The sequence below is a fragment of the Osmerus mordax genome, chromosome 12 (genome assembly GCF_038355195.1).
Source record: "Osmerus mordax isolate fOsmMor3 chromosome 12, fOsmMor3.pri, whole genome shotgun sequence".
Classification (NCBI taxonomy): domain Eukaryota; kingdom Metazoa; phylum Chordata; class Actinopteri; order Osmeriformes; family Osmeridae; genus Osmerus; species Osmerus mordax.
Window position 1 is genome coordinate 11,903,273 of NC_090061.1, and position 70,716 is coordinate 11,973,988.

General features: G+C 46.7%; 4 protein-coding genes across 10 annotated transcripts; 3 read left to right on the plus strand and 1 right to left on the minus strand.

Moving 5' to 3' along the window:
* Nucleotides 1–2,876: 2,876 nt before the first annotated feature.
* On the plus strand, nt 2,877–13,218 carry anxa6 (annexin A6). Of its 2 annotated transcripts, none has more exons than XM_067247364.1 (25): nt 2,877–2,996; nt 4,175–4,222; nt 5,472–5,556; nt 5,758–5,852; nt 5,973–6,086; nt 6,286–6,376; nt 6,477–6,553; nt 6,713–6,769; nt 6,911–7,004; nt 7,221–7,316; nt 7,440–7,498; nt 7,949–8,071; nt 8,196–8,254; nt 8,729–8,807; nt 9,574–9,655; nt 9,759–9,853; nt 10,131–10,244; nt 10,542–10,632; nt 10,795–10,874; nt 11,144–11,197; nt 11,281–11,374; nt 11,559–11,654; nt 11,797–11,855; nt 12,089–12,226; nt 12,783–13,218. In XM_067247364.1, the coding sequence occupies exons 2-25, from the start codon at nt 4,214–4,216 to the stop codon at nt 12,840–12,842; spliced, it is 2,001 nt and encodes a 666-aa protein (XP_067103465.1). In that variant the 5' UTR covers nt 2,877–2,996; nt 4,175–4,213; the 3' UTR covers nt 12,843–13,218. The 2 variants fall into 2 exon arrangements, with proteins under 2 accessions (XP_067103465.1, XP_067103466.1); XM_067247365.1 differs by having other exon boundaries at nt 12,089–12,211.
* A 1,974-nt stretch (nt 13,219–15,192) lies between these two features.
* On the plus strand, nt 15,193–29,472 carry tnip1 (TNFAIP3 interacting protein 1). 4 transcript variants are annotated; one of them, XM_067248074.1, is made up of 18 exons: nt 15,193–15,211; nt 17,887–18,070; nt 18,924–19,073; nt 19,392–19,474; nt 19,813–19,872; nt 20,887–21,087; nt 21,478–21,572; nt 21,999–22,146; nt 22,505–22,597; nt 22,718–22,783; nt 25,076–25,207; nt 25,662–25,790; nt 25,893–26,027; nt 26,138–26,263; nt 26,378–26,461; nt 26,877–27,005; nt 27,323–27,407; nt 27,620–29,472. In XM_067248074.1, the coding sequence occupies exons 2-18, from the start codon at nt 17,923–17,925 to the stop codon at nt 27,682–27,684; spliced, it is 1,929 nt and encodes a 642-aa protein (XP_067104175.1). In that variant the 5' UTR covers nt 15,193–15,211; nt 17,887–17,922; the 3' UTR covers nt 27,685–29,472. The 4 variants fall into 4 exon arrangements, with proteins under 4 accessions (XP_067104175.1, XP_067104174.1, XP_067104173.1 ...); XM_067248073.1 differs by lacking the exon at nt 15,193–15,211 and adding an exon at nt 16,549–16,616; XM_067248072.1 differs by lacking the exon at nt 15,193–15,211 and adding an exon at nt 17,177–17,292.
* A 187-nt stretch (nt 29,473–29,659) lies between these two features.
* Nucleotides 29,660–32,342, minus strand: gpx3 (glutathione peroxidase 3). Of its 2 annotated transcripts, XM_067247591.1 has the most exons (6): nt 32,203–32,331; nt 31,612–31,703; nt 31,330–31,480; nt 31,049–31,166; nt 30,532–30,631; nt 29,660–30,314 (listed from the first exon to the last, which is right to left on the minus strand). In XM_067247591.1, exons 1-6 carry the CDS (start codon nt 32,264–32,266, stop codon nt 30,093–30,095), a joined length of 747 nt encoding a protein of 248 aa, XP_067103692.1. In that variant the 5' UTR covers nt 32,267–32,331; the 3' UTR covers nt 29,660–30,092. The 2 variants fall into 2 exon arrangements, with proteins under 2 accessions (XP_067103692.1, XP_067103693.1); XM_067247592.1 differs by lacking the exon at nt 31,612–31,703 and having other exon boundaries at nt 32,203–32,342.
* Nucleotides 32,343–33,567: 1,225 nt separating this feature from the next.
* Nucleotides 33,568–39,178, plus strand: dctn4 (dynactin 4). Of its 2 annotated transcripts, XM_067247471.1 has the most exons (14): nt 33,568–33,703; nt 34,359–34,429; nt 34,559–34,737; nt 34,871–34,914; nt 35,087–35,194; nt 35,828–35,848; nt 36,514–36,587; nt 36,839–36,951; nt 37,088–37,197; nt 37,298–37,371; nt 37,502–37,556; nt 37,664–37,771; nt 37,886–37,983; nt 38,212–39,178. In XM_067247471.1, the coding sequence occupies exons 1-14, from the start codon at nt 33,569–33,571 to the stop codon at nt 38,429–38,431; spliced, it is 1,410 nt and encodes a 469-aa protein (XP_067103572.1). In that variant the 5' UTR covers nt 33,568; the 3' UTR covers nt 38,432–39,178. The 2 variants fall into 2 exon arrangements, with proteins under 2 accessions (XP_067103572.1, XP_067103573.1); XM_067247472.1 differs by lacking the exon at nt 35,828–35,848.
* The last annotated feature ends 31,538 nt before the right edge of the window (nt 39,179–70,716 follow it).

Sequence of the window (70,716 nt, forward strand, 5' to 3'; positions counted from 1 at the left end):
TGTGGGAACAACCCACACTTCCTCTCTGTCCTGCATTGAAGCCCAGTCTCATTCCCGCTCTCTGTCTGCCTGGTCCTACAGTATGTGGTCCTGTGCGATCCTAATGAATCTGTGAGGCACAAAGCAGCTTTCATGGCTTGGAGAGAGCAGGGCTGCACACTTACTCATTGTGAGGTACTGTAGCCTCTCTCTCTATGGTCTCCCATCAAGGGATTTCACTCTCTAATCCCCTGTGGCATTCACCTCAGCAAGTCTGGCTGCCTGCTGTACCTGCCGTCCGCCCTGGCTGACTGCCTCCAAACTTTCCAGCCTGTTTCCTTGGCTGCCTGCTTCTGTGTCGGTCTTCCAACCTGCTTTCCTTCCAAATCTCCTGCCTCCCAGCCTGCCAGCCTGCCAGCCATGCCTACCAAATCAACCACCGGCTAAACCTACCAATCTCCCTCCTGCACTCCTACTCGCCATGTAAAGCACCTGTGACCAGCGTTATGACTCAGAGAGATGAGGCCCCCTATCTAGACTTCTCTGGAAGAGATAAGGCCCGAGGAACAGCGGTGCCAGTGATGCCGAAGCCAAGACGTGTTGCCAGGGACGTGTGCTCCCTCCAGGAGACCAGGCTCACGTGAGGACGTGGTTTATGTGCTGCCAGATAACCAGGAGCTGCATCATATAGAAACTCATAAAAGCCCACGTGTGTGCCGTCCCGCCTTCCTCGTATGCCCACGGAGACTTCCCAGATGTGGCAGAAGAAAAGCCGCTGATATACACTATTCACCTGGAAATGTAAAGCATTATTAAGAGAAGTAAAAGGTTATTTGTTCGAACTTGTATCTGTAGCTTTTCTCTAGTTCTCTTCAAAACACTCCCATGCATGGTGCAGTATGTCTGACATGAACTCGGTTACCTTGTCTGAAGACCCCCAGAGTCAGAATGGTGAGTGTGTGGATGTTGTCAAAATATCTGTTCTGTTTACCCAGATGAAGGAGAAGGAGTTTTACGGCAATATATACAAGGCTGGCCTGTGTGACCCTCCCACTCAGTGGAATTAGTGACAAAGTAGCCTTTCTCACTCCAGACTCAGTTATGACCAAAATGCGCTCATTATTGCACACGGGGCACAGGGTGAGAGCTGTAAACAGCAAATCTCAAGCTGAATGTCCCAAATGTTTTGTCCTCTCCTTTTTTTCACTTTTAAAAGGTTTGAAATGTTTTTCACTTTTAAAAAGTTACTTTTAGTCTCCGTTAGTCATGAGAAAAGTCTGCTATATCCATTTATTGCCATTGCTAAATTGTTATCAGTTGCAAACATCTTGTTTTATTTTTTCATCCTGATATTTGTCTCTAGAAATGAACAGACACTAAAATATCCTTCTATTTAGCTTATAAATTATGAAGTGTAATATATTCTTCCAGCAGTAGGTGGCACTACATGTAACCTCAGTAGTGTAATGGCAAGTTTCCTCACCTCACTCTGGTGTGAGAATATCATTAGATCAATAGCCATTTGACTTGATACTTCTTGTTTTGAAATCTGATTAATAAAATGGTACTCTAAGTTGTCAGGGAACATCTGAGAAAAAAAGCTGCGTTGATTCTGTCTTAACCTTGTTTGGCCCAGTCCGGAACACCACGCTGAATGAGCCAAAGAACACAGGATGGACCCTGAGCAGTGATGCAGTAGGAGATGTGTGTGTTTTCAGGGAGAAGGGGGGGGGGGGGGGGCGGGGGGTAACAGGTAGTGGGTGAAGCGCTTCTGCTGGGAAGGCAGGATTACATGTTTGACAGATGGACAGCTACAGTCCATCTTCAGTCATGAGGGGGTAAACTACAGTTATGTTTCGCCCACTTCCCTTTGGCATCCTCCTCCTAAACTCTCTCCCCCTCTCTCCCCTCCCTCTCTGGCTCTGCATACCTCAACCTCATACTGGAAGGACAGAAATAGAGCAGTCACAATCTCTCATGCCGATGCCAGCACGATCCTCACTGGTATAGAGTCATTTGACTTTAACACTTTGTCTGCACAAGACACCTTGCCATGTTGCCCTGGTTATATTTGTATGTTATAGCTATTTTATATTCTATTTTATTCTAAAATGTAATATTTTAGTCCCTTAGTATTAGTTAGACTTTGTACCTTTAGTATTAGTTAGACTTGTACACAACTTATTTAAGATTCTTATATGTTTAATTTCATGGCGAATAAAACCCATTCTGATTCTGATTCTGATTTCTCATGAAGTAAAAACTCTCACCTTCTAGTCATTCCTGTAAAAGCAGGAGTATTTTACATTCCAGGACATATCTAAATTGATTGGGTTTAGTAGTTTAGTTTGCTGTTTTATAAAATAAAACTGTGAATAAAAATGGAAAGAGGTGTGTTATCTTTGCGAGGAATGGGACATAATATACAGTGTCTGCCACGGTACATTTTTTTTAATAATATAATAATATAATATAATATAATATTTTTATAATATAGTCATAACATGATTTATTTTCTATCAGTTTGTGCCTAAGCTTAATGTCTGTGGAAAAACACGTTTGGTAAATTATTTTATTGTATTGAGAGAACTCATAACTAAGGTAGGCCTACTGATGAAAAAGAATGATGCTCTTGCGCATGCTTTTGCAGCATATCCTGGAATTTATCCAAATAGGCAAAAAGACTGCTGCAAAGAAATACTCAAACAGAATAAAACTGTCGTGCCTCTTAATCCATGTAAGTGAAAACAAATGCCATTCGAGTTTTTTTTTTATAAACTCAAGAAAGGAGACTTATTTCGGTAACTACGTTAATTTACCGTAACACTTCGTCGTGTCTTCCCGGTTGAGCACAAGCTTTTGACACGCCGCCGGAGATAGCCGCAGTTACAGTATTACGTCAGACCCGAGGACAGGGAACGGGACAGCTGGAGTTTCAGCCGGGCGAGACGCACCCGAGATAGCTGAGGACAGCAGGACTGCGGCTGGACACTTGCACAGACATTCATTCTTAAAAGGTAAGATAACTCTCTTGCTGTGTGTTGACTAAATTAGTTAAAGCTGGAAGCAGGTTTACGTAGCTACTTCGATATTTAAAGTTACGGTTTTAAAAGGCTTTATCAGAATTACATGGGATTAAAATAATAAGACAGCAGTCTCCAAGTACATGTAAGATTGTAGGTCTGAGTGAAAATAACTGATAAAGATGAGCAATATAACATTTAAAATACACCCCATCTTGAATGTGAGATGACAGTTTACACTTAAGTCCTAAGCTAAAGATGAAAGAATTTTGTGGACAGAAAGACATGGGTGTGGTCTTGCTTCAAGTCAGTAAAGTAAACTGCATGCAAAGCCTACCGAATAGCTATAGCACACTCTATCTTTCTGTACACGTCTACATCTCAAAACTGCAACTTGCATTTGTATTATAAATGCAAGTTGCAGTTTTGAGATGTATTATGTATTCAACTGTCCATTCTTTCCTAGTGTCAGATCAAATTTTATGTTTTAAACCCAAAATGTAATACAATGTAAGTCTCATTTCTTTTATGTGGGTCTTAAATAGTTATGGTATCATTATTTTCCCATCTGTATATTGGAACACACATACTGAGTACACAGTTGTGGAGTTTTACATCTTCACAGAATCCAGAGAAGGGCTACATTTGTACAACTTTATTATTTTATTAGGTTAACCTTTCTCAGTAGAAACATTGGTGCAGACAGAAGCTAGCTGCCAAAACATGCTCACAGAAAAGTGTTGCTTAAAGTAGGCTAACGCCAGCTCTCCCTGGGTGAACATTGGGTCAAGTGATTTCATTTAAAATGGCCTCCATGGGCCCCTTCTGTCTGTCCCTGTATAATCTTGTTACTCTCGATGCAAACAGCATTTAGATGACTATGCCATACATGGACAGCCCTTGCTCAGCATGTTCTGTCTACAAGCAAGAAAATCGAAGGCAGGACAGGTGGCTTCCAGTGACTAAATGTATTGCACTGTCCATCCAAAGATGTTTGGATTTTTTGCTGAATGTGTGCGCTATTGTGTGCAATGGATCTACGCTGACTACAGCATGCTCTTTTGCCTACTCATCAACAGCTAGTTTAGGAATGGATGCCCTCTGAGTTAGCTGTCAAAACGTGTTTTGTTGTATCATCTAGCATTCTCACCTCATCGTACTCCCCTGTTTAGGTTTCATTTCCTGTTTATCCTTGAGACAGAAGAGCAGCTATGGGAGGGGTAAGTGTGTCTCTTCCTATCCTCTGGTTGAATCCTGTCATGTGCTCATCAAGACTCCAGCTGAGGCACCACAGAGGAAGAACAGTATCATCATCGATCATGTCTCAGAGCCTGTAGCTTTTGGGATATTCAATATCAGTTTAGCGATAATGAGGCGTGCAGAGCTGGGAGCCAGGTATTGTTGGCAGTCTTTCCTCTAGGCAAAGGTTCATTGTGCATTGACACTAGTGTAGAATTTCAATGCTTTATGGTGTACCTGGATGGGTCACTGACAGACAAGGGCTTTTTGGAAGCAGCGTTTATGACAGTGGGGTTCGGGGTACTCAACAGTACTAAACCCTTGTGCACTAGCAGCCTTGATGCTTAGCTCATGCGGTGTTGAAGCATATTTGTATGGCCTTATTTGGCAACACAAAGACTGTTTGGACAAAAGGCTGTTGCCAGGGATACAGGTTTTTTTGGACCTTGGTTGCTAGGTGGGTAAGACCTCCCAGCTGTCCCGAGGAGTGATGGTCACCGTGGTAATGCTGTAGCAGCGGTGTGGATCTGAGCATGTGTCTTGGGCCCTTGTCTGGACAGATATTGGCTCTGTGCCTCAGTGCAGTAGAATTCTCCCAGCAGCTGCTCGTAGAGCTGGTGAATGTAAGCCTAAATGCAGGGAGAACATTTGTCTGGCATGTTTCCTTCTGATTAAACCCTTACCTTTGAGCTAGACAACAGAGAGTATTCTGCATCTAAATGACACCGATTAGGATAGAGATCCTGGATCACTCAAATACATGTGTTCAAAAATGTTATTATCTGTAATCAGCGCCATGCTGAATGTAGTCTTCAGAACACGTTTGATTTGAATGACATGCCTTAGAGGAGCCATTTTGGATTAGCCTTGTAGAGGTCAGTATGTTTTATTTCAGCCCCTGCAGACTTGAATGGGAGATTTCTCTCTCAGGTCTATCTGTGTAACCTGACCTCACGTGGAGCCTCTATGTGCCCATCTGGTGGGGGCTGGGAGTGGGGGAGGGTGGCAGGGGGATATGTGTCAGCTGTCTTGCAGTGAGACCTCTGCCACTCCAGGCCGAACCCCAGGAGGGAACTATACCCACCCTGGGCAGGTAGCACTGCCTGCTGACAGGTCCCCCCTCCCCCTATTCCCTATCCTGCACCCACTCCTCCCTTGCGTATTGTGAGAAATACTTTTAGTTAAGTCACCCAGTACAATCATTTAAAAGGAATATTTCTCGTCTTTCAGGGTTTCCGAGGTACGATTACTGACGCTCCAGACTTTGACCCCAGCGCAGATGCTGAGACTCTCTACAATGCTATGAAAGGCATAGGTGAGTGGCAGGACACTGACCGAACAGTTCCCCATGGCAGCCGGTTATGTTCCGTCTACCATTTTAGCTGTTCCAAGTATACCTCCGTGAATGTTCATCATCCTAAGGCAAAACAAGGAACCAATGTACAAAGATTTGGGCTTCTTGTTTTTTGATAGCGGTAGAAATGGTGTTTCTTGTGTTTGGTCCCATGCTTCACAGGCAGCGATAAGGAGGCCATCTTGGACTTAGTCACCTCCAGAAGCAATGCACAGAGGCAGGAGGTCATCGCAGCATACAAGTCTAACTTTGGACAGGTAGAACAATCACTGTCACCACCTCTGTTCATGACACCCTTCCGACAGGAATCAAACGTGTGTCAATGTTTTATTGTGTCACGCGCTAGGACAGCATTTCATGAAATGTCCCTCCTCCAGGACCTGATCGATGACCTGAAATATGAGCTGACGGGCAAGTTTGAGCGTCTCATCGTCAGTTTGATGAGGACTCCAGCTCAGCATGACGCCAAAGAGATCCACGATGCCATCAAAGTAAGAGTGTAAACACTTAACCCGTCCTCTGATCTTACGCAACCACAGAGGGATGGAGCAGAACGTTCTGTTTAGTTCATTTTGACAAATTTCTGTGACTCAGTCGCTTTATGATCTATCATGGTTGCAGAATCTTTATGTTAGAAGTTTGTGATTTAGCAGCTGAGACTGCGTTTTTAACACATCTGATGATTGACAGGGGGCGGGGACAGATGAAAAATGCTTGATTGAAATCCTGGCATCCAGAAACAATGATCAGATCCACGACATGGTGGAGGCCTACAGGGAAGGTACACTCCCTTATCCTTTGGGGCAAATCTTATTGTCCATACATAAATACATAAATATGAAAAAGAGAGTGTCGTACAGAATGTTCTTGTTTATCTGCAGCTTATGGCGACATCGAAGAGGACGTGATAGGGGACACTTCAGGACACTTTAAGAAGATGCTGGTTGTTTTACTACAGGTCAGTTCAATGTTGAAGCACTGGAAACCAGCAATGCTATCGAGGTAAACAAAGGCTTGTCTATTTGAACCACAGTGTTTTCAATGCTGTACATATTAGCTTATGTACACTGGGTGACTTGTCCAAGTTGTAAACCTGGGGTTGTGTCTGTCCATACAGGGGACCAGAGATGAGTCAGGTGTGGTGGACGCAGACCTGGTGGAGCAAGATGCACAGGTGAGGGTCCTCAACACCACTTACCCGGGTGACTCCTCCTCCACAACCTCACCATGAATGACCCCTCCATCAGCTACTGACATCCCCTCTCCCTCCCCTCTCCACCTCACACCTCATCCCCCTCTCATCGCCTTGATCCAGGACCTGTTTGCTGCGGGGGAGGAGCAATGGGGGACGGATGAGGCCCGATTCATCATGTTGCTGGGAAACCGCAGCGTGACCCACCTCCACATGGGTGAGAATTGGCCTGGGCCACTTAGCATGGGAGTGTACATGTACACTCTCACCATGACCCTGACCCTCCATGACCCTCATCATCCACTGGGTTAAGGTTAGGGTTCATCTGTATGTCTATGATGACGCATTATTGAATGTCAGTTTCCATGATAGCTCAAACAACCTGTTGCCACAGCTAGTTACAGACATGTGTCTGTCCACTCTTGTCTGGCAGTGTTTGATGAATACCAGAAGATTACAGAGACGTCCATAGAGGACAGCCTTAAGAGTGAGCTCTCCGGGGACTTTGAGACGCTCATGCTTGCTGTCGGTATGTGTAGCCTCGGTCTTTAAACCACAGTAGCCTTCTGAAGTCTGACCTCCATTTTGTTTGTCTGTTTATGATGAGTCACCCGTTCACCTCTCCATCTGTCGGTGTTTTGCTTCCCCACAGTGCAGTGCATCCGGAGTGTTCCTATGTTCTTTGCCAGGCGCCTCTACAAATCAATGAAGGTAATTCAGTTCAGACATGCTCAAGGTGAAACTAGCTCCTTAGCCAAGCCTGTAGCTGGTCAGTGACAGAGTTCAAGCAGTCTGGGGACAAAAGAAGACTTGGAGAAGGACTGGATGTTAATAGTCACAGTGCGGAATAGTCTGAACATGTATCTGGGGGAAGAAAGCTTACAGAAATAAGTTTGAGTCTGAAGGGTCATGGTCAGGTGGAGGATGGGGGCTCAGGGCTGGAGGAGAAAACTTGCAACAAATGTTGTGTCTGTTCTGGAATAAACAGTAATGACAACAAACCAGGTACACAATGTCGATTTGGAACATACAGTACATCCTGGACTAGCTCACTACCAAAGAAAATTGTCACAAATTCGACTTGGACCAGTAATGTGATACCTAATAGCTACATCCTTTCTAAATGACAAGGGTCTTAGCAGTGTTCTCCTTCATCTACAGGGCCTCGGCACGGCTGACAACAGTCTGATCCGGATAATGATTTCTCGCTCCGAAATAGACATGCTGGACATCAGGGAATGCTTCCGTCTACGATACGAGAAGTCGCTGTACAACATGATTCTGGTGGAGAAGCTTTGACTTACTGTTAAATCTTACTGGTTCAATGTTGTAATGTGCAATAATCATATTTGATTTGATTATTTGAACATTACATTTCAACATTTATTAAACATTTCCAATGCAACAGGATGACACTTCAGGAGAATACAAGCGGACTCTGCTCAATCTCTGTGGAGGAGATGATGAGTAAGTAGTGGGCTAAAATTGCGTCCTGCAGTACCCAACAATGGCCAGGTGGTGGCCACAGTACTCCATAGCCCTGTTAGATCCTAACGTCTTACATTGACAGAATCATTGAATTATTGTCAGAGGAAGCATCACAGCAAGGAATTTAAAGTTTCATTATGAAACTCTGTTTTTCCCTGTAAAAACATCCGGAAGTACCTAAATAAATTAAGTGAAGTTGAAAGTGTATTATTAGTGTATTAGTCCAGCCAGCCAGGAGCTTTCTAAAACTGAGGTAACACTCCCTGACATGGATTGTTTTTTTAAACAAGCAAGCTAAATGAATGGAAACATATCTTAGACAAAGCGTATTCACATGTAAATGTGTTTTCCTGGAAACTTTTCTTGTGTTGTCTCGTGATAAAATGTACTTAGCAAGGGAATTTGTGGGGTATATCTGAAGTTGACTTATGGTTACCAAATTGGTCCTTTCAGCTTAGCTGGAGAGTTCTTCCCTGAAGCTGCTCAGCTAGCCTACAAGATGTGGGAGATGAGTGCCACGACCAAAATCAAGGTTAGGCCCCTCCGAGTCCTCTTCCAGGGTAGCTGTATCACCGCATGTTTGACCTGGCAATGGCATGCATTTAATTATCCCTGCTAGCATCTATCTCTCTCTGTGGCCCCACCTCATACTGATAACACCATCATGCTCACACAGCACAGCCTTTGTCAGACCCCAGATACCATCAGAATGCTGTCCGTTTTACAAATTAGAGTGCTGAAATACTGCCAGTCTTCTATTACAATGCCCCATGTCCAGGCACAAGACGTTGGCTAATGCCACAAACATCCCAGGGTTTGAGCCAGCAGAAGGAAGTCTCTCTCTCTCTCTCTCTCTCTGTCTCTCTCTCTCTCTCTCTCTCTCTCTCTCTCTCTCTCTCTCTCTCTCTCTCTCGGATGACCTCATTTGGTTGTTTTTGAGTCTGTCCTCGGTCTGCTATCGCTCGTGTCATGACACAACCCTGAAGGAGTACTGACCCCTTCAAATGTCAACGGAATATTGTCACAATGGCTTTATCTGGGAAACAACTGGCAAAACTTGCTTATGAAATAGATTATTTCAATACGATAGCTGACATGTTATGTTCCAGACTTTTGCATGTTTATAAAAGTGACCCTCTGGACATAATATCCTACAAGGCAATGGTTGGTAAAACCACTTTGCTTTGCCTTTGAACAGCGTGTGTGTAGGTGTGTATGTGCGTGTGTGTATGTGCGTGTGTGTGTATTAGGTGCTGGAAATTCAGATTCAGTCTTACTTGCTCTCATCCTCTGTTCAGCTAAGAGCAACAGTTTATCCTGACTCCGATTTTGATCCTGCCAGTGATGCTCAAGCGCTGAGAAAGGCCATGAAGGGATTTGGTATGTGGATTTGGTACTTTCTCTTTGAAATTTACAAAACACTAATGTCAACTTCTATAAGATAACAGTTTGGATCATTTTTGTTCGGCTATAACTCCTACAGGCACTGATGAAGATGTCATTATTGAAATTGTCGCTAAGAGAAGCAATGAGCAGAGACAAGAGATCAGACAGGCCTTCAAGTCACTTCTTGGCAGGGTAAGATAAAGAGGAGAAGGCTTACTCCACCATTACACATTTTAAAATGCCCTGAATACATTGTAAATGTGACGCCCCTATTGTCGGTTGTTTAATATCTGACCTAGGCCTCAGAAATGCGTGGGCTTTGAAAAATAAGATAACACTGTTTTAGTGAGTGGGTGGTGACCTGAAATTTGTTTTGTCCCAGACCACTGACAATATTTCTGTAATTCCCACAAACACCACAGATAAGAGCCTCTGTCCCTGAACATGCATTTTGAACCTCCCCCCACAGGATCTAATGAAGGACCTGAAGTCAGAACTGTCCAAGAACTTAGAAAGGCTGATCATCAGCCTCATGTTGACCCCGGCAGAGTTTGATGCCAAGATGATGAGGAAAGCCATGGAGGTACTGTAGTTACGAGGACAAGATGAGACAATGTTCTGGGTGATACATTACGTACATTAGTGTGTTCCCAGATAAAGCACAGAAGGAGGGATTGATAGATCTGATCCAGTCAGAATCAAACCTCATAGGAGAATTTTGTGGCCACAAAACATGCCACACCGTGTAATTACGCACAATTTATTATCAGATTGAATTTCACAAAGTGTTTGGAATAAATTAGATGAATAGTTCTGATCACCAAGTGGGATTATGGGAGAAAGTGACCAGGTGTGATTGACAGCCAGTCTGCTCTGACAGGGTGCTGGCACAGATGAACACGCTCTGATCGAGATTCTGGTCACCAGGAGCAACGAGGAGATCCACGCCATGAACGATGCCTATGAGCTTGGTAAGCTACTAGCTTGCCTTAGCCCTCAGCTTCCTGTGACGTATCTATGACCGCCTTCAGGGGAAGGCCCTTTGTGTACTGACTGTTGGGCCCATCAATATGCAACTGGGCCAATCACCAGGTGTCTGATTTATTAATGTCAAGAAATGGGATGTTTTACAGCGTACAAGAAGAGCTTGGAGCATGCCATCCAGTCAGACACCTCAGGGCGCTTCTGTCAGATCCTGGTGTCACTGCTGCAGGTAATCTGCTTCAAAACATACACTGTGATAATAATCAATATTGTAATAAATAGAATCAATCATACAAAGAATGTGTTTTTATTATGAGATTGAGGTCAAATTTAGTAGAAGAGAAATGATGTGCACACAAAATCAACATATATTAATCGGAAATGCATCGTTCATGGTGTTGCCCCGTTTTTATTAATTTTGGTGACTAGTTACCTGTAAGTTTAATTGGGTAGAGACCAATCACCTTACACCAAGTCGTATTGCTTTGGTCCACACAGGGAGCTAGAGAGGAGGGGCCTGCAGACTTTGAGAGAGCTGACGCAGACGCCCAGGTGAGTGTTCAGGTCTGTGACACACATTTTAAAAGTTTAACACTTGCAAAAAGCTTTGCTACTATTGTTGTTGTTGTCTTCAGGAACTCGCAGATGCTTGCAATGCAGACTCAGATGATATGGAGATCAAGTTCATGAGTATTCTGTGCACCAGAAGCTTCCCCCATCTTAGGAGAGGTAGGCCACACGAGGAGAGAGAGAGTGGAGGACCCACAGGAATTCAGGCCCTGTCATGTACAGCATTGTGTCACAAATACTGCATTACTGATTCAAGCCTAAACCAAATACCTACAATGGTGTTTAAATGTCAGATCACATCTTGAGCCTGACCTTTGATGTTTGACGTCTCATTCTTTCTCAGTGTTCCAAGAATTTGTCAGATGCTCTAACAAGGACATTGAACAGATCATCAAGAAGGAGATGTCTGGAGATGTTAAAAACGCCATGTTTGGCATAGGTAAGGACCAGCCCACTCTCCAGGGGTGGAGGGGTTGGGGAGGAAGTGGGTATACTCTCAATGTAAAATGACATTTGAGCTGGTGAAGTTGTTCTACTGTGTGTAACTCTCAAATATACCTGTGTATTCTGCTTCTCTGCAGTTCGCAGTGTTAAGAACCAGCCCTCTTACTTTGCCGACCGCTTGTACAAAGCCATGAAGGTATTGTTGTTTTCAACTCGACCCCTCAGCCTTACACCTTACAGCACCTGACTTCTGTAGCTACAGCAGTTGTGGATGCTACGGCACTGTAAATAAGAATCTTGCAATATAGACATTGTTTCTGTGGATGATGGCTTTGTTACTTGTCTGTGACTTTGTCGAAGTTGTAGTGAGTGCTACAGTAACAGTGGTAACACTGCATGTGAAGAAAGCCTTTCTCTTGCGCTGTAAAGGGCCTTGGCACAGACGACAGAGCTCTGATACGCATCATGGTGTCCCGCTGTGAAATCGACATGTTCAACATTCGCAAGGAGTTCAAAGACACGCACGAGGCCTCGCTCCATGAATTCATCCAGGTAGAAACCATGGTTGTAAGTCAAAAACCTTTATATGTCTATTAACTCACTTGTTTGTTGTGTACAGTACTGTCTCCCTGTCGCTTTCTGTCTGTTCTACTTACATATGTTTGTGCATAGAGGATGTCTGTTTGTCGTTGTGTGTTGCACATCCTCCTTTTGGCGGGGTGGTGGGGAAGGCAGCTCTAGTTCTTCCGGAGGATCAGGGCTACGGCTGCTGCACAGCTGTTTAGGAATTTCCCCCGCACGCTTGACTTCCTCTCTAAACTCTAAAGTGGCCTTTGTTGTACAGTTAGATACAACATAAAGATGTAGACTGTAAAATTGGACTGCTTATACTATTAGCTTAATACTAACTTGAATATTAGTACACTATCTTTTTTGTCTGGGTTTGTTTTTAGATGGTGCATGACACTAATTTTACTAATGTACTGCATCATCTCAACTAAATTCTCAAAGTCTGAAATAATTTCTTATGTGCAGGATGTCTTCCTGCCCTTAAGAAAGTATTTAGTGTGTGTTTAGGACTGAACCAAATTCTGTGTTAACTCATGATGTGGTCTCTCTGTAGGGTGATACGTCAGGAGACTATCGCAAAACTCTGCTGCTGCTGTGTGGAGGAGAAGACTGATGTTACCAAGTTCCTGGAGGGTTCAAGGATGTTCTAGAAACATCCGATCCGTCCGAACACGCAAACTCACCTGACAATCTACCAGTCAACTGTGCATTGAGTTTCATGAGATTGTGCCACTTCTCTGTGAAACCAAATTACCAACGACCTCCAACCTCCCAAATCTCTCAGCTGTCTTTTTTTTTACAGAGCAAAATTGTGGATTCATTTGAAATGTGCCGAGAGAAAGTACTTGGCTACATGTCTAATGCTTACCTATAAGTGACCTTTTAGTATTTTAAATGGTTCTTTCACATAGTTTGTCCAGCTAGTAAATACTGTATAAGATACAACAATGCTGTTTATTTGAATTAAAAGGAACGTGTCAAAAACTGTACTTCAGTATTCTTTTTATTATATTTCCAAAAGTTTTACTCATATTTGTAATGTTGTTAAATTTTATAACAAAAATGAGGTTGGATCTCCTTACTCACTTACTCACTTCCTCCTTCCAGACCAACATACAGTATAGTTTGGGTTCTAGATCTACATACAGTATGGGTTCCAGTATGGGTTCTAGACCTGCATACAGTACGGGTTCCAGTATGGGTTCTAGATCTGCATACAGTAAGGGTTCCAGTATGGGTTCTAGATCTGCATACAGTAAGGGTTCCAGTATGGGTTCTAGATCTACATACAGTATGGGTTCCAGTATGGGTTCTAGACCTGCATACAGTAAGGGTTCCAGTATGGGTTCTAGATCTACATACAGTATGGGTTCCACTATGGGTTCTAGACCTGCATACAGTACGGGTTCCAGTATGGGTTCTAGATCTGCATACAGTAAGGGTTCCAGTATGGGTTCTAGACCTGCATACAGTACGGGTTCCAGTATGGGTTCTAGATCTGCATACAGTAAGGGTTCCAGTATGGGTTCTAGATCTACATACAGTATGGGTTCCAGTATGGGTTCTAGACCTGCATACAGTATGGGTTCCAGCATGGGTTCTAGATCTGCATACTGCAATATGCTCTAGGAATGGTCCTGCGACTCATTACGCTGAGCAGTAGGGTGTAGTTGATGATTAACTCTACTGATGTTGGCAGTAGCAGTGGCATTAGGAAACTCCCTAATAAGCAAACTGATTCTACACCCGCATAAACTATAGACAAGGTTTTACTAGCCTTGAAAAGTCAGAACTGTTGTTCTCTTTCCACTGTTATAAAATACTGCTGCTCATAAAACAACTTGATTCCAGTTTACAGTAATTGACTACTCTAGCGATTCACAAATAAAACTTTAAAAAAGTATTTAAAATGTTTCTCTTTCAACTAACTTCAATTCTTAAGCAAACTAAATATACGATTATAACCAATGGTTATAATTTATTGTATATGTTAAATTGGTGATTTAGTTCCTCCAACATTCTGCTGTCCTTAAAAGTTATATCTGCACCACTGCAAATTATATTCTCAGTGTACTGTATTTGACATATGAAGGTACGATATGTGGATTGTTGCAAAGAAAGATGTGTGTTTAATTTGAAATTAGAGAGGCAGATCATTTTTATACAATACATCCACCTATAAGAACAGACAGTGACAACATATTCTTTTTGTACTATGTATTGGATCCAATAGACATCTGTAAATCGACCCTAAATGGTCTTTACCTGTCTGCCTCAGCCTGCTGTGTGTGTGTGTGTGTGTGTGTGTGAGAGTGTGTGTGTGTGTGTGTGTGTTAGTGTGTGTGTGTGTGAGTGTGTGTGTGTGCGTATGTGTGTTTGTGTGTGTGCGTATGTATGTGAGTGCAGCTGTTGTCAAGCCATCTTTGAGTTAAAAGAGGAAAGAAGAAAAAATGACTTGAGTGGAGGAAATCCCCTGCAGTAGGCCAGAATCCTAAGCAGCAGATACAGTCTGCAGCTCTCAAATGCATATTACAGAAGCGAGGACGCTGCATACACAGTCTTAAACATCTCAAAAGTTGTCCACGAGTGCATATTAAAGGATTACATTAAAATAACAGATGTTGGCCTTGCAATGCATGCCAAATGACCTTGTTTGCTGCCTTATTCCTTTTGACAGCTTTGTAAGAGGAACCTTAGTTCTGTTCCGCAGTGATCATGTAGTACTGTTTGAGCTATATATTGCAGTTCTGTTAAATGCCTAGAGTAAAGAAGAAAGAAGCGGATAATCAATATTTCCTATGCTGGTGCTGTTTACTATGGGCAGGCCATGTAGTTGGACAGAGACCAGGTTCCCCTAGCTCAGGCTGAGAATATCTGGGCCTTTCACTATGTGGGAAATTCCCATGTCTCTACATTAAAGTAGCTTCCCCCATTTACCAGTTTCCTTAAAAAGTGCCTCTCGGACACAAGCAGAATGTGTGGGTGAGTTTAACTTTAGATGTTTTGAGTTTAGTTACGTTTTAAAATGTTCCTTATACAGTACATTGTCTTGTCAAAAAGATGATATTCTGCTGTGTTCTTCTAAACATTTTTGCCTATTCATATGTGCTAAAGTGTTTTACATTTTTTGTTAAAATGCTTTGCCAGTTGAAAGATACTTTTAAATATTAATAAGTTGAATTGTTTAAATTATTAACGTAACATATTGGTGTACTTGTTTATTTTTCATTGTGTTTATTTCTCCTATTAATCTAATAATGAATTTACTATTCAGCACACACAACACACACATACACAAAAACTGTTTACTGCATAACAGTGCATTTCTGCTTTATAATTTAAGAATACTGTACTGTGTATTTTACATTAACCATTATTGTTGTTTAAACAATGTTGTTGAACCAACAAAGGGAAAAAAAAAGCATGGAAAGTCATAGAAATGTACGACCGCCAACAGTTCTATCTTTGGAGAGGGTCTTCTTTAATGTAACCAGTAATTAAGTGTTTGGAGTTTCTTGACTGTTCTACAACTGAATTATTCAATTTTCTAAGAAAAACTGGGTTCAATTGATTCGAGTGTAATCAGTACACCGTATATGAGTGCCTGAGAACTTGGTGTCGTTGACGTTATGCTCACTAGATGGATCCCTAAATGGATCTCTCCAGCAAATCCAATAAGATATATATGGCAAAAACTGTTTTATTTCATGTGTGTTCACATTATAGATTTCAGAAACAGCCGTCTACGGACGAGCAATAACATGGTCAGTGGCAGCTGACATGGGACCTTGTTGCAGGTCATAATTTGGGGCAGGTTAGTTTGGTATTGGTAACCTTTCTTGGGACAGAGCCCTTTCTCAAATGGCCCGATATTGTGGATGATTATTGATTGTTTCCACAAGATGTCAGTGTTAGGAGTATCTCAATGGGCTCTCCAACAAACAATGAAAAGAATGTCTGCCTATAATACCAGGACTCTTTCAGTGCATTGCATTTCGCTTGACAACCATGACTTAAAATTGGCATTAAATTGAACTGGTTTCACTGGCCTACTGCTGACTTGTTGATGTATTAGTCATGTCATATATGTTCATCATAATGGACATATTTCACTGCAAACTATTTATGTAAAAGGTCTGAACTTGAGATTATTTTTATTTGTGTTCTGTTATTTTTTTAAGCCATAAGAATAGATGCATACAAATGTGTTAGTTCTGCCTGTCTGTCCTTTAAACTGTGGAAAGCATCTCTATTGGTCTGCTCAGCTGTCAAACACGGATGTTTGCTTCAACGTTAGCGAGGTGGAATTTCCCAGGTTACAGCAGACCACTTCCGCACTAGCTAGATGTCTTGTTTGGGCAGACGAAGCGGCCACTGAAGCTGAAAGGTAGTGGAGCTAACACAAACTGAAGCTCCTTTGTTCTTATTTTGCCATGACATTACCTATCTGATGACTGTGACATTGTGTTGGACAGGGAAAGGTTTTGAAGCAGACTCTTGATTTGTTGTGATGTAAAGGATCTGCTTGCTGGTTATATGCTAGCTAAATAGCTAGCTACTCAGCTTGCTGCAGTGCTGGCCGGCTAACCAGTTGCGCTTGCTATATAGCTAGCTACGTTAGCATTCAGTCCTATCTCGAGTCTCTAGGCTATCTGATTTGCCACATACATGTTTTTATCAGTGACATTTAAACGAGAAACAGTAAGGGCGAGCTTTACTGATAGTGTGTTTATCTACTATACTAAGCAGGTATATCGCTTTCACTTTTATAGTGCCAGTATCCTTTGCCTATGACACCGACGATGAGCTCGCAGCTGACGCTACTACTAGGCTAGCTAGTAGCGGGCTTGGAGACAGAACGATGCTCTTTACGTGAATCAGATTGTGATAGCTTTTTAGCCAGAGCTTTGTTAGCCAGATAGCACTAGAGATAACTAGCTAGCTAATAATACGATGCTCGCTTGCCATGTCCATCTCTAATCAGGTAACGTTACCATAGCTGGACTGGATACTTCTAATCAATAATGAACGAGGAGAGAAAGAGAGGCCGAAAAGACAAAGTGGTAAATTCACTTCATGGTGCCTAAGCTATGCTTCCCATCCCGTCTGCAGTACCATCGGCTCTACATAGATGTGCAATTATCATGTTTACTGTATCATTGTGTAAAGGCTTTGTGTTGATTGACAGCTTGAACTGGCATGCCATGTACTTGATTCTCATCTCATGCTGGCTATATTATTTGGCTGCTGAACTCGACCGTGTTTTATTATGACAATGCTGACTTAAAAAAAAGGCTTCATCTTTGATCATCTTGATGGAATAATGGTGTTGCCTATTCTAATTGTGTCCTGAAATAGATTTGCAGAAGTCCCCTTTGATGGCTGGCATTCAAATATGTCCCTTTGCATTGTAAATGGTGTAAAGCGGGGAACAAAAACAAATATGTTGTGTTACTAATATCTCTTTAGGGCTTTTTTCTCTATGGATAGATGCCATGTGTTCATAGTAAAGGTAGCCTAAACATCCCTTATTTGTCCATTTTTTCCCTTTCATTCTTACAGTGCCAGGCTCAAAGTCGGGCTAATTATATACTTTGCAAGTCTAGGGCGTATCCACCATGACAACAACAAGTGACCTTTATGTTTTGTCTCCGCAGTTTAGAGCTCCGTGCCTGGTGAGTGAGGCGGTGGCGATGGAAGGAAAGGGCCCGTACCGCATCTATGACCCGGGTGGGGGTGAGGCCAAGGCCAGGGAGGAGGCTGGAGGGGGCAGCAGCTACCGGCTGCTCCTGGAGGAGAACAGCGTGTTGAGAGAGAGGATGAAGGGCCTGAAGAGCTTAGGTAAGACCCTTGGTCGAGAGCTGGGTTGTTAGCTCATTGGAAGTGGTGTGTGTGTGTGTGTGTGTGTGTGTGGGGGGGGGGATCTGAGGAGACAGGTGTGGGAAACGGGTAGATCAATGGAGCTGAGCATCATCTTATCTTGCTGATGGCTCTGCGTTCCCCAGTGCAGTACTCGTGCTGCCCACATAGCTGGGGACAGAGGCTAAGCTAAAGTAAATAAACATCCAGCGCGAGGGTTCGCTGCTATTTCAGATGTGAACTTTACTATTTATTTGAATAATTGTAGCTGCAAAGGTTACAGGAATGACTTTGTTTACCATGAATACGAGGCCCACATTTACTACTGACAGGAGACACAATTCTGTTCTGTTTATCATACAAATTTATATTTCAATGTGTCACTGAAGTGTAACTTTGACAGCAGCACACGCCCCTGACCAGACTGACGTTGTGAATCATGCGTCGGACACGGTTTTCTGAGTTGTGGTTGTCTTTAGGTTGGAATGTGGTGAAACCTGATTCAGGTCTTTGGCAATGCGCTATCATGTAATGCTTCCATCGAATGCCTTTCCTCTGAGTGTGTCTAAGGGGCACAGTCATGAGTCACCGAAAAGGCAACAGCTTCGGTCTGTTGATGTCCCACGGCAAATCTATGCTGCCTAACCAACATGATAGTTGCTCAGCTGACACGAACGCTGTTCAACTCTGCGTCCGTGTTAGAATGACTTGCCTGTCATTCTGTAGGATCTAATAGATTAACAAACATAAGACAACAAGAAATTCACACCTGTCCGCTTCTGACGAGACAAGAAAGAAGGGGATGAATGAATGAAGGGGAACTTGTGCCACTTAGGAGAGCTTCTGGAGGAGTCCCAGTCCGAGGCGAGCAGGCTCCGACAGCGGGTGGAGGAGCTGGTGAGAGACAACGAGGCCCTCAAGTCCTCCACCTCCAGCTACGCCACCAGCTTGTGTATGGGTGGACCCATCCAGACGGAAACACGAGGTACGTGTCGTCCACTCTGGTGGTCAGACCCGATGGTTTTTCCACCATCATTATATACTTGTCGATTTCCGACGTTATTGATGGCTTTTAATACAATTCTTTACCCTGTTTAGGAGTGCTAGCGATTAATCGAAAACAGATTTTTTTTAATGACTGAACATTTTTTTTAATGACTTCCCTACTGGTGTTTTTCCCTAATTATATGACCATTTATTATGGTTATTTATTGTTTTTATCTTGTTCCCCTGTCTCAGAGATCATGACTTAGCTGTTTCTCCCTGTCATATCACCATGACTCATGCCTGTCTAACCTTTCAGCTCAAGGTAAGCCCCTGGGTGCTGACCAGAGAGAGACCCAGTCAAGCCAGGCAGGAAAGGCTCTCCAGCCAGAGCAGCCCTGTGTGAGTACAGGCACGACACTCTACCAAGAAGCCTTTAATGGCAAGGAGATAATTGTGCTGAAAGTTTTGAATGTGCTCCAGATGCATATTTTCGAAGCAGGTTTGCACAGATGACTGGATCAGTGCATCCTCTTGATGTGTTCCCTGGAGTTTTCTAGACTCATAAAAGTAGCTGAATGCCATTTTCTTTTCTTTTTTTCGTCTGCTTTGTCCGTCCAAACTGAAAGTAGCTAACATTCATTCTGAACAGTTAACTTAGGTGTTGGGCTTTGAACCCTGGGGACTTTTTATACGTTTGTTTTAAATGTAAGACCTGTTGACCTGTTTGTTTCCTGTAGGAGGGTTTGTCGGAATTTGAGTTGGTGAATATGGAAGAGAAGGCCTCGGATCAACAAGCAGTAAGTACCCAACTTCCTAGGTCACCCTAACAGCTGGGGAATGTTGGGTAAATATTTAGCTTTACTTGTAATCCAAACTAAACTATACAAGCTATACATTCATAATAGCTGTCAATTGGATAAAAGAGTAAAGAAAAAGAAACAAACGTATGTGATTTGAAAAGAACTCCTTTAAGTTTCCTTTGCTGTGAAGCCCCTCCTCTTTATGGCAATTTCTTCCAGATAGGAACATGTTCTGTACAGTGACTCAACAGCAAACTCAATACTGGTAGCTCCACACTGAGTCAACTGGGGGAAAGTCCAGGATTATTATTGCTGACCAGAATCACACCACTGACACACACTCACACACTCACACACACACACACACACACACACACACACACACACACACACACACACACACACACACACACACACACACACACACACACCTACACACCTTAAGGGAAAGCCTTAAAATGAAAGAATAATTGTGAAAATATTTTTCAACAGGTGTAGGGTTTTACTGTGTAGTTTTTACTATATAGGCACTCATAAATCAGGAACCGCAGGAACACAACAATAGGCACCCATTTCCCTTTGGCGCTGATAGAACAAAGACAAATTTCTTGGGCTAGAAGAAAATACGTTTTGGAAAGACTACCTCACTCTGGAACTGGACCTCCTTCTATGTTGGGAGTCAGGTGGCTGAGCGGTTGGGATAGTAATCAGAAGGTCGCTGGTTCGATTCCCGGCCGTATAAAAACGTGTCCTTAGGCAAGGCACTTCACCCTACTTGCCTCGGGGGGAATGTCCCTGTGCTTACTGTCAGTCGCTCTGGATAAAAGCGTCTGCTAAATGACTAAATGTTCAAAGGATGATTGTGAATGTAGGCTACACTTCTGACCATCCCAGCATGGTGCCATGGTGTGTCCGTACTGAAGGCTGAGATGTTTGTATGTCATCCCCACCCAGCACAGATGGAGCGACTGATGCTCAAGTGTATTTGTTTTGTTTGTTAACTACCTCCAGACCGGGGCAGGAGCGGCACACGCACCCCAAGAGAACATGGAACTGGCCAGCCAGCTGCAGAGACTGGAGAGCTCCTTCAGTATCTTCGCCGAGGAGTCCAACCCCAACCAGTTGCTCGCTCACCTGGGCCGCATGGCCGTGGAGTTCCACCACCTCTCCTCCAAGGTCCAGAAGAATGAGCAGAGGACTTCTCTTCTACAGGTCAGAGAGACGCAGACGGGAGAATGGAGACCTCAAGTTTGACAAACAGACCAGGCTGTTAGAATGACTACCTGTAGCGCGTTGTGTGTCAGAGAAAAGACTCATGCAGAACTGAGTAGGCTTCAGTTTTACGTAACTAGTGGAAGTAAAAACTACCCAAGGACAGTTCCCGCCATAGTAGCTGACTGCTTTCAATACTGGAAATTAAGTTTTCTGGACAACCATTGGCTGCCAGGTTGATTCCTCAAACATGACAGTTATTTTGAAATAGCTGTTACTGTAGCATTTATTGCAGAATCTCCAAAAGGACCGAGAGGGAGGCAGTTGAGGCAGTGTGTTTTGCAGTGAGAGAGGCTTGTTTCTGACCCAGTGGTGTTTTCCTCTCTCCAGACACTGTGTGAGCAGCTGAGGCAGGAGAACAACGAACTTCGAAAGAAAATGGAGGAGGATCTTCAGTACAGGAATCGAGACTTGGAACAACTCAGGTGACTGTCTTTCCTCCTGACTTTTGCCTTACCTCACCTCCCCCACCCCCTTTGAAGACGGGTGTTGTTGTCTCTGGGCCAGATGATGACTCACTCCGCTGCTGAAAGGACTTTCACTTCTCCTCATCTTTTCGCTCATATAACGTCCACGACCACCCCACTCATCTGGAGTATTTTCGTTTTTTGCCGCGGCTGCTTTCAAAATCACCAAAGTGAACTTTCTACATGTTGGATTCAGATTCCCTCATGGAGCCTGTCCCAGTATGTCTAGTGCAGAGCTTTCGTTTTTGGTAGAGGACTGTTCCAGTATTCCCCCTTGTCGTATCATAGGCTCTTCCCAGAAGAATCCTGCTGCTAAGCGACTTTGCTAGGCTCTAGGGTAGGTTTCTGAGTGCTGAGGCTTACTGTCTTCTTCTCTCTGTTCAGACAGGAGAACCAGAAGCTGAAAGAGCTGGTCACCGGGGAAGGAGCAGCTCCAGCGGAGGGTGGTGAGCCTGCCGAGGCCAAAGAAGAGCCGGCCAAAGAGGAAACGCCCAGTGTAAGATCCAAGATGGAGGTTTCCACGCCGCAGAAGGTATGAAGATATCACCCGAAAGAACGGGTGTTTTGTTTGTTGAAATACAGAGTGAATGCGTTCTGAGAGCAGAGCGTGAGAAGCTAAATGTTCTATTGAACACCAGCGGTCGTTTTTGGTTGACGCACTCTCAATGTGTTTAGTTCTGTCTAGTCAAGGCTGGCCCGACCCAATAAACAAACAAATCATTTGTTTGGGGCCCAGCGATTGGTTGGGCCCCAACAACAACAAAAACATATATTTTTTTTTTTTAAAGGGCCAGCCCTGTGTTTAGTTCTGTGTTTAGAACTGGGTAGTTCTTTTTGGTGTGTTTGTGGAGAGGTGAAGGGAGATTCAGGAGTGTTTCACATCCCTTCAGAGTGGGAAAGCAGGAGAGAGAACTCCAACCAAGCCGTGTGAACCGGAGGTGTACGAGAAGAAGATCAAGCTTTTGGAGAAGCAGAGAAAGGATGTGAGTGCTCGACCACATGGGAGAAGTCCAGGTCGTTTTTTCAATATTATTTTATGGACTCATTCTGTGGAGAAGTTCTCACTGGAGTTCTTGTCGTGGTTCTTTCCCCCCTCCTGTCAGGTGCTGGAGGTGAACAAGCAGTGGGATATTCAGTGGAACTCCATGAAGTCCCAGTTTGAACAGAAGGTACGATAACGTCCATGTATTGTGTAGGTTGTAGGGGTGGAACGGTACACTGAAGTCACGGTTCGGTTCATACCGCGGTTCAGGCATCACGGTTCGGTACGAGTTCGGTACAATGGAAGGAAAAGAAAAACAAACCAGGTTCCTCTACGAGTGAATACGGCGCATTGAAGATGACATGTCAATTCTGATTGCGTCAGTGATTTTTTTTGGCCCTGTATCTCGTTCCAGTGATTGGCGCACCTGGTGATGGCATCGGATGCAGTCATTTAGAACACGCTCTTATCCAGATGCGTTATATTTGTTAGCATGTTAGATGTATTTCCACTCACATACCCCACAACTGCCGAACAACACCGACACAAAGGGCTTGTCTTATCCACCACTCTCTCGCCTGTACTACTGTAACTGAATGGGAACCGAAGTTTTCCCAAGCTTGCGACCTTAACTCTTGTGCTGCCTTCGGGTCATATGACCCAAAGGTTCATAACGAACCATCATTGTTTTTACCCAATACAAAAACAAATAAAAATAATGTTCTTTTAACCTTCGCAATGTGGGGGGTCTGAGACAGCCCAACGGTTAAAAGAAAATGCTTCACTTTGTTTTTGTATGCGGTAAAGTTGTCGCAATACGACGGTGGGTCACAATGACTGATGGGTCAGAATGACCCGAAGATAACACAAGGGTTAAAGAGGTTGGCGGGTCCTCTATCTCTCGTGGGTCGCCACCACTAGCCATACTCGTCCTTAGTGCTGCTAGCTGACTCACGGCGGCGCCAATCAGAACTTCAGAGCTAAAGCGGGGCAACAGATTAGGTGTCCCTAAAGAACACGAGTATCTAACAGTAGTTCTGCATTACATTAATGAATTTACACGTGAGTTTTATTTATTTTTCTACCGTGTATTCTCCGTGTAATTTCATGCACCGAACCGTGACGCCCGTACCGTTTCGGTTCAATACGAATACATGTACCGTTCCACCCATAGTAGGTTGGGTGGAGTTTATCACTGCCCTGATCGCAGGGCAGTTTCACAAGTAGGCCCTGTGGTGGCCTGGGTTCTCACGCTCCCAGATCAATGCCAGGAGACGTTATTGTAGTGTAATCAGCGACTGGTCTGCCTCCACAAGATGATACAAAACTGAAGCCAGGTTTAGCTTCATGGTGTTTCGATAACGATATTCAGGAGGACTCTTTTGAAGTGCTCTTTACATCAGACTGTGCGCTCATATGGTTAGAAAATGATGTAGTGCAGTTTGTGTGTGTGTGTGTGTGAGCGAGAGAGAGATGGGTGGAAAAGGTTGAGCGGTGCGGATGGTACAGACTGTGCTCTCCGACCACAGGGCCTTCTCACACCTCAGCCAGAATTCCCCTCACCTCTCGGCAGTACCCGCTGACTTCCTGCTGTGGTGCAGGCCAACACATACACACACACACACATACACACACACACACACACACACCTACGTAAACACACACACTCCCACATACGCTCATCCTCCCTCACTTCCTCCCACACTCAAACACACGCAAATGCGCTCACACACACACACACACACACACACACACACACACACACACACACACACACACACACACACACACAAGCAAACTCGTCTGTGGGGACACCGTGTAACCCTCCTCACACAGCTTTCCGTTTGCGTCACCGACGTAGGGCTGCACATTACACATAACAGGACGCGTGTGTCTGCTTCAACTGTGTTCTCTATGGAATACATATGAAATATCTCCCTTTTGGCCCGATCTGCATTCATATTTCAGTTCTGCCTCTCTAGCTGTTTGTTTGACAGTTTGTTCTTTTGAATATAATTGCAGTGAATGTGATTGCAGTGAATGTGATTGCATTCAAATGAGAATGTTATGGCACCTCCAGTAGCTGAGTGTTAGCTAGGATCCAGATGTGTGTGTGTGTGTGTATACTGTATGTGTGTGTGTGTGTGTGTATACTGTATGATTGTGTGTGTGTGTGTGTGTGTGTACTGTATGATTGTGTGTGTGTGTGTGTACTGTATGATTGTGTGTGTGTGTACTGTATGATTGTGTGTGTGTGTGTGTGTGTGTACTGTATGATTGTGTGTGTATGTGTGTGTACTGTATGATTGTGTGTGTGTGTACTGTATGATTGTGTGTGTGTGTGTGTGTGTACTGTATGAGTGTGTGTGTACTGTGTGTGTGTGTGTGTGTGTGTGTGTGTGTGTACTGTATGATTGTGTGTGTGGTACACTGGCTCCGTTGGGGTTCCCTAGGGTTCACATCTTGGGGTTCCCCTCAGATCACAGACCTCAGGCAGCGCCTTGCCGACTCCCAGAAGGCCGTGCTGGAGCTGGAGGCGGAGCGAGAACAGCGCCAACGGGACTACGACAAGAAGCTGCTGCTGGCCAAGTCCAAGATCGAGAACGTGCAGGTGAGGAACACCGTGTGGGTGTGTGTGGGTCCGCGCCCAACACAACGCTGCCGTTGTCCCTGACATGTCTGTACTGAGCGCAGCGTGTTTGCTTTCGCCTCGTCATTGTTACCTGGATCAATCAAAGGGTTGTTATCGTTTCTGGGTTGAATATAGCTCCTGTACTTTCCCCAGCACTTATCTGCTGTGACCGTGATGATTTTTCTGGCAGCGCACGCTCTCTGTGGATCCCAGTCTGGTCTCAGGCTGTCGTCACCTGGATTGGATCTGGAATGTGATCTGTGATTCTCTTTTGAAATAGCTTGCACCGTGATGCCTATCTACGTAATGACACGTCACGTTGGGAACAATTGAAAGATGTGGTGTGGCGAGCCAGAGCTGAAACCTTTTAAGCACCCGTCCCTGGGCTTGTGTGCGCTAAGTGAGTGTGTGGGTGTGTGTGCGTGTGTTTCAGGGGGAGAAAGAGTGCTTGAACTCGGAGACGGTGGAGCTGAAGCAGAAGGTTCGGTACCTCCAGGACCAGCTGCTGCCCCTCAGCAAACAGAGAGAGTACCAGGAGAAGGAGATCCAACGCCTCAACAGGGTCAGGACCGTGTGTGTGTGTGTGTGTGTGAAGCGTGTGTGTGTGTGTGAAATGTGTGTGTAAAGCCTGTGTTTTTTCTGTCTGACTCTCCATCTCTGTCAGGCTTTAGAAGAGGCCCTGAATCTACACCCCCCCTCCTCCTCCCAGCAACCACCTGGGCAGGGTAACCACGGCGATGGGGCCAGCAACTTGAGGAAGCAGGAGCTGCTCACACAAATTGCAGTGCTGAAAGAACAAGTAAGACACACGTGAATACACACACACACTTTCTCATACGCACAAACAACAACAAAAATTGCTGAATGCACACAGAACCAGTCCTTTGTTTAAATTCCGTTTGGTCTCAGGTAAAGATCTTCGAGGAGGACTTCAGGAAAGAGAGGAGCGACAGAGAGCGGATGAACGAGGAAAAGGAAGACTTGAGGCGGCAGGTGGAAAGACTGCAGGGCCAGATGACTAATCTGACTAATCAGGTTAGCCACGCGCACGGATGTCACAATGTGACTTGTGTGAGCCCTCGAACCCCGTTTCACAAAACATGCACCTCGAAGGGACTGACCCTGGGGTTTGTTTGGTTTACCCCCCAGCTTCACCAGGCCCAGAACGAGTGTCAGAGAGAGCGCACGGAGCGCTGCAAGCTGGAGAGACTGCAGATGCAGCACCACAAACAGGTAGGTACTGGCTGGACCCCTTCTACCCAATCCATGTCACCCTCACTAGGGCCGGTAAACCTAGAGCAGCAGCACCCCCTTGTGGCCAGAAAGGGATCCCCTCACAGAGAGAAGGAAACTCCACCGTGCTCAAAACACAGGACATTACATAGTCTGTACTGCTCCATGCTCCATCCACTCATATGTAGTAGGAACAACAGGATATCCTGACAAGTGGCTGGTGGATCGTCCATCCATACATCCATTGGATGGATAGTTTAAAAGTAAAAAAAATAAATAAAGAAACAGACCCAACCCCCCCATTCCTCCACACCATGGTGGGGTGGCCGTGGACCCCCGTCCTCATCAGGACAGGCATACGTCCGGCTCAGTGACCCCTGCGCTGAGCCGTCCCTGCTCTGGTCCCTCTGTGCAGGTGGGGCCCCAGGGCCTGGAGGGCTGGCCCGCCCACTTCCCTCCCCGGGCTCCCAACGCTGCCGGCGCCGCCGCTGCAGCTGCCGCCGCAGCCCCGCCCCCTGGACGAGACTTCCAACCTGTCACCCCGGTAAGGGTCTCTGTCAGGCCGCCCGTCGAGTAGCTCTGGCTGGGCTGCTGACCACCCCCGAGCCCCACCCAGCCTGGCCCATCCATACCTCTTGCAGTGGTGGGACTAGACACCTGCATGCAGACTCGTAGACTTCTGGAGGGCCCCAGTCTAGGTTCTAGAGTGTTCCTCGACCTGCAGGGGGACAGGTGCTTTCTCTTGCTCTCAGGCGGGAGTGTGAATGGAGCCGGACGTGGTTGTCAGAGTGGTTGAGTGCGTGTGTGTGTGTGTGCAGGGTTTGACGCTAGGCTGATGGGTGCTCCTCTCTCCCCCCTCAGGCGTTCCCCTGGCAGTCGTCCTTCCCCCAGCCCCGGGGCCCCCGAGGAGCAGGGGAGGGCTCCCGGCCCCCTCCGGAGAATGCAGGTACACCCATCCGGCCATGGCTTTACGTCTCTGTTTGTGCCTCAACTCTCTCTACCTCTCTCTACCTCTACCTCTCTCTACCTCTACCTCTCTCTACCTCTACCCCTCTCTCGACCTCTCTACCTCTCTCTCTTCCTGTTCCTGTCACATCTCTACTGTTCTTCCACCTTACGCCTTCTTTAAAGAGCTGTGCCGCCCCCTCGTTTCTGCAGATCAGTCCACAACGGCAGGCTTTGGGAAAAGGGAGCGACAGAACATCGACCCTGGAAAGCACTAAAAACATTCTGCCAGCTGGGGTAGTAGCATGAATAAGTTTGTTTTTGAGTTGACAAGGTGTGATTTCAACTATAATTTTCCTACTGAACTGTAGATATTCGATTGTAATGTTGTTTATACTTGCGTTTTATAAGCCTATTTGTGAAACACTGTTTTCTCTATTCTGAATATATATAAATATATATACATATTATTTAGATTTTTTTAACTATTGTTTTTGAAGACTCAATATTTGCTTCATATGATTCTATGCAGGAACTGAAGTCATTTGTTGAATAGGTTGGAATTATTAAATACATTTTCAGACGATATACCTATGTCATTTTACCATTGCATAGGTTTTTGTTGGAGCCATTCTCCAACGGAAATGACAGGATTAGCTGTAGGCATTCCAATAATGCATAATCATATACAGGTACATTGCCTTGGATTTTGAGTCATAGAAATTGTAATGTGAATGTTTCATTTAAGATGATTTGTTCTGTACCATTGATGTTCTAGAACTGTACCATACGTGTAACTGTTCAAAAGTGATTGTTGAAATACTAACATTTTGGGAAACAAGTTTTGATGGTATCATACCAAAAACATGGTTGTGATTATTGATAACTTATTTTTAATCTACAGTTTTGATAGTTGCATTGACTACATGTAAAACCATGGTCTTTAGTAATGCTGTTCTTTCTATGTCGTTGATGTACTCCCAATATATTGTAGCTATTGACATTGTATGTTTGTATCTAACACATCAACATGAACCCACACACCTAAAACTATTTTCCTTCTCATGAAACCACCTGATGGACCTAACCTCATTATATTCCAGCATTTTTCCTTTTGGCATAATTGATTTGTTTACATACTAGGATATTTTCACGTAGCCTGAGGGAGTTAGTCCACGCACGGGGGGGTCTGCAGCAGAGCGTTGCTGGTTTTGGGCTAGCCATGCCGTGGCACAGTAGTGTTGAACAGCCTCCTTTCCTCACATCCTCTTCTTACCTGCTACAGTAGCTACTTGGACCATACAGATGCTTCAAAGACCTGTCCAATTATTAAGGTTGATCTTAAACGTTTGGTCCAGATAGTGTTGTATTCCTGCATTGTAGCAGCTGTTTGAATGTAATGTTTATCCCATACACAAAGGGTGCTGTTGACATGTGAAACATCCATGTCGAGTGAGGAAGGGAAGCTGTTTACTGCTGCTCAAGCTGCAGACACATCGCCTCATGAAACCTGAACACCTCTGAGAAACTCTGCCAGGATGTCTTTGGACGGTGACTGTCCAACTACCTCCAAGGCCAGCATGCTCACACTGACCCAGGCCTGCCCGACTGACCTGTGAACCAGCGTGACCCACTGTCAAACTAGCCCACAACTCAAGTCTCAATCCTCTCCAACACAGGGGCGGTGGCCACTGTCTCCATAGTTAAGGAATGCAATGTTTCTCCTTTGAAAATAGTGACTAGCTGACGTATATGTTTATGTAGACCCTGCCCCAAGGGGTGCGAAGAGACATCAGATGATGGGAGTCCTTTTTCTTTGGGTGTAAATACGCTAGGACAAAACTAGCATGTTACTGAATGGATACAAATAATTCCAAATTGGTCCAAGTTGAATTGAGACAGAAGATTTGCACTTTGAAAGGTATGCTGTAATTACTGGCAGTTGTATTTTCCTGGTTTGTAGTTTTGATTCTTTTCCTTTTTTGCAGTAGGCAAAAGCACATCTTATGTGAAACTTTTTGTATTTGACTGGCTTAATAATTAAATATATTCTAAATGTCTTCTAACATTTTTGTCTGGTTATTTTTGTTATTGCATCGTCAGTGACTTGGCTGAGATCAACCGACCACTAAATTAAACCTGTGTCATCTAACATTTAAAAAGTGATCTTATGTGTCAACATATATGAACATATACATCACAACATGTGACATGATGGGTTACTGAAAAGAAACATTGCAATTTGTTTTTGTGATTTCATGATTTATTAAGTGTAATAGGCATATACTGTGTAACAGGTAACAGGAGTGTGTCTGTAGAAGATGGCATGGCTTTGGGATCCCACAGAGAGCCTGAATGCACTAACAAGCTCACCTGGATCCTAAACTCGGGCAAGGCACCACAGAAGAACTGTTTTCAAGCCCCACCGTCATACAGCATGCAGACTACTAGGACCTACATCTGTTACCTGCCACCTGCAGTGATATGACAAGAAGCAGCTGCTAGACTCACTTTGTTGTGCTGCACGACACACATACAGTATAGTTTTAAGGTTTTATCCTAGTTTAGGAAGGTAAAAAAGAAACGGTTTTGACAAAGATCAAAGTATAGTGCCCACGTAACATTCGGGGAGGCAAGTGTACACAATTCACACATATTCCCAGTTAGTATTCTGGTCCTGTATCCTTTAGTTGAAGTTCTGCTGTGAGAGGAGTTGGCGGAAGTATTTGAAGATGTCAGTCCGGACTTCGGACACATTTACCCTGGGATACCATCTCATCACAGGCTTCCCGTCTGGGCCCACTAGGAACTTCTCAAAGTTCCACTTGATGTCGCTTATCTTCAGGGTTTCCCAGAAGAGCCGGTTTGTTGGGTTCCCGAAGCTGTCCCCTACTGGAGGGCAGGACGCCTGGAATGCAGGAAACACACGGAGATAAGACTGTACATATCAGTTTCCAACTCTCTTCCTGATTGCATCTCTGCATTCCTGCAGATTACTGCTCTGAAAGTGACGGTTGATATTTATTGTGACTTGCTTCACCTGGCATCCAAGCTTGTTCACTTATTGTTTCAAAAAGAATAACATCTTTAGACTACAGACTGCCTGGTGTATGTAAATAGGTCACCTTTAGGAAAGTGTAGACACTCTGTTCATCTTCACCATTCACATCGCCTCTCTCCAACAACAGGAAGTTTGGAACAAATCCATTGCCCGGTCTAACATGCCTGGAATGCAAGGACAGGTCAGCTTATCATTGGATATGCCTCTGGGCACTCTGGCCCCAGCCTAACAGCTGACCTAGATAGACCATGCAAAATCACAAGGATAGGAGCAACCTAGTATCTATGGAGGGAACTGCCATGGGACAGGGTGTAGCCTATAAAGTGTGTGGACTATGGGCCGGTTGAGAGAGAGAGCTGATATATAGGAAATTGGTGACAGGCCTCTTGGAAACCAATCTCTTTGCAGGGGGATGTTTTCCCTAATTAAATGAAGCTATGTTGATGGATGGAGAATTTTCCATTCCTGCTCTCTCCTATAACCAGTAATGCAAAACTCTGATGATATCCACTTCATTATTGTGTCCTGAGTGGCTTGAGTCCATATTAAAAGTGGTGAATATTAACGGTAAAAATACTCACTTTAAAGTTGGCAAAATTTCATGACTTTTCCCTGGTTCTTGTAAGCCAAACTGATTGCAGGGAAAGCCTAGGATGGTGAAGCCATAATCCTTCAGTTCCTGGTGTAGTGCATTCAACTCTGGTCCCATCAAACGACCATCAAACAAACAAATAAAGCAAATCAGACATAAGTACAAACAAACTATTACAACTTGACTAAATAAGTCATATAGGGTTTACTTACAGTATATTCAAGCCAATGGGTGTCTACTTGTAATCAATCACACCCAGGTCAATCTTACCCAAGTACTGGAAGGTTAGCCCTCAGTAACTGGCCACGTTGACAAAGAGGACAGTCTTCCCTTTGTACTCGCTGAAGGACACGGTACGAGTCCCGTTCAATGTGTTTGCTTTGTAGTTGTAGATGGTTCCATGAATGGATGGGTCACAGACCTGGTGATCATAGGTCCAAACAGGTTGTTATTTTTTTCTCTGGCCGTCAGCCAATCGCTGTGCAGTGTAGTATTGTATGTTTCTTAATTCCATAATACTGTTTGTCTGTTATGAAAATAGAGGCAAATTACCTCACAGGTTAAATCAATAAAAAGGCCACACGTGCAGTCAACACATTGATTTGCTCTTCGCCGTTCCACTGTGCTAGTGTGCCTGTGCAGACCTGATCTATGTGTAAAGTCAAATTAGTTTTTTATTTGTATTGTCAAAGACATTCCTCCAGATTTGTATACTGTAAAACGACTTCTGTGAAATATTGTAACAAGACCTGTAGTACATCCACGCCTTACGCAATGGTTTGTTGAAGTAGTGGGAGTTCTACATTAGACAAATATTTATTTTACCTAAAGTCACCAACCCAAACGTCAGGCAAAACTAAGGGTGTATGTAGCTCAAAGGTAGCTGAAAGAAACCACATGAGTAATCCTACATTTCCAGATAATTTGAGAAGAATCCCAGTCGAACAGATATGTCGCTTTAACCAAGAACTCGAGACACAGTTTGGGTATTAGAAAAAAACCCAACTAAAGTGCATTCCATGAGGGCTCCATAGAATCGAACAATAACTTGTTTTTATTTCCCTTCAAATGAACATTTAATCAGCGATTCAAAATATTCATACATTTAGGCAAATATATACAAAATAGTCGCATGTTCATTACCTCTTTTAACGATTCGCCAAAACAAGGTTGTAACAAACCCACCAGAACCAACGGTAGGATCCATGAGCCCTCCTTACGCCCCATATTCAATGCTATTTAAGATTTGCCTGCCTCCTCTGTGCATCAGTAACTGACCGACTCCACTGGCGCACGGATGACTGACACGCAACGATAAGACACTGACGCACACGTTATTCACAACCAATGGAAACCCAAGAGTTGCCCAATCCAGATTTCTTCGTCTTCTCATAACAACACAAAAATCTGTAGTTTTAAGGATAGTGACATTGAGACTAACACTTTCATATTTCCTATCTGGAATGGTCTAATAAGAACACTTGACAAATTGTGTTAAACCATGCGTCGGCCTAATGGAGAAGTGCCCTACTCACCAAAGCCGCAGGGTCAATAATGGTTCACCAATACAAATAAATCAGAGTACAGTAGCATGGGCAGAGCAATCTGGTCATATTGATTGTGTCTGATTTAGGTTGATTTTACGATCAACGGTTTTAGGTCATCATACTGATTTCTAACTTCAAGAGAAACCATTCTGTAGGCCTTGTATATAGTGTCGATTGTACAAGATATGCCAAATACAAATCCGTCGATACCAAAGTTTTGATACCCGATTAAAAGTTGAAGCATATATGTCAATTTGCTATTATTTAGGTTGGCAAGTGGAATCAAAAATGAATTGTGTGATAACCATGAGAGAGAGAGAGAGAGAGAGAGAGAGAGAGAGAGAGAGAGAGAGAGAGAGAGAGAGAGAGAGAGAGAGAGAGAGAAGACATTGGAAAGCTAGCTAAAAACAAATTTCCACTTAGAGACAACCGCTGTGCCTCTGGATGTCAGCAGTTGCCATGGTGAGCTGAGTCACCGGTTGGATTCAGTGCTCGGTGCAAACAACATCACTCTCTCCCAGCTGTCTGCGTTATGACCCTGGCCATTAAGACTTGAAGACTTGTTCTTCCCTGTAGACAGATTTATGGCAGGTCATAACATAGTTAATGACCATCCCCATCACTACAGTGCTATTTAGTTCTACAAACCAAAAGGTTAACAAATACAATTTTCCTTTGACAGTTGCTTGAGCCACCGTATGAAACACAGATGTTTCTTTTATGCCTATTTTTCAAGCTTTTGGTTGAATAGTGTTTTTAACAAAACATGGGCATCTATGCGTTCCTGCCTAAAGAGCACAGATGCAAAAGAGCCAGAAATAGTGCGTGTGTGACCATGGGGTTGTCAATGGCACTTCAGTTTCATTGCGCACCACTTGGGGGTGGTGTTGAAGAGACAGAGTTGCAGGAGAAAACAGTGTTATGACGTTATTGACATCGGGACGTGGGTGGATCAGTTAGAGATGGCGTCCCTTCTGCAGCCAGACAGGGTCCTTTACCTCGTTCGTGGAGAAAAAAAGATTCGATCTCCGTTGTCTCAACTTTATTTCTGCCGTTATTGCAGTGAATTGCGTTCCCTGGAATGTGTGTCTCACGAGGTAAGCAGAATTAGTTCCAGACATCATACATCCTTTGTAACTAGCTGGATAGCATAGAAGCCTCCTAACGTTAGCTGACGCTAGCCAACTTTAGCAATGGAATCAAGCTAGCCAAAGCTAGCTCTAGCTGTCTGAATTGCTGATAGGTTAGGGGGGGGAATCTGTCAACAAGCGCAGGCATGCCTTTTTGCCACACCACTTGTCAATCGAGTCGTATTCAACAAACCTGCAATATGTCATTTTTGCGACTTTACTTCCATCCAAAATCCGTGTATCTAGTAATAGATAGCCGTGACGGATTGGCTAGCGCTAGGCTAGCTTTTCCATCTGATGTGAAAACGCACCTAAATATCGAACATTATCCCCAAATGTGGTCAGTATTCTCTTCTCCGAGCCTCAATTAAGGCCTTATTTGATCATATTCGTACATTTACGTCAGAAATCTCGCCAACGTAGTTAGCTGATGCATTCAATCGGCATCAAGACTTAGCCAGCTACTTGCTAAGATCTTACCACCACACCCAGACAGCAACTTGTACACACGTTGTTATCCACGGGGCCAGATCTCTCACGCTTACAAGCCATGTCTGTACACAGGCAACACTTATTCAATATCAATTAATTGCCGGATAACGTGACCATCTCTATTGCTTAGGTCGACTCCCATTACTGTCCAAGCTGCCTGGAGAATATGCCTTCTGCAGAGGCGAAGCTGAAAAAGAACAGGTGATATTAAGATGCATGAACTTGGACCTCACTTCATACCAGCTGTACCGGATCTTCCAAGTATGACTATTACTGCACTATATTCAACTAGGCCTTGTTACCACTTCTGTTACAACTGTGCCCTGCCAGGTGTGCCAACTGCTTCGACTGCCCATGTTGCATGCACACTCTGTCCACTCGTGCCACCAACATCCCTGCCCCTCTGCCCGACGATCCCACCAAGACGGCTATGAAGAAGGCTTATTACCTGGCCTGTGGCTTCTGTCGCTGGACCTCCAGGGATGTGGGCATGGCTGACAAGTCTGTGGGTGAGTACAGTACATGTTCATTCCACTGACATCCAGCGAACATGTGTTTAATGCTCATGGGATTCCGTGCGATTGGAAACAAATGCCTAATACTGTGTTGTGTGACTAATCTTTCTTGCTCTCTGTTTTACAGCCAGCGGTGGTTGGCAAGAGCCAGAGAACACACACTCTCAGCGGGTAAGTCCCCCTGCATGGGTCTGTCTTCTCGGCGGATCACAAGTTTGCCTCTGTTCTAACCCGTCAGCAGAAAAGGGTTAACACCATGACCCCTTTTTAGCTTACGTGGTAACAACACTGCACGAGCATACCAGTCAACCTCATTTTCGGTCGGATCATATGTTTTCTACAGATCAATAAGCTGATAGAGTATTACCAGCAGTTGGCCCAACGAGAGAAGCTGGAGAGAGACAGGAAGAAGCTGGCTCGAAGACGACCGTTCATGCCTCTGGCCTTCTCGGTATACACTGCACTCCTCTGTGTCCAACACTCACTGCAGCCATTATGACATTTTCCTCTACTATGGGAATATTGTGTTTGTTTGTCATGCCAGATTGTCCACTTTTAGTAGTTCACAACAATTAGTTCCTTTCTCTTGGAATTTAGGAGTTATGTGTGCCGTGCTCATTGTTCTCAAAGCTGTCTGCAAATGGAAAAGTCCTAAAGAGCGCCTTTTCGTTCAAATCTTTATTTCTCTTTGAAGCCTGTTAACCGTAAGGGTGGCTGATTCTGAAGTTGGCTGAACACCTCTTTAATAACCTCGGTCTAGTTTGACAGAAACAGTGACAATAGTGATTGGAATGCATGTACATCCCTTCACGGTGCCGGTGAGGAGTGTGTTGATTTCAGAGCCGGGGTCGGTGGAGAGCTAAAGGCGTTCCTGCTCAGCTGCCTTCAACAGAGCCTGCATCCTGCTCCGGCTCACCTCTGCAGCTGTTGCATGTCACTGGTGTCCACTCTAATGTTTTGCTTAATTGCTTTGGGTTCACCTGACTCTTGTCTTCTCTCTTTTCCTTTGCTTATGCACGCTGATATTTTGGTTTGAACGCCCTGCTCCCCCCCTCCCCTCCCCCCCCCCCCCCCCCCCCCCCAGCAACACACTATTCATGTGGTGGTGAGTTGTATTTTTCACAACTTTGGTAGACAAACACTATGTCATAGAAGTCTGTCTCCCTCTTCCTAACTATGACTTTCTTTATCTCTCTCTCTCTCTCTCTCTCTCTCTCTCTCTCTCTCTCTCTCTCTCTCTCTCTCTCTCTCTCTCTCTCTCTCTCTCTCTCTGTCTCTCATTTTCTTCTGCCTTACACTCATCAGTTCACTGTATCTAATCTGTTACTCAGTGACCTCCCAGATCACATGAATGTCTCCCAGGATAAATGAGATTAATTCACAATGGGACCCTTTGTGCTGCCTAGCAAGGAAATAGATGCATTGTTTGGCAGGATGGCACACATTAAGTGCAGTTAATACCTGTTTGGCCTTGAAACTTATATTAAACATTTGTTAAAACAAAAGGCACCTATCTCTCCCTAGATCCAGCATCAAGGTTCACATTTGTATTCCCCTTATAGACTGATTCTTGTATTTCCTGTTATTTTTCTGTTCAGTTTTTTTGAATATTTTCATCCAGTTGAATGTTTGTCTCAGTAATTCAATATACATTTTGCAGTACTTTATGAACTGCAAAGAGAAAATGTTACCAGTAAAGTGTTCAAATTAGACATTGCACTCTGATCTGTGAGTCTGTCAGATGACCTTGTGTGCTTTGCTGTCTTAAAGGAGAAGTACGGCCTTGGTACCCGGCTCCAGAGGCAGAGGCCTGGAGCTCCCATCTCCAGTCTGGCTGGCCTCTCGTAAGTACAGCAGCCTCTCATTCTCTCACCCCCACCCTCTCAGGTTCTCACACATCCAAGCTCTCTGGCCAAAATGGGCGTAACTCAACAATTTGGTCAGGGTCACCATACATTAAATTGATTTTGCTGACCTTCATCATGCTACTACAGTAAAGCTGGAAAAAAAAGAAATAACTTGAATTGAATGAACTTTGATTGAAGTGGTAGAAAATGCTTCTTTGGTAACCGTGTGTGTCTGTGTGTGTCCCCAGCCTGAAGGAGGGTGAGGACCAGAAGGAGATCACCATCGAGCCGGCCCAGGCCTTGGAGGAGGTGGAGCCTCTGCCTGAGGACTGTTACACCAGACCCATCAACCTACCTGAAGGTGCCACACTCTCCCCTCCTGACCCTCACTCTCCCCTCCAAACACTCAGTCCTAACCCTCAGGCAAAACACTCGCTCCAATCATTCACTCCATTCCCTCACTCCCTGCCTCCCCACCCCCTCCCTCCCCCATCCAGTAACCACCCTGCGCCAGCGGCTGCTCCAGCCAGACTTCCAGCCGGCGGGGGCCTCCCAGCTGCACCCCAAACACAAGCACCTCCTCATCAAGCGCTCGCTGCGCTGCAGGGTGAGTACCGCGCCTGGGTAACCCCTAGGGGAGGGTCTCAACCACTCTCGGCACGTCTCGACAGCATTTACTCGTGAACTTTGCTTTGTCGTCCCCGTAGAAATGTGAGCACAATCTGAGCAAGCCAGAGTTTAACCCCACCTCGATCAAGTTCAAAATCCAGTTAGTGGCTGTGTAAGTACCGTGCGTGAGAGCACTCCCTGTGCTGTGTGGATGCATTCTGCTAGACGGGTGGTGGTTGTGACCTGTCGGTACACCTGGTGTGGTGATTCACACTCCCCCCCCCCCCCCCCCCCCCCTGCAGGAGTTACATCCCTGAAGTGAGGATAATGTCCATTCCGAACCTGCGCTACATGAAGGTAAGCGTTCTTAAGGTGATTTGAATCCTTTTATAAGTCTGTAGTCTACCTCATTGTTTGAATCCCATTGTGTGTGTGTGTGTGTGTGTTTGTGCGTGTGTGCGCAGGAGAGCCAGGTGCTGCTGACCCTGACCAACCCAGTAGAGAACATCACCCACGTCACTCTGGTGGGGTGTGAGGAAGGGGACCAAGATGACATCAACACCAGCGCTAAGGTAACCTGTTATCCCCCTGCCTGCGCCCTCCGTCCCCATAGTTACGGTGCATCTCAAAGGTTTTTTTTCTCGCTGTGAGTTTGATGTGGTGTTGAGGCTCCGCTGTGGTTGTAGGTGTGTGTGCCCACCAAGGAGCTGCTGCTAGCAGGGAAGGATGCCGCTGCAGAGTATGATGAGCTGGCTGAGCCCCAGGACTTCCAGGATGACCCTGAGTAAGACACACACACACACCTCTGAACGTTGGTCTGACAAGTCTCGACACTCATAACTGTGTTCCCTGCCAAAGCCCTTAGCTCTCCCCTAAACTCACACACAAGCCCCCCACGCACAGCCTCTTGTGCACGGTCAGACCGTACATGTGCGTGTGATTCGTGCGCGTTTAAAACGGTGCCAGTCCAGCGCTCCGTGACCCCTGACCCCGTCTCGTCCCCGTTCCCCAGCGTGGTGGCCTTCAGGAAGTCCAACAAGATCGGCTTCTTCATCAAGGTGGTCCCTCAGCGGGAGGGCGACGGCGACGTCACCGTCTCCTTCAAGATCCGCCACGACTTCCGCAATCTGGCGGCTCCCATCCGGCCTAGCGAAGAGGGGGGCGAGGCCCCCACCGAAGCCATCTGGCTCACACACCATGTGGAGCTGAGTCTGGGGCCGCTGGTTCCCTGAGAGGACACACACGCACACCGACACACACACACACGCACACACACACACACGGTTCATCAGGAAACCTTACTGTACACGCGGAGTATCTCTGTTGATCGCTCTCATTAGGGAAACATGCACTACATGCGCAGAACGCACACATACGCAGACATACATGCGATACGCTTCATATCTTTCTCTTGCGGTCTCTGACACACACCCTTGCACTTCGCTGGTCCTCCAATCGGCCCCAGAAGTCCTCTGCTTCGCGCTTAGACGTCATGCTCGGCATCTTCATCAGACTAACGAGAGTATTTATCCGCATGCTACAGCTATCTCTAGACTCACACGCTGCAGGTATATAGCCCAGTCAGTTTGGTTGCCTATAGTAATACTGTTATACACTCAAGGTTGGCCTACTGGTCCATGTCGGGATGTTTAGTTTAGTTCGTTATTTTGCTATCGTCTTCAGGTGTTTTATTGGCATTGAGTGGAGTGTAAAGGAGCTCTGTATGTACATTTTGAAGTTGTGCAGCACTTTGATGTATAATGATATTCGGCCATCAGTTTTAACACACACAACCATGTTAAATCCATTTTTAAATGTCTCATCTGCCTGTTTAAAAATGTTGATCAGCCTCCAAGTCGCTGTCTCCATTTTGGTTTTCGAAGGATCAACTCTGGACCACTCTCCTTGGTCTGTTGTAGGACAGAGCCTTACCATGTGGCTAATCTGGACGGGCTAATAAAATGATGTGATAAAAAGCACCAGACCTGTGACCTTTTTGATATTGACCTTAAATGTCCTAAGACGTACTTTCTGTTCATCCGAGTGCATGTGAAGGCAAATCACTACATTTACATTTAGTCATTTGGCAGACGCTCTTATCCAGAGCGACTTACAGTAAGTACGGGGACATTCCCCCGAGGCAAAGTAGGGTGAAGTGCCTTGCCCAAGGACACAACGTCATTTGATACGGCCGGGAATCGAACTGGCAACCTTTAGATTACTAGCCCGATTCCCTAACCGCTCAGCCACCTGACTCCCCACTAGGTGGCAGTATGTTATCACAAAGTGTTGTGTAGTTGAGCACAGTGTACTGGTGAGAGGGCAGTGTTGAGCTGTTTCCTAAATTGGGGAAACAAACGATGATGTGAATCTGAAAAGACAGCGACACAAAATATGCTTTAAAAAACAATCTAGGGTCTACAGTAGTGACTTCACTGTACTGATGTTGTCAATTGATGTGTTTGATTACATTGGTTCTTATTTAAGTGAGTAAATCAACATTCCATATGATGTTGTACAATTCTATATAACTAGGATTCAGGGTCATTACCATACAAAATGAGAAAATTACATTACACATGACAAGTAAGTTAACTTCCAGACCTGCCAGCAACGCAGCATGCTATAAATAGTGACCTAATGACTGCTTTCTCCCTCCCATCTGGAAGTGAAATGGTCTGTAAACCAATTTCAGGGGCCAGAAAACTGAGCTTAAATGTGTGTGGCGGTCCGGTCCAGCTCGGTCTGGTTCCTCTCGGAGCCCAGGTTCACCACTCTGCAGACGTGAGAGCTCACCCACAGTGCCCAGCTCCCAGAGGTGGTTCAGCACACGGTGACATCACACTAAGGTAGACCCAGACACACCACAGGTTGTGGATGGAACAGACAAGAGTAGAATAGAATTAAATGAAATAATACTGGTCTAAGCAGACAGATGTAAGACATACTGTCGGCCTGATTGAATTAAATGTAATACTGTAAAATGAAAAGAAAAGAAAGCTGTACTCTATCTGAGCAGCAATACTGTAGCCTGTGGTGCATAATGCACCATAACTGGCCTCAGTAATGCTGCAGGCTGCTGTATAAACACTCACACAGGCAGGGTAATAAAGTTGGCGTTTTCTTTTATCTTAAGCAGATATAAACAGCTCAGAAGAGGGGCCTGTGTGAACCTCGCAAATCACCTCTGGATGAGGTCAGCCAGAACACAGGGGAGGGGAGAGGGAGCCAGAGACCAGACACACACACTACCTCCACACCAGAGACCAGACACACACACCACCTTCAGACCAGAGACCAGACACACACACTACCTCCATACCAGAGACCAGACACACACTCTACCTCCATACCAGAGACCAGACACATACTCTACCTCCATACCAGAGACCAGACACACACTCTACCTCCATACCAGAGACCAGACACACACACACTACCTCCACACCAGAGACCAGACACACACACCACCTTCATACCAGAGACCAGACACACACTACCTCCACACCAGAGACCAGACACACACACTACCTCCATACCAGAGACCAGACACACACACTACCTCCACACCAGAGACCAGACACACACACACTACCTCCACACCAGAGACCAGACACACACACCACCTTCATACCAGAGACCAGACACACACTACCTCCACACCAGAGACCAGACACACACACCACCTTCATACCAGAGACCAGACACACACTACCTCCACACCAGAGACCAGACACACACACTACCTCCACACCAGAGACCAGACACACACACTACCTCCATACCAGAGACCAGACACACACACTACCTCCACACCAGAGACCAGACACACACTACCTCCACACCAGAGACCAGACACACACTACCTCCATACCAGAGACCAGACACACACACTACCTCCACACCAGAGACCAGACACACACTACCTCCACACCAGAGACCAGACACACACACTACCTCCACACCAGAGACCAGACACACACACCACCTTCATACCAGAGACCAGACACACACTACCTCCACACCAGAGACCAGACACACACACTACCTCCACACCAGAGACCAGACACACACACTACCTCCATACCAGAGACCAGACACACACACTACCTCCACACCAGAGACCAGACACACACTACCTCCACACCAGAGACCAGACACACACACTACCTCCACACCAGAGACCAGACACACACACTACCTCCACACCAGAGACCAGACACACACACTACCTCCACACCAGAGACCAGACACACACTCTACCTCCACACCAGAGACCAGACACACACACTACCTCCACACCAGAGACCAGACACACACTACCTCCATACCAGAGACCAGACACACACACTACCTCCACACCAGAGACCAGACACACACTACCTCCACACCAGAGACCAGACACACACTACCTCCACACCAGAGACCAGACACACACACACTACCTCCACACCAGAGACCAGACACACACACACTACCTCCACACCAGAGATCAGACACACACACTACCTCCACACCAGAGATCAGACACACACACTACCTCCACACCAGAGACCAGACACACACACTACCTCCACACCAGAGATCAGACACACACACTACCTCCACACCAGAGATCAGACACACACACTACCTCCACACCAGAGACCAGACACACACACTACCTCCACACCAGAGATCAGACACACACACTACCTCCACACCAGAGATCAGACACACACACTACCTCCACACCAGAGACCAGACACACACTACCTCCATACCAGAGACCAGACACACACACTACCTCCATACCAGAGATCAGACACACACACACTACCTCCACACCAGAGACCAGACACACACACACTACCTCCACACCAGAGACCAGACACACACACTACCTCCATACCAGAGATCAGACACACACACACTACCTCCACACCAGAGACCAGACACACACACACTACCTCCACACCAGAGACCAGACACACACACTACCTCCACACCAGAGACCAGACACACACACACTACCTCCACACCAGAGACCAGACACACACACACTACCTCCACACCAGAGACCAGACACACACACTACCTCCACACCAGAGACCAGACACACACTACCTCCACACCAGAGACCAGACACACACACACTACCTCCACACCAGAGACCAGACACACACACTACCTCCATACCAGAGACCAGACACACACACTACCTCCACACCAGAGACCAGACACACACTACCTCCACACCAGAGACCAGACACACACACTACCTCCACACCAGAGACCAGACACACACACTACCTCCACACCAGAGACCAGACACACACACTACCTCCACACCAGAGACCAGACACACACACTACCTCCACACCAGAGACCAGACACACACACTACCTCCACACCAGAGACCAGACACACACACTACCTCCACACCAGAGATCAGACACACACACTACCTCCACACCAGAGACCAGACACACTCTACCTCCACACCAGAGATCACACACACACTCTACCTCCACACCAGAGACCAGACACACACTCTACCTCCACACCAGAGACCAGACACACACTCTACCTCCACACCAGAGATCAGACACACACACTACCTCCACACCAGAGACCAGACACACACACTACCTCCACACCAGAGACCAGACACACTCTACCTCCACACCAGAGATCACACACACACTCTACCTCCACACCAGAGACCAGACACACACTCTACCTCCACACCAGAGATCAGACACACACACTACCTCCACACCAGAGATCAGACACACACACTACCTCCACACCAGAGACCAGACACACACACTACCTCCACACCAGAGACCAGACACACACACTACCTCCACACCAGAGACCAGACACACACACTACCTCCACACCAGAGATCAGACACACACACTACCTCCACACCAGAGACCAGACACACACACTACCTCCACACCAGAGACCAGACACACACACTACCTCCACACCAGAGACCAGACACACACACTACCTCCACACCAGAGATCAGACACACACACTACCTCCACACCAGAGATCACACACACACACACACACACACACACACACACACACACACACCAACCATGTGAGCCTTCACAAGGTTTTACTGATACTTATTTGTACTGTGACAAATTTACAACAGCTTCTGCTTGAGCCTTAATCCTGTGAACCTGTCAAGGCTCCGACGGTTTCAAGAGCACATTCAGGCAAAACCTACACATTGCTGGGATAGTTAGTTCCCTTTATAAACAAAACACCAAAGTAGACTTTTCTCAGTGCCTTGTGAACACTGTAAACATACGAGTTTGAAAAGCTGAATCATTTACAAGGAAAGTAATCGGTTTTAATGCAGTTCATTGCAGCAGTTGTAAGTATCAAGTGTTGAAACAGTTACTCACTGGAAAGAACCTGATAGTACAAGAGGTCAATAACCATAGGCCAGCGATGACATCACAGCCCTGGTGTTCATCAACTGATCGATATGTGAGTGGGGGTGTTTGTATGCTTCTCCCATGATAGATGGCCTTTGGCCTACTGTACCCATCTACCTACACCACAGATGCCTGGGATACATGTTAGGAAACAACGATTCACAGTTTGACCGAGTGAAATTCCACACATTTTCTTTTCTGTCAGATCACAGGGGTGTCCAAATGATTTCACCATGATGCATTCACTCCCAACGCCCGGGTCTTCCTCCTTCTCCTCCCCCTCTCTCTGTCTCCCTCCCCCTCTCCCCATCTCTGCTCCTCTGAAAGCACACATATTTATATTTCTAAGGACGGCTCAGTCAGCCATGACCAGATGAAACATTCCTCACTGAATCACAAGTTTGACTGCACCCAGGACCTTTCCACAACTACGTCATGCCCCACACCGCCGGTACCTCATCCTCCGACTATGCACAACAAAGTCAACTGAAAGAGAGAAAAAAAGGAAAAGGAAAAAAAGAAAAAGTAAGCCCCGACGGAGGCTGTAAATCCACGCCAAACGAAAACGACGAGCCTGTGCCCAGTGGATGAGAAGTATCACATCTCCTCTCACAAATCAGCTACTGGAGCTTACGTGGGGGTGGGGGAGAATGGTTTCCACATTACCTCCATCAGCTCTGACAGGGGAGCCAGCAGATATCTCACATCTAGTCCTTGGAGGAGTGTGGATGCACTGTGTATTTGTGAACCGTGATGGCCTACGTGTGTAATACATCACAGGTGCAGCTCTGAGCATCGGCATGTGCTTCTTCTCCTCCCCTCAGGTGGAAGGGCCGACTGATTAATCACCTCGCTCATGTGCTGCTCACCGGACCATCATCTCGGTTAATTCGAGGTAATTGATGGTGTCTGCTCTGATGAACAGCCTGGCTCCTCTCTGGGGTCTCTGGACCCAAACAAGCTAAACCTGTGAAACCCTAGCTTCCTAGCTGCCGAATAAATCGTAATCTCACTTCCTTGGCTCTTTCTCTCTCTCTCTCTCTCTCTCTCTCTCTCTCTCTCTCTCTCTCTCTCTCTCTCTCTCTCTCTCTCTCTTCTCTCTCTCTCTCTCTCTCTCTCTCTCTCTCTCTCTCTCTCTCTCTCTCTCTCTCTCTTTCTCTTTCTCTGTCAAACTCTTTGGAGACTTTGGAGGCCGGAGTGAAAAGGAACACTCTGAGAAAGCGACTGACCCACGCCTCCCTGACAGGCCGTGCTCGCCCCCTGCAGCCCCCCCCCCAGTCTGCCCCGCTCAACACGAGCCCACACTGCAAACCCCCGCTCCGTGTTTTCATTCGATATTTGTTCAATCGCTCGCAGGGTGGATTACGTGTGCGAGGGCGCAACTGTGTCAGCAAACTGAGCCCCTGGCCAGGGCCACAGAAAGGGGCCCCGTGGGGGGCGTTCCAACCTCAGGGCCTCCGTGGTCCAGTCGGGGTGCTCTGGCTCCCTCAAAGGTGTGCTGGACGGAGGAGGGCGTCGGCCATGGAGGGAAGGCATGCTGGAATGTGTGGTGAAGGTGTGAGTGTCACAGTGTTCTGTGGCTGTAAACAGGCCGTGTGGTGTAGCTGTGGGCCCAGGGAGGGACTCAGACACCTGTCTGCCGTGTCACTCGCCTTCAGGCTGCCGTGCTAGTGAGCCCTGTGTTGACCGAGGACCGAGGATGCTGTTGACCTTCACAGGGGGCATGTTGACCGGCTTCACAGAAATGCAATACACCCCCCCCCCCCCCCCCCCCCCCCCCCCCAGGCACTTTTAGTATTATTTGGCCCTCAAACAGGAATGGCACTGTACTGTTAGCCCATACCAGCAAACAGACAGGCCATCTAGAGTTTCTCTGAGCCATTTATAGACAGACTCGAGCCCTCTGTGAACCTGACATACAGACTCCTGCCAAAACACCGAGGCTCTGCTCTGGAACTGCACAACCAAGAGTTTTTTTTTTCATTTTGTAATTAAACATCAAAATACACCACAATAGATCCTCCAACTCTCTCAGAAGATAATGTAAGTCTAGTGAAAAGAGGTTTTCATTCATTATAGGAAGCACTTGTCATTGGGCTCTGTCCTCCAGCTGTGGTTGGTCTGGCCAGGGGGTTCCCAGACCCAGCCGTGCCCCATTTGACTACACTGAAAGGGGCTGTGGGGGCTGAGGAGGTGTGGAAGGATGTTGTGGTCAGGAAGACAGAGAGAGAGAGAGACAGAGAGAGAGAGAGAGGGAGAGAGAGAGCAAAAGAGAGAGAGACTGCATGTGAAAATGTTGGCTTCCATTCTGAATCTAAAGGACTGTGATGTCTAATGCATTGTACACTGTACACCAGTCACTGTGGTTCTGTCATCGATAAGCATCAACACACCACTTCAAAGCTTTCCAATCTCTGCGGACTGGCTTCCTAGCCAGGTATTATACGTGGCTCACAGAGTCTGTTCCATCTTATTATTGCGGCATCATTATCTCCTCATACATCACCATAAGGTTTGTATTTCTGGGTCTTAAAAGGAGGCCGGATCAGAGGCCGGTGGGGAGACACACCCTCCATCAGTGGGCCATCTGGGCAGTGTAGCAGTGCACCAGCTGGAGAACTCGGCCCTGGATCTGGCTCTGGCCTCAGTCCGACCTCAGCCCCAGCCCCAACACCGGCCCCAGCCCTGGCTCCAGTCATGGTTCCAGCCCTAGCCCTAACATCAACCCCAGCTTCAGCCCCAGCTACCAGAGGCAATGCATGTGTATTAATAGAAAGCTCATCGTCCAGGGGTCAGGACACAGACACTGTTTAAACTCCATTTAATTTCCCCTGCAGAACACATTACCAGATAAAAAAGACTGTTAGGATATGTGGTCTTGTCAACTGAACTCCAGCCTTTTCCTGTGAATGAAATCATCGAGATAGTATTTACTGAGTATGTTTTCAATAACAATGAGAGGAGATATCCTCTGAAGGCGACAGATAAGGCTGATAGGGGTCTGGCTGATTCTCCAAACACATTTTATTTACTCAGGCGTATCTGTGTTTTAGACCAACAACTACTGTTTATCTCCAGACTAAACTGGCCCTAGGAGTGTTTGGAGTTCTGTGTACAGAATGTGTGGGTAGAACTGTGTGCATGCGTGGAAGTAAGTGTTAGTGTGTGTGAATCCTATAAGGTTGCCAGGTCCGTCTCCACGCTGGAGGTTGCTGGGAGGGAATCTGGACGGGCTGGGTTTTAGAGGGCTTTGTTTAAACCATGTTGTTCCCTTTCATTTCCTGTTTGAGGTGCCTTGCAGATTTGATTTCCTGCCTACGAATGGAAAACGATCTTGTTGTCAATTCTCCAACGACGAGGAGAATTTGAGTCTGGCGAGGAAGCTGGGCCAGGCCGTTGTCTCCCCCACGCTCTCAGAACTGACCCGGGTTGGGTTCGTACTTCTGCAGTGTGGCGGAATTTCATTGGCAGAAATTAGATTGTTGAGGCGACTTTGGTAATTTAAAGGTTTATTTGTTTAAAATCCACTTACTTGAGTCAACATGCTGTAGCTGCATGCATTGAACTATGGTCATGGGTGAACATTTGGCTAGGGTTGGGGGAGAGCAAATGTGTACTGAAGAAGGTGGTTGAATCTTTTGGTCTGTGACCAATTTGAGATGTCTGGGTCCCCCTTCCATTGGACTCCAACTTTGCGAGGGAGCTTGTGTGGGTTGGGGCGTGTGTGCTCATGTGTGCTTGTGTGTGTGTGTGTGTGGGAAGTGGGGAAAGCTAATGTGATTTTATCTTGGACGACTGAAAAACATGAGGAGACATGCAACAACACACACTGGCTCAAGCCTGGTAGCAGCTGACCAGAAGCAGGCTCTCTTAGTGAGGGGTGGATGGATGACCATGACTTCTGACCTTTGACCCCAGGCTTTCTACTGTGGGAACAAGGCCTTCCCCCCTGGACAGGCACCTCAGCCTGAACTCCTCAGAGACACATGAGTCTAGTAATTAATTAGATTCAATGTGTTGCAAGGAAATTATACAGACAGTGAGAATAGTGAGAAAGAGCAGTCGATATGAGTAAGAGCCTAATAGATGCCCGACTGACTTGAATTGCACAAGCAGGATCTGTTACTGCCTAGTCACTGAGCGTATCTAGTAGAAAAGAGAAAGAAACCTTTGAATGTTTCTCTTTCCTGTGGATGTGTCTTTTGGGAAAAAGGGACTTGTGGACTGACTGAAGGGACAGTGTTTTCTGGTGTAGCTTGCCCAGTGTTGTTAAGAGGAACCTACGCCAGCAAATGTCCCACACGTTCTGTTGTGAAGGGCCTTCTCTTCCCTGCTCCAGTGAATTCATAAATATTTTCACGAGGAAGGTTATCATAACATGACCTTATGAAAAAACTAAACAAAGCATTCCTTCTTCTTTGGTATTTGGAATAAGAGTCCCTCTCTCTCCTGTCTCCTCCAACTCTCACTTTCTCCTTTACTTTTCTGCACTCTTCCTCTCTCTGTCTCTCTCTTTCTGTCTTTAAGCATTTCCTGCCCCCTCTTGTTTTCACGGTTTTTCTCTGGTCCTTGTTTCAATCCTCCATCCACCCTTCCCTAAATTAGAGGGGAGTAAAAATAAAAGTGGAGTTGCTAAGCTTTAGACGTTGGCAGTGCGGGAGGGGATGGGGGGGTGGGGGGGGGTTGCAGAACTCTTCAGCACGCTTGCCAACACACAGCACTTAAGTAGGTCAGGCAACCCAAACCCTGGGCAGTGCTGTTGCAGGCCCTCTCAGCTTTAATCTGGAGAGCAACAGCCCCACCGTAGGGTCACACTCACACACACATGCATACACACATGCACATTAACACACACAAACACACATATATACAAGCCAGATCCCCCAAACCAGTCTCCTCAGGGACAGGAGTGCTGACTTCACGAGCTGCAGGTTTGACCCACGCCTGTTCACCGGTGGGCTTCAGTCATCCAGACAGCTATTCATTTTCAAATGTTCCAATTCAGTGCTGAAATCTGATAGGCCCAGATGGCCACCACTGACTGGATAGGCATGTGTTTATTTCAGGTTGTTTATATCTGTGCAAGTCCACAGGGACTCTCACATTACTGAGATGGTTATACATCAATTTCTGGTGTGTTTACAAACACTGCTGCAGTGATTATTATGACATAAGTTATTTCTTATTGTTTTCTTCTTTTGGGGATGATTGCACAAGAAGTTTGTGAGGTTATTACAGTGTGATAGTCCTGAAGTGTGAGACACAAGATAGAGACATGGTGTTGTAGATCTCTCTGTAGTGAGTCAGGCATTCTGCTCTGGTGGTGCTTCAGTCATCATGGTTCCCTCTCTGCATACCTGGCCGCTGAAACAGCAGTACCGACAGGATGGTTCTCGCACTTGCACTCGTCCACTGAGGCCTGTTTGCTGCCATGTCAACTCATGCCTGAATCCTGGCTGTGGGTTCCTTCCCACAGAACCCTTAGAGGGAAGACACAGTGGAGTTTCAAGTGATAATATACCCCCAACGGTTTTGACTCCTACTTGGCTCGTTGTGTGTTGTAGTCCCAGACTCAAATAGACGGTTTGGCTTGTGCTCAGTTCTGTCCCTGCTCAGTGAAATCCCAATGACAGGAGACACTTTGAATGAGAGTCCCATATGGTTTCGCTGTCAAATCTGAATGGGCTGTTTTGATGCAGTTTTTGCCTTTCACTGAAAAGGTTTATGAGAGGAAATATCTCAAAACACAAAGTGTTAGTTAACCTAGCAGTAGCTAGTAATTACATGTGCCGTTGGAGAGCAGACATGATGGTTACTGACTCACATTTAGCAAAAAAATAGATGCCGGTTTGGACATGATCCCGGACAAAATGTTTTACAGTCCCTTGACTTTGATTCCTTCAGACAATAATGACATTGTTGTGTTAGGCTGGAATGACTTTTCCTGTGTGACTTGATTGCATGTATTGTCCACATTAAGCACCCTTCAGCAAGTCCTTGACTGGTAATAATAGTACGTTCAGAAAGGAGAAGGATTGGAGGGATGGCATGCTTGCTTTTAGACAGCAGCAAGGATCCAGTAAAGAACCCATTTCCACAGTTTGTGAAACATCCTGGCCTTCCTATCTTGCAGATCTCAATCCATTTTTCATGACTTCCTAAGTGTGAAACACCTCCAGCATGTTGGGAGAAAGGACAGACTCGGATGACAGTCTGTAAATATACTGAAGCAGCAGCAGTGAATTCTGGGCTCATGCTCTCAGGAAGTGTTTGGCAGAGTGGGGGAACGAGGGTCACTGTTCTCCTCTAATGGAGCCTAACCTCAGGCCTGCCAGGCTGCTCTGAAGCACAGAGGGAGAGGGGGATCGGGAGAGAGGGAGAAGGGAAAGAAAGTAGAGAGTGAAAAGGGAATGGAGAAAGAGAAAGAAAGAGGGAGTAAAAGAGAAAGAGAGACACATACAGAGAGATAAAGAGAGAGGGGGGAGACAGGGGGAGAGAGGGAGAAAGAGAAGGAAGAGTGAGAGAGAGAGGCAGGGACGGAGTGAAAGGGAAGGGGATTTCCCCTCAGAACAGCACAGTTCTATTCATGTTAAAACAACATGTCTGGATTTGGGGTGGCAGACAGCCCAGCGATGGACAGCGGCATACATCCTCACCACTACACACACACACACACACACACACACACACACACACACACACACACACACACACACACACACACACACACACACACACACACACACACACACACACACACACACACACACACACACCTCACCTATCCCCCCCCCCCACACATCCTCATCTACTCCATCTCTCCACAGACATCCACGCTCATCCTCCTGCTTGTCCCCTCCTTGTCCTATAAATCCCGCCCGCCCACAAGATCCACATCTGCACCATGGTGATGGCTGCACCATCCCTCCCCGTGTCTGTTTGACTATTCTCCTAATCCAGCCCCAACTCCTGACCAGGGTTTCTGGGTGACTTTTCACAATGTGCTCCTCATCAAGCTCCTTCCTGTTGGAAGACAGAGAGGAGGTGTGTCGTGGTGTAAACATGGTCCCACAACACTGTCCCACAACCTGGTGGATCTGCTGTGCCACCCCAAATAAGGAAGTGCTGTTGAATTGCCATGGAAACGCACATTGATGACATCTGTTTTGGCATCCTGGTGAGAAAGGGTTGTTGTATCCAGCCCCCATGACACAATCTGGGTGCATTGTACGGCCCACATCATCAAAGTCCCTGTATTATCTGTGTACTTTGAAGTTCGAAAGTTCATTTCCCTGTAATGGCTGCCGCGACTTGCAGGATCAGAGGATCAGGGTGTTGTGATGTTGTCTATGTTCCGGTCCAAAAAAATACAATTCTTTAATTTAGTCATTGGAGAAACTTGAGTCAGAAGAAGCTTTTGGAAATCTAACAGAACTGAGCCTCAGAAAGACAACATCAGACCAGATAAGACAGTTGGCCCCTCCTCTGCCTGGGAGACAACAAACATCAGCGTTTCCCTCTCATGCATCCAGCTGCTGCCTTCTCAGGCTTGGCTGTGGACTGGAGCTGGGAGGTCTGCTCGTCATCAGCCTCATCAAAGAGAACAACAATATTTCATTTTGTTCACAAGGAATTGAATTTGTTTTCATTGGGAGTTAACACTGGCACTTGCACAATGCAACAGGGCCCAGCCAATACAATGCACTGTCACTCTCATTTAGCCACGTTGCTAACGTGTGAAGAGAGAGAGAGACAGAGACAGAGAGAGAGACAGAGAGAGGGAGGTTCAGACAGAAGACACCCTCTGGGTGTAGAATTCAACAGACGGGAATAAAACCAAGGACCTGTTGAAAGGCAGATTTATTATGCCCCCCCATCCACCCCCCCCATACCCACCCCCCCACACACACACCAAACCCATGGTCTTACTCTATATTTCTCAATACCATTCTTCAACTTTCGTTTCTACAGCCTCCTCTTGCTCTCTCTGTCCATGTCTCGCTCCCTCACCTCCTCTCTCTTTAGTTCTCTTCCTCCCTCCCTCAGTCACGTCTGTAACAGCTCATCTCAGAGGGCTCCACCAGGGCTGGATGTGGAGGACAGAGCCTGGCTTTGTCAGGGCTCTGCCGCTCTGCCAGGATCAGAACCGGGCCTAACTGGATTAGAACCTGGCAGGGGCCTAGGAGAGGAGGGCAGGGTGCACCTACGCAATCCCAGGTCCAATGGGCCAGCAGGGGCCCTTTGGCTGCCGCCAGGGGCAGGCTGGGAAGGCTCTGAACCCAGCTGAAAGGGTTTTCTCCGTGTGTACTGAAGGGGCACCAGCGGGCTGAGCGGCGGCTTGCCCCGCCGGGGGTGATTGTAGAGGCAGGGAGGGGACATGAAGCTCTGCTGAATGTCCGCTTGATAAACGGGCTCTCCCCGCAACGTTGACTGAAGCCCGCTCTCGATTCACTTCTTCAATCGTACCCTCTCTCCCCCCCTGCCCCCCCCCTGCCCCCCTCTACCTCTGTCCCTGCTTCTCATTCCCTCCATCTCTACTGTCCAGGCTCGAGTATAATGGAGGGTGTTTTGATTGGTGTTAGGGGGGAAGTGGAGTTTTGTCTGGACAGGATCTGGGCTGAGATCAGCAGAGATTGAACGGTGGACGAGGGTGGTACTGGGGCTATTCACGTCATCTTTGTTTGATTTGGCCCTAATGAACACTCAGTTAGTCCCAGCAAACAGCCAGACCTGCAGGAAACATGGAGTTATAAAAACAAGCATTCAGTTCAGCATTATTATTATGGCATTCATTATAAGGGCAGTGTTATTATTATAATATTGTCATTATTATTGATGTCGTCTTGATTTGAGGTTTCATTGATAGATGTATACCCAAATGACAGAAGAAGGTTAACTACAGAAGAAGGCTAACTCTGTTGGTAATCCAGAACAGCAGTAACGTTAGCATGGTTTGCCACACACATGCGCACACACACACACACACACTAAGTTGCCCAGAGCCCTAATGTGGTTCACTTTCACACTCCCTGAGAAAAGTACATTTTTGGGATATCCCCTTCGCCTCCTTGGTATCTGTTGTCCGAGACTCCTAAATGGACGATTTCATGCTTGGTTGTGTGGTCGGACCCTGCGTTCGTCACAGTTACCGTCCATCCACACACCACGAGGCCAGCCAGCCTGCCAGCCGGCCTGCCCCTCTTGTCTGTCCACAGGCAGGTCGACTGTTTCTTGCAGAGCTCCTGAAAAGAGATGTACAAGAGATTTATGTTTTCTTGCTAAACTAGACAATTAACTCCTGGTAACACTGAACTTGTGACTCGTGAGCTATTGTGGCGAGGGGGAATGGGCCGAGATATGTGTTCTGTCAGGGCACAGAGAGATGGATGATATAGAGGGGTTTGGAGGCCACTGGATCCAGGGACTGTGGTAACACAAACCATATGGCTTTTCCTGCTTTGATCACTCCTCTACAGAGCCAAAATGGTCGCCTCCGACAGCTGTCCAGGCCACTTAGATAAACTACTTATTATATTCCACACAGACAAACATCTGCAGCAGACGGATCCAGCGAGACAAACTTTGGCACGCATGCACACGCACACACGCACACACACACACACACGCACACACGCACACACACAGAAGCACACGCACACACAAGCACACACACAGAAGCAAAAGAGATGTAAATTTAATTCCAGCAGATATCTATAACCAGGCTGATGATGATGACAATAATGATGGTGATGGATTAAAACGCTCCAAGGACAGAGCTGTGTCAGCAGGAGGAAGGATGTGATGTCATCCTGTCTTCCTGTTCCTCACGGTTAATCACCTCTATTACATGCTTCACTGCCTCCATGGCCGTGACACGCTGGCACAGTCACACAGGACCGGTCCCAACGCTCGCTCTTCCCTCTTCTCCTAAATCAATAGAAGGACAAGGCAACGACAATCGAGGGAAGGAGACAAGAGGAAGCGATGGAAGCGTGTTGGTCCAGGGCCATGCAGGAGGGATGCACTCAGCTGCACCCAGCTTGAGCTTCTGTGGGACACAGCCACTCCAAGGCTTTCCACCACGTGTCATTTCCGCCCCCAAACCTCCGGACTAGTCGTGTCACTTCCTGTTCTCCTGCCAGCCTTCAGCCCTCTGGCTCCAGTTACTCTGAGCTGGTCTCTACTCTCGCTCCTCCTCAATGTAGCTGCTTGGTCAGTCTCTGCCCTTTTCACTCTATCAAGGGGATGCCTTTAGGCTGCCTGTCGTTCTTTTACATCTTAGAGACAATGTGACATGCAAAAGAGAGAGAGAGAGAGAAAGTGTGAAATAGAGATGATTAGAGATATAAGGAGAGAGAGAAAGGGAGGGAGAGAAAGAGAGAGACAGAGAGACAGAGAGAGACAGAGAGACAGAGAGACAGAGAGAGAGAGAGAGAGAGAGAGAGAGAGAGAGAGAGAGAGAGAGAGAGAGACAGAGAGAGAGAGAGATTTGACGTTTCAAGATCCAAGGCCAGTTGTGCACTTTTAAGAGATTTGGTCCTCAAGGCAGTCCTGCACAAAAAAAAGCAAGGAAAATAAGCCAGTGTTTTGATTGTTCCATCAGATGACACTGACATTCTCTGTCCTCAGAGGGTGCAGGAGTGTTTAAGGTACCTGGCCAATCCCCAAGACGGCCCAGTTTTAGCTGCCCCGTGAACTCTCAACTCTATGAACACAATCACCAGCATGACGTGTTTGTTACAAAAAACTGACCTCCTCTGTCATCTTTGCCCCGACTCTTGATTCCTTCACACACACCCGGCTACTGCTCCCTGTCTGGATGGACGAGCTTCTAGCTGGCGACTGGAAAGGCAGAAGGAGAAAGAGAAAAAGAGGGACGGGAAGAAAAAAACATTTCCATGCAGTTTCCGAAGCAGTCCCTGGATCCTTGTGTGGAAGTTTTAATGGGAATCATATGTGCTTCTAATCAAAGAAATATGGCGGGAAATGTTACAGAGGCCCAGCACAGAGGACTGGGACCACAGAAACCTGCGATAAGACTCTAACAACGGGGACAAATTACAACTCCACAGTTAGCAGAGCCAGTGATTTCAGCAGGCCCAGGGAACTGGAGGAAAGAGTGGCTGTTTGATGGAGTTGGCTGCCTTTTATAATCAGTCGTACACTGGGAGAGCAGAGACAGACTTGAAAAACCAGAGATCCGGGGACAGGACCTCTTATCCTGCTTCGAATATTTTGTAAGTATAGCTGCAGTACAACCTAACACGACAACACAGACTAAACATTCGCTTGGCCCATGTTACTTGTGTTTTGGATGACTGAACAAACCCTTTTTCCTTCACTCGGAAAAGGAAAAACAAACATGGTGCTGTGATTTGTGGGGACTCTCATGTGCCGGAACTGTGGGAATCAAGTACACGACTCTCGCATTTCAGCCCCAGAGCTGCCAGTGTGCTCGGGGGCAACAGAAACAGTTGCTGTGACAGTGACGAGCCACCAAGCTCCTTCTGTCGCTGAAACCCATGCCCCTTCTTTGTCACCTCTGGTCCCGTGCGTTGCCGTGGCCGTGCTGATGGGATCTCTCCATGAGGGCGCTGTGACCACCACTCAGCATGTTTTTGTGCTGCCACGGCACTCTGCTGCTAATACGCTGGTATTATCGCAGAGCTGGAACTGTTCAGGCCCTGCTCGCTGAACAATGGCATACCACGGCTCCAATCATCCACCACAGGTGTCTCTCTGGGTCTCTCGGTTGTTTTATCTCTGTATCTCTGTGTCTCTGCCTACACATCTCTGTGTCTTTGTCTGTGTCTGCGTATGTCTGTGACCTCTCTCTCTGTCTCTCTCTCTGTCTCTCTCTCTCCTATCTGCTTCAATAATGGGTTTTGACAAAGAATTTGCCACATAATATCAAAGCCTGGCTGGATTCAAACCCATCATTTCAGAGGCCAGGAATGAGCCTTGAAGAGTGCGTCGACACGCTGAACATCCTGGGATTAGGGGCCACAACCAGCGCCGCATGTCGGACTTGGACTCATATCTATGACTAGGGCCCGGAAAACTCTGGGCTACAACCACAACACATCTTTCTCCAGTTAATTGCTTGAACTCTGTCATGCAACCATGATAAATGTACTGTGTGTAGGAGGCTGTTTTTCCCCCTTCCATGAGAATGGATAAAAGTGAACGTTCTCTGCAGGAGAAGAAACTCCATAAAGTGTTATGTAGCAGACGATGGCTCATGTGTCCTGTTGACTTTAGCACCTGGGCATGCCCAGAGCTAGCCTGCCAGCCGGTCGACCGCCTGCTGATGGAAGCGATGATGTCACAGAGCGGTACGTGCTCGCCAGAGAGGAACAAGCCCGTTCGTGTGTCTTTGTCAAACCGCATGGCCTTCTCTGCAAGCTCCCAGACTAAACACACACACATATACAAACACAGGCTGTTGCGCACACAGGCTTGTATTCTATTCTCTTTCTCACACACACACACACTAACAAACACACAAACCACAAGACCACATGACAAACTTCCCAGAGAAAGTATGTGATTTGTCATTCTCCCACCAGTCAGTGAGGACCCTGTCACTGTGGCAACTTTTATTGTCGACCAAGCTTTGTTTCTGTCACTGATTCCCAGACGCACACTCACCACAAAGTGCTCCGTGCCTTGACACCAAAACCCAGTGACACGGAGCCTTAAAAGTGTGAAGTGAAGCCTTAGACGGCAAAGGAAGTGATGGAAGGGTTAGGGGCAGCCTTCAATGGAGACCAGTTTCGGTCCGGCTGCAGTTCCTGAGCAGCAACAGCATGGTTGGTCCAAGGAATATTTGTGGTCTTCAGTTGCATCCATAAACTGGGTGGAGTAGTGGAAAGAAAGAAAGAAAGAAGTAGAGGGTTCGAGAATAATGATGAGGGAAAGAAAGAAGGGAGAGAAAGACAGGGAACGCAAGAGACTTTTGGTGGAGAGCTTGTCGAGGCATGTTGTGCCTTCAGCACAGTCCGGTGCAGAGCTGGTTTTAGCAGGACTGTGTTTCACTGGAACAGCAGGGATCGGGGGAGTTGAGCTGTGACCCCTTGGTGGAGAGGCTACATCCTAATATGGGTATTTATTTCTCCTCCAGACGCGCTGCGTTCCTCCGTCAGACCTAACCCTGGAACTCAGACAAAACAGCCGAGCACAGACCGGAATAAAGTTGCGTATAAAGTGCAGTTCAGTTTAGTTCAGTCGGATCTGCGACTTCTCCTCCTGGGGGTCCACAGAGACCGTTTGACACATAACATGGATTCTACTGAGTGGAAGGCGTTTTAAATGCAACGTTAAAACAGACGTGTGAGAAGTTTCTTGCATGAGATCTCGTCAGAAGCATCGTCCATGTGGGTGGCTGGCCTCTGCAGGATGTGAAGGGACCCCCCACCCCCCCCACCCCCCCCCCACCCTCACATGGCTGAGAGCAGTGGAAATAGCCTCGGATGAATCCAATCCATTAGAGATCTTGTCATGTGAAAGTACAAAACTCCTCCTCTTTTAATGATGTTTTGTAAAATGCTCAGCTTTGTTCAAGGACCATATGTTGGGCAGATGAACAGGGAACCCACCCAGCTCACAGACAAATATAGCTTATAGACATCTACTGTATAAACACTGGGGATGACCTCATCTCCAGAACCATCCAGACCCCTCCATCCCTCACACACATTAAACAGAAACCTTTACTGTGCTTTGTGCCTGGATGGTTGGGACCATGATTTCCTGGTATAGTCCTGCCAAGGGCCTCTCAGGTGTCAGGTGTAGGACTGGGCCAATAGAAGGAGAGGGGGGTGGTGGTGGAGAGGAAGTGGATGTGGAGAGGTGAATGGTGGAGAAGAAGGGGAGGAGAGTGAGAAAGAGGGTGATGAGGAAGGCGTATGGTAGAGGGAGGAGAAGGATGAAGAGGGGGGTGAGGAGGAGGGTGGGGAAGAAGGCTCCTGGATTCTGATGGGATGAGACAACCATGTCCTGCAGAGCGTGTGTGTGTCTGCCCCAGACGGCCGGGGTGAGGCCGTGTCTGCGGTAGCACAGCTGTGGGGGAGAGGTGTGTGTCTGAACACACCTGAAACACACACACGCACGCATGCACACCCGTTCGTCTGACTAACAGCCCACAGGGGCATTGTGAGCAAAAGCCGGGAGGAGCAAAACATTCCTACGTGTGTGACACAGCTTCGCAAGGAGGAATGTTCTATGGGAATCTTTGCTTTGTGGTGTTTTCACAGAATGCTTCATCCACCTGTGGTACCAAAGACCATTGAGCCCTGTCTGGTATGGTGTTCTGCTGAGAGGGGCTGTTCAGTGTGATATGTCACTGGGAACCAGACAGCTCCCTAGAGCAGCTCCCTGCTCTAGGGAGCTGGTTGTCGACTCTACTGCTGCCTTCTGTTCCAACAGAGTATGCTATCACCACAGCTATAAAGAAAACATGGCAGAAACTAATATAAACACTTCAACACCATGTTTTACATGTGAATGTAGACTGTTGACCAATGCTATGCAGTTGAATGCACACATCTGTGGGCTGGGAGCAGCAATGTGGTGCTAGCGTCTAGATTGAGACTGACAGGTCTGTAGACCAGCAGACACTGGAAGTACAAGGCCTTAGATCTTACTCCATTCACTTTGGATGAACTTCACATTTTTTCTTAAAAGACAGAGGCGTACAAACTGAATTAGCAATGGCAATAAATGAAATTAACTACTTAATCTGGCACATGGATACAATAACAGAGCGGATTCCAACAGAGACAAACTCTGATGATCCCATTCAGTTGAACATATTTTGTAGAACTACCCAGCCATGAAGGACAAATTAGCTGGGTCACCATTTGACTTCTCCCCCTCTCCCCTCTCCACTGCTCCACCCAACCCCTACCATCCTCCCTTTATCCTTGTTCCCCTCCTCCCCTCCCCCTCTCAACATCTCACTCAATTCCCTTTCCCAGAAGCGTGGGACAGAGCCATGTCTGTACTCACATTGAACTGGAAACAGCGTTGTACAGGAAGGACATGACTCTTTGAAAGAGGAGCGAACTGACTGTACGTCAAACCACTTAAGTCACCTCCCTGTTCTCCCATCCATCCCTCCCTCCCATCCGTCCATCCATCCATCCATCCCTCCCTCCCATCCTCTCCACCCCCTCAGTCCCCGGTTCCCTCTGAAAGAAAGGAAATTCCTCAATAGTGTGACTAGCCTTAGTACACACACAGACATACATAGATACTCACAAACACACACACACATTACTCATGGCTAAGTAACCCTTGTTGACAGGGGGTCTCGTCTAGTTGGGGACCCACCCCTTCCTTAATGTTGTCCTGTATTCCTCTGAGTGGAATAATAAGGCCTGAAAGATCACACCCTCTCTGACCTGTGTTTGTGTCTCTGTGTGTGTGTGTGTGTGTGAGTGCATTAATGTACAAATGTGTTTTTGTAGTGGTGTGAATCTTTCAGAGAAGTTGAAAAGAGCCTCCAGTCATGTGAAGCTCAGAGATTTCCCTTACGCAGCTGTTTATCAAGTTGCCTTGTAAATCTGTAACTTTTCACATAGGAAATTCTTTCCTACGGTTTTGTGGGGTCGGATTAGGGAATTTTGAATCTCTTTTACTGGCAAAAACCGATTTAGAACAAGTCACTGTGGTCTCTCAGAGCGATCACTGAGGGCCATAAAATGACAAAATTTACGAAGCCCCACTGCTTGTGGGTTATATATATGACAACCTCAGACAACCCCAAAAACATGGATTTTCGTTTATACTTACATATTGGGCAAATACTGCACAGACACAGTATGTTGTCATCTTACAGGGTGGCTGGATGAGGACACTGTTCGTACTGTAGGAATACAGCATGAAAGATGGATTATTTGATTATTGAGTGTTTTGAGTCTTGCAAGTCATCAGTAAGAACCCTTCCCCCTCCTCTCTTGCCCCCTGATTGGTGTCTGATGGGTGAAAAGATAAATATATGAATCCCATTCTGCTCCTTCATCCATCAGAGGATGTATAGGATATATTTCATAGAGGAGATGAATTGATGAATTGTAAAAAGCAGATGTTGCACTCCACCTTTCATGCCTCCCTGGCGGCTGGACAGGGTCACCCCCATCCCTGTCAGGTCCATCTGTCAGGCATCTGGTGGACAGTTCAGAGGGGTCCTCCTCCCTGGTTGTCTCCCTGGTCCTTGGAGCCTCAAAGCCTGAATAGCCCCCTACAGGAGCTGGGCAGCCATCCTGTCTGTGAGCCCACCTCGGGTCCTCCCCTGGTTCTCCACCCTGGAGCCTCCAGCCTGGAGCCCCCAGGATGTTTCCTGGGGGCTCCAGAACAAGACCCCCTGTCCCGGCCTTTGTAACACAACCCCCCTAATGGAAAAATCATGAGCCAGCCATAGTCTCTCTCCACTCAAGGTAATAGGACTCACTGTGACTGATTGTGGAAGAATCAGGGAGCGTTAAACTGAGGACTGTGATGAGCAGAACATACAGTAGAGCAGGTCTCTGATGAACTACAACCTGAACCACAGGAGGACCACTCATGATCATGCCTGGGTAATTGGCAAACCTTTAGTCATGACCTTGTGGTTGAAATGACATTTAGATTTAATGCGACTCGATACCTTCTCCTCTGAGAGGGAAGCTTTTTTATTTGTTATCTTTGTCCAGTAAAAATAAAGGATTTTATAGACAGTGAAATGGTTTTGGCATTATGAATAAAATCTCAGTTTGCCGTCTATTAACGATCCAGTTCGCTCTGACAAGAATATTTCGGCATGCGAGTCACTTTTACATTAACTCAGGAAAACCTTGTTAATTTATTCCCCTGTGAGACATTGAAAACCTTCCACCAGACATTCTCTGGGAGGGAGGTGGAGGTAGAGACAGAGAGGGAAAGAAAAAAACAACAGAGCTTCCAATGTCCAAAGAATAAAAATACCTTGAGCCACGGAATGAAAGCCTCCTGACCTGGAATCCTCGTGTGGAGAGCTCCAGACTGGGAGAAGCCCAGGGCCCAGATGGAGGTATGGGGCTAATTGCTCCCAGACCTGGTCCAAACCGAGGACTACTAGCTGCACAAACACACTCTCCGAGCCACGGTGGGAAGGAATGTTAGCACAGGTCAGGTTGGCGTGTCGGGCCAAAACGCCACTCTGCCCTGCTCACAGTAGGACAGGTTCAAACCGCCATATTGTTTTCCAAGGGATGTGTCATGGAGGAACGTCCTTCGACACAATCGCGAAAGGGTCAGAAGTTTGATGAGTCTTAATCAGGTCAATTCAAGAGGGCACGGTTGAGAGGGGGAGTTCAGTGAGCCAGAAAACACGAGAACCACAACAAATCACGAGCCAGAGTTTGCTTTCTGCACGCTGCACACCACCGAGGCCCCCGACCTCTAGAAATAAAGGACCGAACGTCATCACCGCTGACATCAGCGCTGTCAGATCTCTCCGACACCAGCGCCTCATTTGGAGGACCAGATGGCAGCATGCCAGGCGCTCTGTCATGGCTGGGTTTGCATGACAAACGGGAGGCTTTGTTCCGGCTCCCCAGGTCAGAGGATGGACCCCACTCTGACATGATGCTGCTCAGCTGATGTGAAGCTCCAGGTACGCACGAGCCCCTTTCATGTGCGTCGATCAGACCGGCTCCCGTCATGCGGGATTCTTTAAAGTTGGGTCTGGCACAGAGACACATACACACACCACACACACACACACACTCTCTCTCTCACACACACACACACACACATACACACACACTCTGGGGGTTTCTTGGAAGTCTCTATATTACCCGTCCACTGTGATCATGATGGATATTTTCAGTTCATTCGCTAATGTCATTTGCAGCAGGGGAGAAGAAGAACAAAGAGGATTTTGGAACCCAGAGATGTCAGACACAGACTGAGTCCTGAGCGGGTGTGCCAGAGGAGCGGACTGGTGCATGGTATTTTGTTTTTGTCCCCCTGGTATGATTTTGATTGCGTTCTGGAGAGCGCTGCTCCAAACAAAGAGAGAGGCTCTTGTTGGGAGAATAATTACTTCCTTGTTTCCATCCATCTGTAGGGAGGGTGGGTCGGCAGTACAGCCCGGGTCCAGAGCGAAGAGACACGTTGGTGGGAATGGGCAGAGCCAACGGAATCTGAAGGGAACGTCTCCTATCAAGACTTCCTCAGCTGCTCTGTTCTACCCGCATGGTATCAGCCCATAAACTACTGCTCACGTATTTCTAATCTAGAACTGATCAACCTGAGAATTCCAGTTTGGAACCCTGGCCCACTCAGAAAGAACCGGCTGAAGGGTACTTTATTTCAACATTGACATGTTGCTATGGGCTGTTTTCTTCAGTAGCCCAGCTCCCACCCACTTCCTTTGATTCTCTGACACTTCGGCACTGTGATAGAGAGCGTAAAGGCCTGCAAGGTGCTGCCAGACATTCCAGACACAACACTCACTTCCTGTGGGGAGAGAGGTGACCTGTACTGGAGGGAGAACACCTCACAACTTACTGTTCAACACCCTTCCTCAGTCGTTGAGATGCAAAAGGATTGTTGGAGAGTGACACGGTGTAGTTTGATTAGAAACGTTATCTATCGTAGAGGAAGGAGAAGACTGATGAAGAAATAATTACATTTTTTGGTAAGGTTGACAACATGAAAGAGGAGGTTAGTTGTCCCGGCCATGAAGTGAGACTAATCACCAAATGTTCCTCGTTATCTTGTGTAGCAACATCCGGTGTTTGTTTGTTTTGGCCACCTGGTCTGCCTGCGTGCTACTTAGTGTGATTATGGACTGGGAACCACGGCAACTAATCTGTCTTATTAAACAGCGATACTCTAAACGAGAGAGAGAGAGAAATAGAGAGAGAGTGAAAGGGAGAGAGAAAGGGTGTGAAAGGGAGAAAGTGAAAGTGTTTGTGTGTGAGAGAGAAAGATACCATACTCTAAACGAGAGAGAGAGAGAGAGACAGAGAGAGAGAGAGAGAGAGAGAGAGAGGGAGAGAGAGAGAGAGAGAGAGAGAGAGAGAGAGAGAGAGAGAGAGAGAGAGAGAGAGAGAGAGAGAGAGAGAGAGAGAGAGAGAGAGAGACAGAGAGAGAGAGAGAGAGAGGGAGTGTGTAGGGGTCGGCCAGAGTAGCCTTGACTGGAGCTCATTGGAAGACAGATGGACAGACAGGCAGGCAGTGAGACAGATGGACAGACAGGCAGGCAGTGAGACAGATGGACAGTCATAGCCAGCTAACTGTGGTTAGCATGGAACTAAGGGCGCCCTCACCACACGCTTACGCCCTGCCCTGTCTGCCAAAGACATTTAGACCACGGAACCACGTCATGGCGGGCCCAGGGCCAGAGATAAACCTACTGTAGCAGATCTAGAGAGGCTCACTCACTGTTGATGCCATGCTAGCAACAGACCAGAATACTACATTAGAATGAAATAAATGTTTGGTGCTGAAGACAATGTTGTCCACAGTATGGTCTTAGAGTAGGAGACTGAGATAAAGAGTGGTGTGGTATGGGGACTGGATGAAGGTGTTGGAGACAGGCTCTGTGTGTTTGGAGCTTTGACGAGGAGACTCCAGTCTACAGTAATGTACTGTACATCACTATGGACACAGCCTTGATCTAACGTACAGAAGGCCGCCGTCATCCACACCACAAAACCCACTAGTTTATGTCTATGGGAAATACAGAAGAGCTATGAATATACTCACAGGAAAGGGAAATGGATCCTAAGGAAATTAAGTTCTATGAATCATATCCCAGTGGGACGAAAATGATGCTGCAGGCTTGGAGTTAAGTGGGCAAGATGCCAGTCATCCACTGTGGTCATCTGGTGTGAAGTTTGCCCACCAAGTGAGTGGACACAAGACCAGTGATGTATCTGCTCTGGAGCTTTAGTCAAAACACAAAGATCTCTCGCTCTCCCCCTCACACTCTCTTCTCTCTCTCTCTCTCTCTCTCTCTCTCTCTCTCTCTCTCTCTCTCTCTCTCCTACTTTCTCTCAAACGGCCTCTCCGATCTCTCCCGGTCTCTCTCTTCTTCCCTCCCCCCTTTCTCTCCCCCCTCCTTCTCCCTTTCTTTCTCCCTCTCTTTCTTCCTCCCTCTTTCCTCCTGTTGATACTAAACTGCCGCTTTGAAGTGTCCCTTGACTGTATCACATGACCTAGAGAGAAGGCCATGATGATGGTGCTAGTCCACTGGCTTAGGGGAAAGTGTCTGTGTGTGATTTTAATCAGTGCGGGTCCCAGTCTTAGCAAAGCACCTTTTAATAACTTCTCCTGGTACAGCCTAGATGGAACTGAGAGGGAATGCAAACCAGATCACTTAGGAAATTCCACCCTGCTCTCAGAAGCGAAAGGCCCTTTTCTGATGGAATGTGTGCTAACATTTCCCCTCAGCTCCTCGCTCTCCCACACACACAGCTGCCCTTCAGAGAGTCACACCAGAGGAGAGAGAGAGGGGGGGGGAGAGAGAGACAGATAGGAGGAGAGAGGGGAGAGACAGAGAGACAGATAGGAGGAGAGAGGGGAGAGACAGAGAGACAGATGGGAGGAGAGAGGGGAGAGACAGAGAGACAGATAGGAGGAGAGAGGGGAGAGACAGAGAGACAGATAGGAGGAGAGAGGGGAGAGACAGAGAGACAGATAGGAGGAGAGAGGGGAGAGACAGAGAGACAGATAGGAGGAGAGAGGGGAGAGACAGAGAGACAGATAGGAGGAGAGAGGGGAGAGACAGAGAGACAGAGAAGAGGAGAGAGGGGAGAGACAGAGAGACAGATAGGAGGAGAGAGGGGAGAGACAGAGATGAGGAAAGCAGCTCATGTCTCCCCTCCCAGCTGCATGGGGTCCTACACATAAACATGTTTGTACAGGTCAGGTCAAAGAAGAGAGGGAAGGAGGAGAGTGGGGAAGAAAGGGAGTGAGGGAGGGAAGGGGGTGAGAGAAAGAGCTGGGGGAAACAGGCAGGGGCCGACGCATGGAGAGGTGGGAAAGTAGGGGGAGGAGAGAGAAAGGATGAGTGGAGGCATAAGGGCGTGAATGTGGAGAGAGATGAATGGTCATGGTGTGTGAAGAGGGGAAGGAGGAAAGGAAGAAAGGAGGGAGGATGAGGGAGGAGAGGACTGATGAGTAAAAAGCTACTTAAAGTGGCTTCTAAGTGATGGATCATGGAGCTAACTTGGCAGGACTATCCGTCCATCTACGAGGTGAATTATGGTGACAGGACATGGTGCCACACCAACATCACACGCTCTGTGGCGTTTCAAAGCCAGGCATTCGGGATTAAATTGATCCTGAAATCCAAATTTTGTAATGTTACGTTTCCAAGGCAAACAAAAAGTTGTCTTTGGCCTTTGGTTCACCTTCCTGTGGCTTATGGAAACCCTCTTTCAAAACAGTGGGGTACCGCAAAGCAGGGGAAATGCACCATTAAGAAGCATGAGTTTATCCCATGGCTGCAGTGTGATTATGATATTACTCCCATCAAAGCAAGGCAGTAAGCCAAACTAAAATGGGATGAAATCAAGCTTCTAAACAAACACAAAAACCTGGCCATTTTAACATCTTTAGGTATTATACTATCTTATGCAGGAAATTCCATTAACTTTGGGTTTTTGGGATACATGAGACACATTCAAAGTCGTAGTTGTGAAATTCAGTTTGATATAAAGTCAGTGGCATACCTTGTAGAACCTTATAGAACACATAGAAGTGCCATGACTTACATTCCCACCCAACCCTGCATATGTATATAACTTCTCTCTCTGTTCCAAGGTTTCAGTTTGGTATCTCAAGAGGAAACACGCCTATGTTCTAACAAGTCTACTTTAAAATTCATATCAGTCAGAAGCAGTATAAACAAATGCGCCGGCATGGCCCATACTTTACCGTTTCCTTGCATATATTTCTCTCTTTGTTTGATTTGTTGTGGTCCTGGACTGTATGGAGGGAAAAGGGGAAAAGGAGAAAGACTTAAACATCCTCAGATATCCCTGTGTTGAATATGAAAATATATTATGGCATAATGTGTTCAGTATGCAAGCTTGAAGGAAACCATATGAAAAGGCCCAGACAAAGAGCCTTCTGTGTTCCAAGTGCAACGAGCGACGAGCTACCCCTCCACCACCTACCCCCACCCCTTTCCCCTCTGTCTGCTTCGGCTGAGGGAGAGAGAAAGGAGAGAGAGAGAGAGAGAGTCACACTCGGAGAGGGAGGGAGAGGTAGAAGGAGGTGTGCAGAGTAGGAGCAGCTGAAAAGGGGCAGTACAAACTAACCTCTGCACACAGACAGACCCAGCGGAGCTCAGGTGAGCAGCCTGCCCATTCTAACAACACACACACACACACGCACGCTGGATAACAACCATTAGCCGTAGAAACGCTCATTGTTTTGTGAAATGCATGGCTGCAGTCTTGGACACTGTTAGAAGTCACCTGTAGTCAATTATGTTGATCTTCAGGGCTGAGGCTTTATCAGATCTCTGGAAGAGAGAGAGGGGAGGGGGGAGGGGGGGGGAGGCACCGGAGGGAAACGGAAGAGGGAGGGGAGACAGAGAAAGTTAAAACCGTTGTTTGAATAGATGACAAACATCTGTGTGCTGCTGTTGTTGTTCTTTGCCGCTGGGGATCCTGCAGAGGGGGGCAGGCTAGTAACCAGCGCCTTGCTCTGTGGTGCTCTGCGGTGGTCTGTGGTGCTCTGTGGTATCCGCTAGCCTAGCCTATTGTCCTGACTGTGTTCAGAGCGTAGGCAGCCCACTGTAACGTTAGATGGTGTATCTAATGAAGATCCGAGCTGGACGCTGGGTTGACTTACACACGTAAGTAATTGCTTCCTGTGAGCACAACAGGTGAGGCCTATTAACTGTTTTACAGGGGGCGGACAGTACGTTTTGTCCTACCATATGTTTCCACATAAACTAGTCAGTGACATCCAACTCATTTGAGAGGGGAAACCCAAGATGCAGCTGTACCACAGAGAACTTTTTAAACACGTTTTAGTGTGAGGAGAACAAGTACAACGTTTATTCCACCTGCTCTTTTCGTTTTAGCATTGATGCTATTCTTGGAGAGCCTGGAAATCACATGCATGTTTGGCCCAGTACCTTCGTGCTAGTATGTTGATGTTTTAAGTGTTTTAGGCCCGTTCATTTAAGTGTTTCGACAAGGCACTCCTTCTTGGCATGGTGTTCTTCGACACCCACACCTACTGTGGGTGTGTGTATTCCACACCTAAGGTTTCCCACACTATGGCTTTCTGTGTGGGTCGAGCTGCACATGTCAGACAATCCATTACAAGCTTTTCCCTTTTAGCGTGATTTACGAGAAAGAGAAAGAAAGACAGAGAGAATCGGGGGGGGGGGGGGGGGGGGGCATTTCTGAAGTCTGTTAGTGATGGTGTTTTTGATGCCTGTCATCACCCCTGCACAAGCCAAGGCATGCGGACCATCACAGGCTACTAAGAATTATGTAGCAGGAATGTCAATTTTGGAGCACAAACCCAAATGATTTTCGAATGCTGTGAGATGTCACTGAATGGCCCTTTGTGTGAGTGCAAGGGAGAGAGTGGCCCCTGATGAAGCTATGTGCGTTTATGCCTGAACAATTAGTGCATGCCACACTGTAATGGATCTAGGGCAGGGCCATGGAATATACGCACACACACACACACAGACACACTCACCTCACAATCACACACACACATACGCACTCCCCACACAAGCATGCACACACATACAGTTTGTGGCCCTAGGCGTGTTTTCATAGCGGGATGTCAGTCACTGACTCCCCCAGACGTCTTATTATGGGATAGGTAACGGATACACTTGAGATCCCGAGAGGAATGCTCCCTCACCTGCCGTCTCCACATCACACACATTCCACTGTGCCGCGACTCCCACCCCGCCGCCTTGCCGTGCCCACCCTGCAGCCGCAGAGGAACATGGCTGAAGATACGCCGGCCTTGACGGGAGGTATTTGAATCGTAGACAGACGTGAGGCGGTTGGACTGCACGTGCGCCGTGTGACCTGGAGTACACCGCTCGGAGCGGAATAGCTGTGAGGCAGGGCGTCCCTCGTCGAGAGGTGGGGGGGGAGACGTGAATTGTGAATCCCTCGTTCTCTCTCTCACTTGTTCTTCTGTGTCTGTGCTGCACCCCTCCTTCACCCGGGTTGGAAAGAGCTGACGAAGGGATGGGCAGCCTGGCTGTAAATCTGTCCCTGGGTTGAAGACACACAGGAACCTCATGATTGTACAGTTAAACATCCTGAGTGGAGGCGGTCTCTGTAAATGATATCCCTGGTTTTAACGACCTGGGTCGGTGGGGAGCACATGGGGGTGAGGGTAGAGGTAGTGGGGGTCTGTTAGGGGAGGGTCCGGTGATTGTGGTGGCGGTCAGAGGAAGAAGAGGTGGGGTGGGGGGGGACAGGTGGGTACCAAGACAGGTGGGTACCTTTGAACTTGAACTTCAAGGTGAACGTAATTGGAGAACAGATGGAAGAACAGAGGGATGACATCGGATAGCTGGAATGATGGAGGGATGAAGGAGGTGAGGGAGAGTTGGGTAGGTAGGGTATTAGTCTGTCTCTTTGATATTGGTCTGACAGTGACATCATAATAACAACTCTCTCAGGAGACATGAGACATCTAACCCTAACTACAGTACATTTACCGGTCAAGAGATGCACAGGTAGACTGTTCAGGATATTCACATCACTCTGACATATGTCTTAGTTTTGCTGGCTGTGTTTGCCAGAATCTTATAATCTGTTCCAGTAATGTCCATTTAGATAATCTCACATATGTTCTTTGTCTTGTGAAGACTAAACAGTTCCAGTTTCGATCACGAAGAAGGTCGAACCCTTTTTTACTTTGTGTTTGATGTGCATTTCCAACTGCACTTGTCAGCCTATTGTTGCATACCTAAGAACCTTCAACATCAATGAGATCCTGTTGAAAACAGAGATCTCAAACTTCAATCTGATCCATTCACCCGCTGCCAGAATAATGTAAACCGACAAAACTAAATCCTATCATAAAATGCTGTTCTGCAGCTTCAACATGACATTCAGATGGAGGGTAAAATATGTCTGTTCTCCACAGATCAGGGGGAATCAAAGGTCTCTTGTCAGAGTTCCTAAACAATACTGTCCTTCTTCTCTGCCTCGTCTCCACACACACACACACTCACACACACACACATGGGTGCACTAGTGTGGAAGGCATTTGCGGGGAACAACGTGCTGTTGTATTTGGGGGGCGATTGTCTTTATTTGGGGTTGTAACGGGTCACCAATACATGTGAGCGACTGCCTCAGCCCTTGTGTTGTGAAGGAGGGGGGGAAGGTGAGGAGGGGCAGGGTGGGGTGATTGTGAGACAGCTTGTGCACGTACAGTACAAAGATGACAACACGTCTGTTGTTATTCTCCTACCCCATCTTAGCTAAACAACTCACCCGAGTGACATATCTCAAGAACCCATTGGGGACGGGGAAAACGTACTGAGGTCATTTTGAAAAGTACAAACTCTCAAACTTCAACGATTTGGCGATGTGAATCCACACTATCCATCTCCAGAATCCGATTACAAGACCCACATTTTCCACCAGATAGGTGAAACCTTTTGTCTGGAATTGCTCTTTCAGGGCCCTCCTTCTTTTGAGAAGTGGTGACTCACAAACTCAACAAACACAGCCCCCATGTGCTTCAAGGAGAGACAAGTCTGGTCAAGGATGAGGACGCAGCAACCCTGGTTATCATTATCATGGTGCCAGTGTGTTTAATAACACAGTGGGAGAAGAATCCCATGATATGCTTTCTGGGATGTGTGACATGAAAGAGGATCCTGACCACAGGAGTTCTTCTATGAGAGCTGAAGACATGAGTCTTACTTGAGTTTTTTCCTGAAAACCCATCACACAGTACCGTACTTCATTCCAGCTTACATTGGCAGCTCCAGACTACTGTTCAAGGGGCCCAGCCCTGACGCAGAAATAAAGCAGATACCTTTGGTCCCTTTTCTGTGAGATTTCCAACATCCACAGCTTAATGAGTCGTGATCTCCCTTACCCAATGAACCCCCCCCCCCCCCTCCCCCCCTCTTCCTCCCAGAGTGGACCACTGGATTTATCACCGTCAAACTTTTATTATGAAGGCGTTTCCCGGGTTTCCTTTTCCACCCTTCCACCATGCTAGCTCATTGTGGGGAGACAGATCTTCTGCCACACATAAGATGAGTGGGCTTCCTGCATGTATGTAGGTGGAGATTTATGATATTTGGCAGAAAAGATGCGAATTAAAAAGCATTACTTGTAGGGGGCAGTATATTATCAAACTATGTGGAAACCACGTCTTTCTCTGAAATATACATCTCGTAAATAGTGAAGTATAAAATTGCAGAGTTTGTTTCTAAACCCAATTTTCTTTGGGAACGCTTCGGAGGGACTTTCTTAGATAGCAGGCCCTAACTTTCATCTCACTGCAAACCGATGAGCACATCGTATCTGGGGTATGTCTCTGTGGGGGACTGGGAAAAGGAGGAGGATTTAGATGCAGTGGAAAGCCTGAGCTGAGCCCAGACCTAACAAACAGCTGTAAACGGCTCAACGTCCCCATGCTATCTGGTGGTGGTTGATGTTTCCTCCATTATTCTTTCCCACCAACAGATATATAGGCCACAGTAGTAGTACAGTAGTAAATGTAGGCTACAGAAAGACAGCGAAAGTTCACTAGGTAATGTATACTGTTTTACAGCATCTAAATGTATACATGTTGCTGAGATGAATAAACCCCTGTCTTTGATTTATCTTTCAGGTGGCAGTGTACACGAGGAAGACTCCATTGGGACAAAGAAGATCAACTTCCCTAGCCTCAAACATCCCTTTGCTCTCGTTCCACAGTGTAAATGGAAAACCAAGACTTATATGAATGAATGGAAGTCTACCAGGCTGGATAAACAACTGACTTGCCTTAACACAGACATCAGATCTGAAAAGACCTAGACAAACACAGAGGTACCTTGAACAGGGCGAGTGAGCCGGGAACTCAAGACCTGT

Coding starts and splice junctions, on each gene's coding strand:
- dctn4 (XM_067247471.1), top strand. CDS start 33,569: ATGGCGTCCCTTCTGCAGCCAGACAGGGTCCTTTACCTCGTTCGTGGA. Junction 35,195..35,827: donor TCATGCCTCTGGCCTTCTCG/GTATACACTGCA, acceptor CCCCCCCCCCAG/CAACACACTATTCATGTGGT. Junction 37,372..37,501: donor AAAATCCAGTTAGTGGCTGT/GTAAGTACCGTG, acceptor CCCCCCCTGCAG/GAGTTACATCCCTGAAGTGA.
- tnip1 (XM_067248072.1), top strand. CDS start 17,254: ATGAACGAGGAGAGAAAGAGAGGCCGAAAAGACAAAGTG. Junction 21,573..21,998: donor CGAGACTTGGAACAACTCAG/GTGACTGTCTTT, acceptor CTCTCTGTTCAG/ACAGGAGAACCAGAAGCTGA. Junction 22,784..25,075: donor AGTCCCAGTTTGAACAGAAG/GTACGATAACGT, acceptor GGTTCCCCTCAG/ATCACAGACCTCAGGCAGCG.
- anxa6 (XM_067247364.1), top strand. Junction 6,554..6,712: donor TGCTGGTTGTTTTACTACAG/GTCAGTTCAATG, acceptor CTGTCCATACAG/GGGACCAGAGATGAGTCAGG. Junction 12,227..12,782: donor TCCAGGTAGAAACCATGGTT/GTAAGTCAAAAA, acceptor GTCTCTCTGTAG/GGTGATACGTCAGGAGACTA.